Source organism: Scomber scombrus, chromosome 18 (genome assembly GCF_963691925.1).
Source record: "Scomber scombrus chromosome 18, fScoSco1.1, whole genome shotgun sequence".
Taxonomy (NCBI): Eukaryota; Metazoa; Chordata; class Actinopteri; order Scombriformes; family Scombridae; genus Scomber; species Scomber scombrus.
This window is the reverse complement of record NC_084987.1, coordinates 4967680-5039768: the sequence shown is the minus strand read 5'-3', so window position 1 is coordinate 5039768 and position 72089 is coordinate 4967680. Positions and strand designations below refer to the sequence as shown.

At 37.1% G+C, this 72089-nt stretch overlaps 3 protein-coding genes across 3 annotated transcripts; 1 reads left to right on the top strand and 2 right to left on the bottom strand.

Annotated features, from left to right (window-relative positions):
* Positions 1-6220: 6220 nt before the first annotated feature.
* On the top strand, positions 6221-17526 carry LOC133999126 (cytohesin-3-like). Its single transcript, XM_062438293.1, has 13 exons — positions 6221-6294; positions 7401-7483; positions 7737-7801; positions 9882-9948; positions 10945-11063; positions 12707-12787; positions 12944-13056; positions 13346-13494; positions 14614-14725; positions 14842-14918; positions 15069-15140; positions 15372-15520; positions 16741-17526. Exons 1-13 carry the CDS (start codon positions 6255-6257, stop codon positions 16823-16825), a joined length of 1212 nt encoding a protein of 403 aa, XP_062294277.1. The 5' UTR covers positions 6221-6254; the 3' UTR covers positions 16826-17526.
* A 4049-nt stretch (positions 17527-21575) lies between these two features.
* fam83fa (family with sequence similarity 83 member Fa) lies at positions 21576-39635 on the bottom strand. Its single transcript, XM_062439494.1, has 5 exons — positions 39162-39635; positions 30308-30475; positions 27159-27280; positions 22727-23523; positions 21576-21666 (listed from the first exon to the last, which is right to left on the bottom strand). Exons 1-5 carry the CDS (start codon positions 39633-39635, stop codon positions 21617-21619), a joined length of 1611 nt encoding a protein of 536 aa, XP_062295478.1. The 3' UTR covers positions 21576-21616.
* A 2830-nt stretch (positions 39636-42465) lies between these two features.
* Positions 42466-64691, bottom strand: grap2a (GRB2 related adaptor protein 2a). Its single transcript, XM_062438640.1, has 8 exons — positions 64426-64691; positions 55268-55415; positions 55084-55175; positions 53883-54002; positions 49886-50075; positions 46819-46911; positions 45486-45605; positions 42466-43202 (listed from the first exon to the last, which is right to left on the bottom strand). Exons 2-8 carry the CDS (start codon positions 55343-55345, stop codon positions 43023-43025), a joined length of 873 nt encoding a protein of 290 aa, XP_062294624.1. The 5' UTR covers positions 55346-55415; positions 64426-64691; the 3' UTR covers positions 42466-43022.
* Positions 64692-72089: the final 7398 nt, after the last annotated feature.

Sequence of the window (72089 nt, the reverse complement as noted above, 5' to 3'; positions counted from 1 at the left end):
TTGTCTTGTCTACCTGTAGGCTAGTAAGTGTTCCAGCATTATTGTTTTTCTGCCTGTTTTATTGGGTTTTGCGCCTGTGTTACCTCTGCTCCACTGAGTGACTTCCTGTTTTTTTTCTGTACAATCATTTTTTAATTTCTCCTTGTGTCGCTGAGTTGTGCATTTGAGTCCACTGGCTTTCGATTCTGATACTTCTAAACTGACTAAAGGTCAGTCGTTAGGATTTATCATCTGGAAATCAGGAATTTCTGTACAATCCATCTGGTAAATGTTGAGATTTTTCATAAAATCAGTGAAAAAATGTAACCTGCTTGTAGCTCTCAAAAAAAGTCAATCATTAACTCTTACATACTGTTCAGGGTCTAATTTGATCAATTTTTTTTACATTAGAGAGAAGAAAAAAAATATTTAAAACTTTTCTTTTAGCCATTTGACGAGTTATATAATATGGAAATATTTCACAACTTTTCTAAAAATGTTTTAGTGTAGCTGATACACAAGATTACAAACACAATACGTATAGAGACTAATTATGAGGGGATAATGAGAAAAGCCTGAATATGAACAGTATGTAAGGGTTACAATTCCTCCTCTTGGCAACATGGATATCTTTGCCAAGTTTCAAAGTAATTCATCAATGAGTTCAATAGGATCACCAAAGTTGATAGGATTCATCCTCTGGGGATCATGAATGCCTGTCCACAACATTTCACACTAATTTCATGGCGATGTGTCCAATAGTTGGGATAATTGAGTCTGGATGAAGTTGCAGACTGACTGACAGACTTCGTGTTTCTCCTAAATCCACTCTGCAGCGTCTGTGCATCTTCAATGAAAACAAAATTAAATAGAGCAGCACCAGGAGAGTGTGCCATAAAATTTGAAAGTCAACCCGAGGGTCTGTAGATAAGATAATATATGTGAACTGTTTCTTACATGACTAATTGGAGAGTGAATCCTGCAGAGCACAAGCACGACAAAGCACATGTAAACACGAATCCTCTGTCACCTCTGCACACTGCCTACATCCCACCGCTTTAAAATAGATCTGCATTTGTTACCTGAAGGTCCACAATCTGTCAATTTGCATTATGTATATTACGTTACCACGGCAACTGAATAAAACACCAGGACCTTGGATGAGAAGCGAAAAGAGAGAGTAACAAACCTCGAACAAAGATTCATGTGGGGGAGATGTGCGAGGCGTTGGCATGTGGGGGATAGAGAAAGAGAAGGCAGGGTTGCTATTGTCAAAGCCTAATGACAAATCAAAACACTTAGTACACTTATTTGTGCAAGCGGAGAGAGTCTAAATGGCACAAATTGGGATGGATGGCACCCCAATAATTACCAATATCAAGGACAATTCTCCCTCTATTCCGTCTCTCTTCGTGCACCTGTAATTCATGTAGGGGATCCAGAGTGAGTGCGTTTTCCTTGTGACTTGCCGCTGCAGTGTGGGACTTTCAACACAACAGCTGCTGAAGCCCATTTTGGAAGTAATTGCTTTGACGAAGGCTCGTAGAGAGTCGAGCAGCATGCTGATCAATTCAAGTGTCTTACATTTCCTCTTTTCTGATTCTCCACGACTCAAGACTTTAAAAAGTCCTTTTGGGTCTTATCACATGTTTTATCCCACTAAATATGGGATTGTGGGAACAAAGCGCTCCTCATTATGGATAAAAGAATACAATGATAGAGGCGGTTCAAAGCATCGCAGACACACCAGGCTGCGGCTGGTAGATTACCTTGTCTTATAACAAATGCTCCCGGTGATTGACAGCAGGAGAAATGTACTTAATTTGACAAGGGTCAACTCAGAACAATTCAGCTGAGAAATCATTGTCAGACTTGTTTGTTCTGGTTTTATTCCTTTTTATGTCTGCAATGAAGTAGTTTGGCAGTGAGAGAAGAGTCATATTTTTCCATAGTCTGTGCTGCCACAAAACACGAGCATGCAGATTTCTTTCACCACTAACTCGACTTTGTTGTTCTAAAACTATTAAAACTTGTAATTAGGACCTCAAGATAAATATACACACACACACACACACAAAAATAATTGTGTCCCCAACTTTGTGTGGATTTTATTATTATTTCATTATCTGCAGTCTTCTGTGTTTTTAGTTTTTCGCTCTGAGAGAGATGCTTCGGCACAATGAACACAATTATTTTAGACACTTTTACTGCTACAGTCTGTTAAATCTGCATTAAAAATTTCACTTCAGAGTTTTCCCACTACTGTCTAAATAATTTGGTCACATTCTGTGCTGCGGCAACAAAAAAGTGTTTTGGATCCCTTCACAATTATCTCTTGTTCTCAGCTACTAAAACTTAAACTAAGGACCTGAATTATTGTTTATATAATTAAATATCCCCCCAGACATGTTTTAAGATAACTTTTGCAATATTTTAGTTCTGCAGTAAAAATGTCAGAATTGTTTCTTTTACTGAACTAAATGAGCTTAATGCATCTCCCAAATCATGTTTAAAGATGTTCGAAAACATCTAAAAAATACTCTTCTTGGACAAATAATGCACGTTTTATAAGGTCTTCTCATTAAAATACATCAAATTACATCTACTACTCTTCTCTCTTGTTGAAAAATCTGTAACCTATAAATATGCAAATCATTTTTATATCAGAGAGGTTTTGCAGCTCAATACAAAATGTCTCTTCGGACTTCATTGTAAAGTCAGTTCTCAGTGTGTGTGCTCGGAAGGCTTCAAGTTTCCACATCACACTTGCATAACTGGACCATGATTGGCTCCAAACCAGTTTCATGCTCTTAAATGCACATCTTAAATTCATAGATAGATAGATAGATAGATAGATAGATAGATAGATAGATAGATAGATAGATAGATAGATAGATAGATAGATAGATAGATAGATAGATAGATAGATAGATAGATAGATAGATAGATAGCCTTTATTGTCCCATGGGGAAATTTGTTTTCACAATCTGTCAACATCATGCCCAAACACCACCAAACATTGAACAATATACATACACACACACACACACACACACACACACACACACTGCACAAACACCACCAGACATTGAACAACCGACACATATATCACACTCAGGAGGGCTGGGTCCATATGGGGTTATTGGGGGAGATTATTGAATGCCGAGATGGCAGACGGGACCAAGCTCTTGCTGAAGCGTGCCCGTCTCCATCTCAGAGTCCTGTATCTGTGACCAGATGGCAGCAGTGTGAAGTGAGGGTAGAGAGGATGATCCAGGTCGGTAGTTAATGTTTGTGCGAGGCGTGTGACTGCTCTGTAGGTTGAGCTCAGTGAGGTTGGGTGTGGGATGGTTGATGATCTTGGATGCGGTGTATGTTATTTTTGTCAGTTTGTTCCTGTTAGTGGTGGACAGCATGGTGTAGAAACAGGGTGAACAGTACAGGAGGATGGGTTGGATGATGCTGGTGCACAGTAGTGACAGAAGGTGGGGGGCAACAGAGGTGAATGTGAAGACAAACTCTGCACATACATTATTTTGCACAGTGAAGCTCAAACATCCAACTGAACAATTAAGATAGAAAAACACATTTTGTTTAGAGGAGGGGAACTTAAGACAGTGCAATATGTTACACTTTAAATATAGATATTGCACTGCCTGTCTTCCATGGAGAAGATAAATGCTCATTTTTTTCACACATCCAGAAATGCTACTAAAATTATACAATAGCAAGCTGTTAATTATGAATTTTCAGGGTGTGATACATGTGAAGATCTAAACATATTTCATGACACTTTCATAAATGAGGAGTCAGAGCACTCTGAACAGCTTACTTTAAATATCTTTAACAATAATGTTCTCACTGAAAGAACAAGTAGCGCAACTTCGGGTAAGTGACCTTTGTTTCGGAAAGTCAGTCTCAGCATGATATGAAGCCACAATGTGCTTACACTGCATTAAGACCACAGACTCAGCTTGACTCAGGAAGTTTAAAATATATCTGACTTCTTGCACAGAACCCTTTGCACATTTAATCACGTGCATTGTTATAACTTAAGCATTTCAAACTAGGGTACAGTATGCTCTGTATATATTTGGCCAGTCTGATGTTGAGCGTCTGTCTCACGCTGCTTTTGCTGTAGTCGTGAGTTTTGACAGATAGCAGGAAGTAACTTAATTTGTTTAAAGCTATTAAAAGTGTTTGTGCAACCATTTGTGGTCATTATTCTAAAAGTAATCACATCACTTTTTTTTCAGAAGCAGAAGAATGTTATCACTTCACTTTTCACAGACATTTAACTAACTAAGCACATAACACTGATTATAAAATAAACATCTCTTACTCTGAAAGCACTTAATCTTTTATAAGTTACTATCAGGAATCATGAGAAGTTGTAATTAGGAACTTTAATGGTGATATTTTTCTTATCGTCAACAACTCACACACAACCAACAATGAACTATCTACTAACAAGTATTATCTGTTTATTCAAGGCCTTTTTATTCCCTAGCCACAGAAACGTTTGAGAAATCAGAAAGTGCTAAGCAACAGTAAAAAGACTCATTAGCTTTGTTTTTTTTAATGAAATGTGTTGGAACTATGCAGTATGATCAGCATTACTATTTAAAGGGGACATTTTGTGCATATGTTCAGGTCTGTATTTATATTCTGGGGCTCAACTGGAATATCTTTGCATGATTTACAGTTTAAAAAAAGCTTTATAGTGTCTCTTTATGCCGCCCCTCAGTTCAGCCTCTGTCTGAAATAGGCTGTTTTAGCTCCTGTCTCTTTAAGGCCCACCCCTCCTCCTGAAAAGCTCACTCTGTTCTGATTGGTCAGCTCTTGGCCCCTTTGGGCGACATCTCCGTAGGCTACGTCAACAAACTATAGTAATAATATTTCACTACTTTTCCTTATTCTTTACTTTACTTAATGTAACCCTCTCAAATACATCCATCTGATTCAAAATATAAGTGGACAAGGCAAACAATATACAGAAGGGATGGCCATTTATGGGCATGAATGACAAGCTAATATCAGCTCGTTGGTAAGGTAGAAAAATACTTGACAAACTAAGCGCTAAGAGCAGGTTGAAGCCATGACTTTTTGACTTGCAGCGAGCATCACTGCATATGTTAACCTCAAGTCTGGGAGCTTTGACCTGGATTAACACACACACTGACACCTGGCATCATAACAGAATATTAACAACAGAAAATCACACTAAGCTGACTATGTCCCCTTTAACGTAACCATGGCGCCACAGAGAAAGAGCCTTAAAACTTTACAGGGATTGTTCTTCATTCCAACAAGTATGGTAATAATGTAAAAATACATAAATTGTACATTTACAAACTTTCTTTGTTTTTATATAAAAAACATGAAGTCCCACTAGATGGGGGCCTCGTATTTAGAAATGACAGAAGCCCTTCTCTGTTCAACTTCTGTTTCCTTCCTCCTGGAGAAGACATGTTTGACAAATGACATGGTGATGGGATTTCTACACTACCATGATGGACAAATACTGTGTCATAATAATACATTTACTTAAGTTCTGCACCTAAGTCATCACATACGGTATTCTACTTGTGAATTTTGCTATTGTGCTACTTTATATTTCTATTCTATTGCATTTATTTATATTTTAGAGATATTGTACGTTCCACTTCGTCATTTTTTACAGTTACTTTTAGAGACTTTTCAGAAGATACACTCAAAACAAATGATGACTTTATAAAATGATGATGCACTCTATACTTTTATAAATGAAGCTACCCATCAATTTACTGTACATTTTTGAAGTTATATAAAATAAATAATAAATATAGAAGTAAATAAATAAATATAATAAAGATATAATTAATAAGTAGAAGTATAAATATAATATGGCTCCTTTTGGGTTTTTATTTTGCAAATGTATCATATCTTTAACTTTAATCTTAGTACTTTTGGTACTTTGTGGCACTTTGTGACGTCAGTATGATAAAGCAGTACTTGTACTGAGTTAGTGCTTTAGTAAGAGAGATGTGTAATAATAGTACTGTGTCATAGTTGTAGGTACAATGTGAATGACATCTCAATTTCCTAAGGAGGATATCCACATACATTTCAACATTTTGCAGTTCACGTCAACTGAAATGCTGTAAGAGAGACTGTTGGGTGAACTTTGTGACTTTTCGGTGTCACTGCTCTCTCAATGGTAGCGCCGACCCATTTTTCGGTTTGACACAGTCTGTTTCCTGTATAGCCGTCATTCGCTCTGCACCATCAACAACATGGCTATAAGCAGGAAAGACAGCTTCCTCTGGGGGAGAGGTATGTTTTTAAATGCTTTTATTCTTTCATTTTTGTTAATAAGTCTAAATTTTTCAACACAAATGACAAATGCGAAGGTTGATGTCAGATGATTTAGAGTATTTTTTTGTTAAATTATATGAGTTGTATAGTTTATAATACTCAGCTAAGATAACTCTTACATTTTGTGGGTTACAAACTTAACTTAACTTAACCTGTTGTTTTTACTTGTATTTGCTTTTTTACAGAAATGTTGTTGATTTACAAATATTTTAGGGTTCTGTTAATTCACTTCTGTGTCATAGTTTACCCAACACTGACAGACACTCGCTATGCTGTCAAATCTTACAGAAGTGTCCTATTTAAAATCTACAATTATGACTTATTTTATTGACCTTTTATGACTGTTATCAAACGTTTGTGACATTTGCAACGTCTGATTCAATATGGATTGTTTTAACCTTTTACATACTTTTCATAGTCTGACTCTCATAATTAGTCTCTTCAGCACTTCACATTTATAAACTCCTCATCAGTCATTAATAAATGTTTGATTAATCCTTCTGCTTGATTAAAAGACATTCACAATCACTATTTTATGGTCCAGGAGAACATTTTATATAATATGATGTTTTAATGCTGATTTTTTAAAATGTTGTATATATTTGCATATGTAAAAATGTGTCTCAGCTGCATTAAATTTAAAAAAAGATGCATTTTATTTCCATTTGTGGTATACTGTGGGTCACATTAGGAAACATCTGGCTTAAAGAAATGTGTATATGATGTTTTTACAGCTCTCAAATGTAAAAAAAAAAAAGGTCAAATTTGATCCTGAACAGGGGTTTAACCAACACTGTAAGGTAATTGCAATGCTTGTTAGTCTATCTGACTGGAAAGAGGGAGAAAAACAACTATTTTTATCCCTTTTCTTTCTCTCATTCACTGATCACTTCTCTAACCAGCGAAGGGTGTAGTTTATTTTAAAAATACATGCTGGTCTGTGAGAAAGAGCGTAGGTGTGAGTAAGCAAGGTTGTCCACAGAGCTCCATCATGTGGACCTGACTGCTCTTTGCTACTTCTTCAAATATACGCCACCTGCTGATTCTTTCTCTCGCCCCAACAGCACCAATGAAACTCCCCCCGTCAGAGAGGAGGCAGAGTGACAACATTAAGATTCACAAGTTTGAGCCGCCAGATGACATCCAGGTATGTACAGTATCCCTCTCCTAGGTCACACATCAAAATCCCTCATTATTCCTCTGCTTGAACCCAACTCCTGGAGTCTTTCACAAGCGCACACAAAGGCATTTCATCCACACTTTTTAATTGAGATTTGAAGGTTGTTTTAATAACTATGGGGAGGATAAATTGGCCGCTGAGTTGTTCACTATTGAGTGTTTGGTTGCTTGGTTCCATGGCGTCATCATCGTCGCTATCTTTGTCAATGCCCTCCTTGCAGAAGCTGAGGTTACACAACAATCACGTCATGCCAGATATCCACAACCTCGATCTGGAGGAGCAGAAGTGAGTATGAGCACATTTTAAGAACAGCTCTTCTATGAATCAGCAAAGGCTTTTTTTTTTACCTTCTTATTTAAGCAACACTTTCATGTAGATTAAACTCCCACGGCTCCCAAAAATACTCAGTTTGCTGAAGTCATGCAATCAGCTTTGTTGCAATGTTTTGTGTTTTTTGTGTTTTTGCCTGAGTCAGAAATCAAAAAGTTTTCCATTAAATGCTACCTTACTTTTAACAAACTGTCTAAACGATGTATACATTTAAACCTTTTAAGTAACAACTATTCACCCGTTACTGTAAATTAACATTTAACTATTTTCAGTATATTAGTATCAGTTTCTCATAGCAGTAAAAAAAGTAACAGGAAGGAACCAAAACGTCACTGTACAGTTACACACAGTCACGCACTTTCCCAAATTGTCACAAGAGTATTTTCTATTATTCTCACAGTTGGTGCTCAGTATGCTTTCTTATGTCCAGACTGACTATGACACTTTCTCCACATGACCCCCGTTGAATGTCACAACGGAAACGCATTGGTCCAACAATAAAGTCATTTTATATATTATAAGCACTAAGGTTTGCTTGGGTTTACACCTCTCACAATACTTTATTCTTCCATATCTCTGTGAGGAAAAGTTTAACTGATTTCAATTCAAATTACAATGTTAAAAGAATATTAATAGATGATATACATGATTATATATTGGCTGTAACATCTGAACACCACATCTCAAGAGTGCATGAAAACCAGTTAGCAAATGAGCAGAGAAGTTGCAAACATTCACTAAAGTTGATGGACAAAAGCTTGACATAGATATCTTAAAGCAGTGGTCACCAACCTTGCTCCTGGAGACACACCTGATTTGAATATTTAAATCATTATAAAGCAGCTGAAGCTTTGTGTGCAGGTGTTTTAGAGTGGGGAAGATACCTAAAACATGCAGGGCAGTAGCTCTCCAGGAGCAGGGTTGGTGACCACTGCTTTAAGATATCTATTTCAACCATTTTTCCATCAATTTTAGCTAACATTTACAACTTCTCTGCTCGTTTGCTAACTACTTTTCAGGCACTCCTAAGATATAGTGCTCAGATGTTACAGTCAATATTGTACATAATCTATTAATATTGTTTTAAAATTCAAATCGAGCAACACAGGGCTATGAGGAGAAAGTGGGTCATGTACTGCAGCTCTGGACATAAGAGGGCATACTGAGCACCGCCTGTGACATATTTGGACTTCCTGTTACTTTTGTCGCTACTATGAAAAGCTGATACTAATAAACTGTAAGTGTCACCACGCTACATATCATTATAACTGCTTAACTGGCACGAGAGGCACAGTTTCTCGGAAATCATTATGCAGAAGGAACTCTTTCACTTCTGCATATTTAAGTGTTACATGATTAACATGTAAGCAGTATTTTAATGTTGCTGAACTTGCGGAGTAACTAGCTGCAAATTAAACATAATAGAATAAAAAGTCCAATAATTAGCAAGAAATGGGAACATTCAAGTAAAGTACAAGAACCTTTACCCTCCACCAATGGTTTTGAACTGTTAAAGAGGTGAAATGATGGCTCTGAATATGTCACATTGAGCTGATAAATTGATATTTGGGTAGTTAGAAGTGTATTTATGCTTATCTTCTTGTAAATATACACACATTTCCAGAAAAATGATAAACAGAAACTTCAAAAAAATATGTAAATATTGCCAATTTAACATATTTACATCAAAATACACAGTTAGATCAATACAACTTTATTGCTCTTGTAGATTATCAATGTTTTGCTTATGTCTTAAATTGTTTTTAATTGTCTTAAATGTTCTTATGGCTCAGGGGGTGCTATCTAAATGTCATTATATTGTTGTCTGACACTCAATATAATGACAATAAAGCTACTAAACATAAAGGAAATGAGGAACAATAGTCAATGAAACACACAATCCATTAACAATCCTCTGTTTGTTATGGTTTTTTTTTAATTGACTTTATTTTATTTTTTTAAAGAAAAAAGATAATGAATGAATGAAACATTAATTATTTACAGTTGTCTGACTTTTAATTGTCTTTTGTTGCAGTAAAAATGTTGCGAGGAACAGAAGATTTCTAAATGGGAAAAAGAAATTCAACATGGACCCTGAAAAAGTGAGTTTATATGTGTATGTATAAACAGGAAAAGATGTTAATTGATTATATGATTATTGATCCAGAGGGAGTCTTTTTGTGACATTTTAAACTCAACCTCAGCTGGTGAACAATGTGTGTGAGTGCAGTGAATCTGACGAAATATTTAATTAGGTCACATATACCTTCACTCAGATGGAGGCGTTGTTTGTTACGTCCCATCTGATCAATGACTCATATTAAAGGTACCGTAGGTGAGATATCGCTTTCAGTTACTTCAGCTCCTCTGGAACAGAAGGTCAACAAGCAGAAGATAACTCAACATAGGGAACGGATGTGTTTCGGAGCAGTGTGTGTGTGTGTGTGTGTGTGTGTGTGTGCGTGAGAGCGCATGCGTGATGTGCAGACGTGCAAAACTGTGCACAGGCGCAGACGTAGAGGATGAGCAAAAGCGAGAAAACCACATCCTGTTCCCTGAAGTGGGGCAGAAGCGCCACTTCACCACAGCAACCTCCGTCTTTTTCATTCCTTCCTCTAAGTGTCTCGCAAGAGAAGAAGGACCTCGGTTAAAGCTCAGTCGCCCCTCTGCTCTCAGGCCCGAGGAAATGCAAGAGTGGGCGGATGAAAGATCTTCGAGGTTAAGGGTGTCTTTAAGTGGTATTAATTTGAGTAACTACTTTGCAGGTGTAGACACAGTATAAAGTTTTATACTATGGCGCCCTATGTGATTAAAGAGATAACAGCATGCAGTGTTCATTCAACATTTATTATCTGCTGTTCTGCTGATTGGTGATAACAGTGACACAAATGCAGAAGAAGCAAACTTTGTTGAAGTGTGTTATGACTGATAAGAGGACCAACCTTCACATGTAATCTTTTAGAAAAACACACATAAAACAGCCACTCACCTACAATATATAAAATACAAGTTTCAAGTGCGTAAATTCCTGATTTTCATGCTCTTGGTAGTAGTACTGCTCATTCAAATCTAACTTACCGTGCTTTCATTTGCCACAGGGTGTTCGTTACCTGGTTGAAAACGGCCTGCTGGAATGGCAAGCAGAGTCGGTGGCAGAGTTTCTGTACAAAGAGGAGGGGCTGAACAAGACCGCCATAGGAAATTTCCTCGGAGAGAGGTATAGCACACACACAAACAAATGGTTGGTTTCATTTTTAAAGAGAGAGTACATGAAGTGAGAGGAAACTCAAGGCTGAAATATAATGTAAGAACCAAGTCGTGCGCATTACTGTACATAAAACAGCTATTTACATTCTGAAGGTTGCAGTTTGTCACGAGATTCATTAGTACAAAAGAGTACTTAACAGGCTCCAGAAAATATCAATGATGCATGCATACATACACATCTCCTGCTGTGTGTTTAATAGCAGCTGTTTCAAAGGGAATAGTTTTTATATTTTGGGAAATGCGCTTCTTCGCTTTTTCTTCTCTTTAAGCCATCTGTCTCTGAAGGAACAGATTAACTTACATTTTCACTCTCTACTGCTCATTTGTTCTGTGTGCACTGCTGTTGTGTTTTTAGGATTTAATCAATTTTTATTCTATTCTTCGCTTTTATTCATTTTTTTCCCCCTTGATCCTCATGACTATGACTGTGTTTTTATTCAATCTGCAAAGCACATTGTTCAGCTTTTGTTGTTTTTAAATGTGCTTATATGAATAACTTTACTTGTTACACAGGCCACTTATCAGCTCATGTTTTATTCACTGTTTATGAATGCAACTCTGACCCGAAAGTCTATTTTCTTCTATTTGGTGCATGTAACTACAGTGATAGTGTGTGATGCTCTGAATGCGGCCAAAATCTAGGTGACCTACACTCAATATTGTACCTCAATACATCCTGTGTAGACACTGATGGAGAACTAAAGCTGCTGCTGCTCTGCAAACATGATACTTTAACTACTCAGCCTGTGTAGACATTTTTTTTAATCTAAATGAGAATACCAACACCACTTTTGCATCATTAGCTTAGAATAAAGACTGCAAACCAGGGGAAACAGTTAGTCTGACTCTCCAAAATAACAAAATCCACCAACCAGCACCTATTAAACTCAAATTATATCCCAGTTGTCTTATTCAGAACAAAAAGTGTAAACAAGCGGAAGAACAACAGATTCCATTGGGGGAAATTTCTTGACAAGATGCAGTAACTTCCTTGAGTCTTTTGCTGGTTGCCCGGCAACCTCACGGTTACGACTCCAGGAAGTTACATAATGTAGGATAATCTAACTTTCAAGAAAAGGGAATAAGGGTATTTCACCAAATTCTAACCAAACTATTTGTTTCAAAACATGCAGAGAATTTCCCGGCTGTTCTTCAGAACTGCATCCAGATTTTGGTCACATTTCTCTCTTACTGTCTGACTCTATCTTCTCTGCAATTTTTACCCTGAAAGCTCACCACAGGAAAAGATGAAAAGCAATCTAAAACTCTGGCCATTTATTTTAACTGTGCACACCATCAATCAGTGAGGGAGCCCCCTATCCTATTTTTTTGAGAGAGAGAGAGAGAGAGAGAGAGAGAGAGAGAGAGAGAGAGAGAGAGAGAGAGAGAGAGAGAGAGAGAGAGAGAGAGAGAGAGAGAGAGAGAGAGAGAGAGAGAGAGAGAGAGAGAGAGAGAGCGAGAGAGAGAGAGAGAGAGAGAGAGAGAGAGAGAATTAATGTAAGATATATATTGGCTTTCAGTTTTATGATCTACCTAGAATCTACCTTCAATTTGGTGTTCTCATTATTTCCCTTTTTCCTCATTTTTCTGCAGGAAGGAAATGCATCTGGAGGTGCTGAAAGCCTTCGTGGGCCTGCATGAATTCTCAGACCTGAATCTGGTGCAGGCACTCAGGTTTGTGTCAAAAAAGTGTGACAAGTCAGCATGAAATGTTGCAGCCAATTTTACCTTTAGTCTTGTTTTTGTGATGGTGTGGAAATCCTCCTTCTTGACACGTATGTACCTGACATTGTGTGACTGTGTTTTCTTTACACCTCCTCCACCTTGCAGGCAGTTTCTATGGAGCTTTCGTCTCCCGGGAGAAGCTCAGAAGATTGACAGGATGATGGAAGCATTTGCAAGCCGCTATTGTGACTGTAACCCCGGGGTCTTCCAATCCACAGGTATGAGCACACAGAGGCTTTTGTTTCAAGTCTCATCATTACAGTGTCTTTAATCTATAGATTTAAAAGAAAACAACTCAAAGGAAAGTTATGTTAAGAAAAATAAATGTTTTCTTTTACAGAAAATAAGAGCGAAGCTGCAGTAGCACCACCATACTGTTCAGTATTCACAGAAACCTATTACTTTTAATGGGTGCAATTTATACTGGCGAAGCTGCAATAATGATGCACAGCTGAAGAAGACTAACCTGTGGCTTTGTTTGTTTCTTCTGCATTCTGTGTGCCACAGACACATGCTACATCCTGTCTTTTTCCATCATCATGCTCAACACGAGTCTACACAACCCCAACGTGAAAGACAAGCCCAGCCTGCAGCGCTTCGTCGCCATGAACCGGGGGATCAACCACGGGGAAGATCTGCCCACCGAGCTGCTCACGGTCAGCTGCTCACGTCCTACTAATAACATCTTATACATAATGTCCTGTCAGTAAATTAAACTAAATACATTCCCTTAAATACTGCCCTTAACGATGAGGTTCTACTTTTCCCTCTTCCTGTGTTTCAGAGGAGCGTATTGAGCATGTTTAGAAGTACAATAATCTTATCCTGGTTTAGATAATTTAATATGAGAAACCTCATTAAGCAGGTACCTTCAGGTGTTTCTTAATTCCCTTAATATCTTCGGGATTGGAGAATGGGCGCTTCACTTCTATAGAAAACACAGTCTGCCACTATGGGCAAGGAGAGAGTTATTTACCTTTAATTCCATATAAGTGGCGCTGCTCGCTTCTGCAGTCTCCATTTAGGACTTGAATGGAGGACACTACTCACTTAGCCAATGTGACATGATAGCTTCTTAGCTGCTTATGTGAAGTGTGGCAATGTTGAGATAAAGAAAAAGATCAAGGTCATGTCCATGTATTATACAATAAGTCGATATATAGACATGATAATGCTAATAATTACGTTATTGTATGATAAGTCTATAATTATTGTGACAGGCCTATCTATAGCAAAACTGATGCATTAAATGTAACACAAAGTGCATAATATAAAAGATTACATTTACAATAAAACAGTAAGTCAAGGATAAATAGGATAAATAGTGCAGATGTGAATAAACTCTTTACTTTAACTCTCTATACAGATAACTTAAACAACCCCTCTGATTATCATGTTTTAAGCTCGTAAAGTGTTGCTGTTGCCAAGCAAAAATCTTCCAAACCGTCATGAGTGAGAAAATATTTTAGCTTGTAGACGTCATCTAAAGAGAAGATTCGTCCATTGATGTAAAAGCATAAAAATCCCCAATTTGGGGGGAATTTAACTTAACCATTATCTCCAGTTTGGGGGATTTTATTATATCATTATCTCCAATCTTGTGGGTTTTCATTTTTCACTCTGACAGAAACAGTTCAGCACAACCAGTAGACTTGTTTTTGACACTGAGTGCTTCTTCCGCTACTATCCAAATCCATTTTTAAGAATAATTAGACTAATACAAACAAATTTAATCTACCATAAAACTGACATTCTCTTCTGTATTCGTCCTCCAGAGCTTGTACACGAGCATCCGCAGCGAACCGTTCAAAATCCCGGTGGATGACGGGAATGACCTCACGTTGACATTTTTTAATCCAGATAGAGAGGGCTGGCTCCTTAAAATGGGTGAGATGATGAGATATTTGAACCACATGGAAAAGTCAGAGTTGATTGCAAGGCTTTCAGAGGAGATTACAACAGCCGGAGTGCATCGCTCTAAATCTTTCCTTTCTTTGTTGAAGGTGGCCGAGTTAAAACCTGGAAGAGGCGGTGGTTCATTTTGACGGACAGCTGCCTTTATTACTTTGAATACACCACAGTGAGTATATTTCTGTTTTTTAAATGAAATAATACAAAGAACAGCTTTCTAAATATTTCTTATTATCAACTAAATATGCAAATGTCAAACCATCTTTCTGGTGGACCAAAGGTTCAGTCTGTCTTTAACATCCGTCTCCTCCTCCTCCAGGATAAAGACCCAATTGGGATTATTCCTCTGGAGAACCTGTGTGTCAGGGAGGTGCAGTACACAGGCAAACCGGTACAGTATAATATTGCTTTCTTTGGTTAACAGAGGAGCACTGAGCTTCCTCACAAACATTATCTGCTGCTACACAACCTAATGAATCACACAGCAGCTGCTAACTGAATTTTATAGCACAAGTCCTCCAAACATTGAGTCACACGGCTATCCAGAAGACTAATCAAATAAACAGAGAAGCATATGCACACACTGACGGAGCTACATGTGTTTGTATGTGTGTTTGAACAGTATTGTCTGGAGTTATATAACCCCCAAGGACAAAAGATAAAGGCCTGCAAGACAGAAAACAAAGGCAAAGTGGTGCAGGGTAAACACCAGTACTACAGATTCAGCGCAGCCAACGCAGACGAACGGGACGACTGGATGAACGCGATCAGGTGAGATGCTGCATAACTGATGTTACCTTGGAAGACACATGTGAGGCCATGTGCCGCCTGCCAGAGTCGTGTTTGTCAAAGCTGGAACACATGACTGCAAAGAGTTAGTGCAAGCAACTACAGTGATCACGACAGCTACAGACGCTCTCCAAATATTTGTCATCTCAAATCTAAAGCGACAGTTTAATGATTGATCTGTTCATGGTTTGTTCAATTAGTCGTTGCATCAGCAAACAATAAAGATAAACTAAGGATACATGAATTATTATGAATTCATGCATGAAAAAGCATTAATTAACTCAGTGTGTAAAACAATTAATGTAGCAGTATCTCATTTATGCTTTAAAAGACAAGTTTTTCACAACAGTCAAGTGCTCAAAATCAACATTGAAACCTGTATTTCTTGCTGTAATCATTCCTCCTGTTCATACTGACCATTACAGTGTAAGTGATGGGGAACAAAAGCCACAGCCCTCCTTCTCTGCAAAAATGTATTTAAAAGCTAATATGAAGCTTCAGTCATCCAAATGAGTCAAATCAAGTAGATATCTTTGAACTTTACAGTCTTTTTTAGTGCCAAAGTCTCTCTTTTTGTTACTATACTTCCATCACAGCTCAACAGGGAAACACAAAGAGGGAATTTGATGCTAAAATGACTGTAAATGTGGCAGGTAGCCACTTGATATGACTAACTCTGCTGCTGAAGCCTCACATGAGCTTCACATCTACTTTTAAATGACTGTGCGGACACGTTGTGGATTTTATCCTCCATCGCTTCCATTGAAAGCACATTTGAAGGAGATCTTTTAATAGTCAGTATGAACAGGAGGAATGATCACAGAGAGGAAAAACCTCTTTCACTGTTCATATGGACACCTGACTGATGTTAAAAGACACACTTTATATATTGTGAATCTAATCCAATGAATTTCAAACAGCTTGATATCTAAGTAATTAATGACGTTCATTATCATCGGTTAGTAACTTAAGTTATTTATTCTAGGTTTCAGTCTAAATCAAGCAATTTTAAGGTGTTACTTTGGGTTTCTGGACATTTTTGACTATTTTCTGACATTTTATAGACATTTGAAAAAACATCATCAGATGGATGTATAATGAAAACAATAATTAGCTACTGCCCTGTCTTTTAAGGGACATTGGGGGAAACAAACTAGACAAAATACTACTGAATCTAACTGAATCGTCCTCTTCCTCTTCAGGGCAAGCGTCACCAAAGACCCTTTTTATGACTTGGTGGTTCTACGCAAGAGGAAGATCATCAACAACGCATCCTCACAGGCCTGAAACACAAGACACGAGAGGATCCTGGGCGTGTTCATATGATTCCAGAAAATACCATAAGAGCAACACATCACAGTTAAAGTGTACAAATTAGGAAATGGCACTTGTTGTAGTGTAAAAAAAAAAAAAAACGCAAGATTTTTGTGACTTGTGTAAAACTGTTGAATGACCCATCCTAAAAAAATCATCACCAAACTTCAAAACTTCTGCAAAACTGCACGCACTACTGCTCCAACTTCAGGGGCTGATGACTCCTACTGACACACATCTGCAGTTCAGCTAAACACCAAACTTTAAATTTAAAAATGTCTCTGATTGGATCAGTCGGAGAAAAGTAATGTAGCACTTTGTTAAACCAGCTTTTGGGTTTTTAGAGAAAATGTTAATATTTAAAAGGCAGTTAATCATCAAAATCATGTAAAAGACTTATTTGAACTCTTAATGAGTGTCATAGTGGTTTAATACTCAAATGAACTGCAAATAGATTTTAAAAAATCTATAAAAAATCATGAAGTCCTATAATATGTTTATAAATAGGTGGAAATTGTACAGCGTTTTATTTAGTAAGTTGTAAGTATTTTTTTATGTTGTATTTTTTAACATTATGTTAGTGATTTTATGTATAATTTAATGACTTTATGTATAATTTAATGACTGTATACTAATGGGAGAAACAGCAACTTGTTTTATTATATTAAAATGTTTTCCTGCTGAAGGTTTTGTGTGTGTGTTTGTCCAGCAGATGGAGCTAAATTATCACTGCACCTCTTTTTTTCCCCTTTCAATATGTTCAAATATGACTTTAAACATGACATGCTGACTATTTTTTAATCGCATTATCGCAGTAATGAAGTAAGTAAAACGTCATGTTGAATGAATTCTGCGTTATCTTGTTATTCTCAACAGATTAAGTAACGAGGTTATCTGCTGCATGAAGGCTTTTCCTGTGCATTTCGTGTCAAGATGGTTTTGATAGTGAGTTGTGGTTCTGAGGTTGGAGTTTCCTGGGAGCCTTTACCACAGTCGAAAGTAAAAGAAAAGAGAAAAAAACCCATCTTTACTTTATGCAAAATGTATTTACTCACAGTGTTTTCTTCAAATATGGTTGGGTGTGAGTGTATTGACTCACCTGTGGAAAATAAACTTCAGGCGGCTCAATCTTAAAGAACCGGACACTTTGAAGGATAGGTTCACATTTTTGTTCCAAGTCTTAAAACAGCAGTCAGGTGTCCATATGAACAGTGAAACAGGTTTTCCTCGCTGTAATCATTCCTCCTGCTCACACTGACTATTAAAAGATTTCAGTGGAAGTGATCCACAGTGTGCAAAAATGCATTTAAAGGTAGATGTGAAGCTTATATGAGGCTTCAGCAGTCTGAGTTTGTCATATCAAGTAGATATCCGACACATTTACAGTCTTTTTAGCATCAAATTCCCTCTTTGTGTTTCCCTGTTGAGCTGTGGTGGAAGTATAGTAACAAAAAGAGGGACTTTGACTGTAACGTCTACTTGATTTGACTAATTTGGGCGGCTGAAGCTTCATATTAGCTTCACATCAACTTTTAAATACACTTGTTTTGCACAGAAGGAGGACTGTGTCTCCCGTCACTAACGCAGTAATGGTCAGTATGAACAGGAAGAATGATTACAGCAAGAAATACAGGTTTCAATGTTGATTATGAGCACCTGACTGTCGTTTTAAGACACTTGACAGACTGTGAACAGTGTGTTTCATTGAGATTTAAATTACTTCCCACCAAACAACCCCACTGCTTCATGTGTAATAATATAATATAACTACAAAATCAGCTTTTTTCTCTTCTAAATAATGTTTTTTTGGCCTCTTTAAAAGGAACCCTGTGACGGTTTTGACCTTTAGTAGCACTATGGAGAATGTTTTTTTTGGGGTGGGTCCTTGCCTTGTTTGTTGCATGCACACTTATGAAGACTCACACGCACACACGTGAGAACATACCCAGTCCTGCCAATGGTTTCCCTCCATTCTGCTGATCTACACGTGGTTTTAATGCAAAGAAGACCGCAAGCCACTAAACGTTTAAATGATGCAGGCTTTCAAATACAATTTAAAAGCAGGCCGGGCAAATGCTTTAGGTTGGAGTTCAATGATACACACACACACACACACACACACACACACACACACACACACACACACACACACACACACACACACACACACAGAATGAGAAAATGTGTTTTGGAGAGTAAAACTCAACATAAACACAACTTTTGTTTGTTTGCACCAACCAAACCGCACGTGGACCCTTTAAAACCCAAAATGTTTACCAGTATTAAAGTGGTAACCCTTCACTCTGCTGCAAACTGAGCTGCACATTTGATGAAGGGGACTAAATACAGAAATGAGCAAAAAGCATTGGTGTAAAGCGAAATTAGGAAAAATATTTAGTGTTTTATATGTTATATGGGCAAAGCATGAATATAAATATACTGCTTTAAGTCGCCAAAACGTCACTCACAGATAAAGAGGTAGAGGTTTTATGTGCATACTGGGTAAATTCAACAGCAGAGAATAAGACCTCCAGTAACAGGTAAGTAATAAGGTGATAATTTGGGATCTTGGGTGTGAAAAGTATTGTCAACAACAATCACATACAAAGCTTATTTTAACATTTAACCATGGTTTACAGCTGGGGTCTCTGAGACCTCAAATAGCAAGTAAAGCATTATTTTTTTGAACTTATCATCATTTTAAAATCCTGTTTAGAACAAATTATCCACCTGAGCTAAACCTGGCAGTGTATCAGGCTATAAACAACGCTCTAGTTTAAGTTTATCACTTATGACAAAGCAGCTGAACAAATGACAGATAAAATCCTGGAGGATTCATGCCGTCTTCTGAATCATCGCTTCCAGCTCAGAGAGTCATTTATCCCACATGCCAAACATCAGTTAAACCTGTAACTAATGCACATACCAGTATCGTGCTGAATCCCATGTACCAACATTATTTTTTAAGCCATTTATTTCTTGCTTTTTTTATGAAGTAGCATCTAATATAGTGTATTTAAATGTTTTTGAATGACTGTATTTGTGAAGTATGATGTGTATGATGTGATATCTGGTGTTGAATTTCTACTTTTGTGCAGCAAAGATGAACACAGTTATTTTTGGTTTTGATTAGATCAGAGAATATTAAGTGTGTTTTTCAAGCTGCTTTCACTTTAGTGATTGTTGCACTACTTTCTTGTTGTTTATAGTATTTTTTTATGCACTTGTCAACATCCAGTTGTTTCGTACTTCAATTCAAATTTAAAAAACATCTGTCGAGCACCTTTTATTGTTTAACTTACACCTTGTGAGCTACTTGAGAAAAGGACCCTTTCCTCTGATGCTTGATCGTCCCTGCCTTATCGACGCTTCGGCCAGATGACAAAATCTTAATCTGTAAATGTAAAAAGGTCTCAGGGACTCTAAGAGAGAACATCAGTGTCAAATAAACCTTCAGTGAAAACTAAACCCTTTAATCATTAATGTAAAAAGCTTAGTCTACAGCAGGGGTGTCAAACATACGGGCCAGAAAATGTGAAGAAAATGGAAGAAAATGAAGAAAATGAAGAAAAAGTAATTCTGCTGCTTCAGAGGTTTTGACCTGACCATGAATACAGTCCTCTTAAAAATACATTAATATATATAATTCATATACTAAAAAGTACAAAGATGTTGTCAATCATCAGCTTCTGTGCATAATAATCTGTAAAAGACTGACCTAATATTGTTGAAATTGCACTCATTTTCCTTTAGACATCTCAGGCTGTTCATCTGTTTTGTGAATAGATTGTTTATTATAATAAAGTTATATTACATATCATATACATTACATATTATTTATAGGTTATAATGCAGTGGTTTTACTGGTCTGGCCCACTTCAGATAAAACTGGGCTGTATGTAACCCTTGAACTAAAATGAGTTTGACACCCCTGAACTACAGCTTCACTTTAGTTGAAAAAAAGGATCAAATATCTTATTCCACCTTAAATCTTACTATGAACATTTCTGGGCTTTTTAAGGTATAAACTCACTAAACTTGAGTTTTTTGGTCATCTGTTTTCATGTATTTTATTACGTTTCTACTATAAAATTTAGATTATTGCATCTCAAGTGGTTCTAAAAAGATTCACATTTTAATCTCAGCCCAGTTTTTTAAGTGCAAGTCAACAGAAGTGTGGAGGCAGGCGTAAGAAACACGCTCAGCACGTTGTACATTATTCACAGCCTGTACACACACACACACTGACAAACACTTACTCTGTTACTAAGGGTCCTCAGTAAGGTGACACTGAGCACAACTGATCACTTTTCCTGTGTCCATAGCAACAAGAGTAACTCCCAGGTGTGATGTAATCCACCCACGTAACCGGGGGGGGGGGGGGGGGGGGGTCACACCTCGACTACTCTGTGGTGTTCAGGTCCAAGCACACAAAGGAAATAAAACGACTTAAGCTTCACTGGAGAATAATTTAATTAAAAAAACAAAACAAAACAATAAAAACATTAAAAAAAACAAAATAATGGCAATGTTTTCCTTTGCAGATGCACTTTGGCTACATCGGTGAGATCTTTGGGACTTTTTACCTTTTTCGTGTGATTAGTTAAACTATAGCAGGACTTTCACCCAGCTGACATCAGTGTTTACAGGCTGGGTATAATATATATAACGTGACAGTGTGACTGAGCTATTGCAGCATGTTTAACCATCAGGTGCTCCTTTTTCTTTCTTTTCTCCACCAACAGACTGTGCTCTTTGTTGCCCTCACGACTGTATGCAGTTTTTCTTTTGATGCCGCCGGCGGCCTTTGAATCCTGTTAACAATAAAAACAAACACACAAAAAAAAAGACAGATTAATTAAGGTACTAGACACTTTATGAGTTAGACCAAGAAAAGAATGTCATAATATTTGTGAAGCAAAGAAATAGAAATGTTTTTCCAGAGTCTGATACTCATAAAGAAAATTGGTGGCAAGTCACATTATGAAGAATGGAAAGGTTCAGGGTTAGGGTTAGGGTTAGGGTTAGGGTTAGGGTTAGGGTTCATGTCTGAAAGGGATCTTTATAGGAACATTTTTGATATTTCTGCTCATCTGAAATGTAAAATATCCAATAGCCATGTATTAATGCACCTTTTCTCATGTTAAAATAACACATTTTAGAGGATAGTATAGTTTTGGTGGCGTTGCACACTTGCTGAATGCTTCATTGTTTGTACTGTGTGGTATTTTGAGTTCTTGCACATAGCTTTTTGTGTTAAATTGAACATATCATGCACATTTTCAGGTCTGTATTCATATTCTGGGACTCTTCTGTAATATCTTTGCATGATTTACAGTTTTAAAAACTCCTTATTTATCTTTTAGTGGCTCTTTCTGCAGCCACTCAGTTCAGCCTCTGTCTGAAACAGACCGTTTTAGCTCTTTAACCCTAAGTAGCCAGTTTCTCAAACACATCTGTACATGTTTGAGGTGGAATCAGATCCAAAATATGTGAAAACTCTGACGTCATCATGAAGAGGAAATGGAGGTACATTTGCAAACAGAGCGTTCAAAGCAGGCTGAAGCTCTGACTTTTGACTTACAGGAACCTTTTTTACACATGCTCAGCTCAAGGTTTGGAAATTTGACCATGTTTAACATAGACATCAAACATAACAACAGCATATAAATAAGAGAAAATCATTAAAAAGCATCATATTCCCACTTTAAAAATATTTGAAATGTGTATATTTGTGTGTTGTCTTTTGTCTATAGGTAAACAAAATGTGCATCTCTCAAATATTGTACCAGTCCCTGTGCAGAAACTGATCATAATGAAACAAATAGACATATAAAAGACACAGATAATAAAACAGATCATTTGAAAACATACCGTCTTCGTCTGCTGTGTTGAGGGTCTGCATAGACATACTCCTCTGCATGACCTTTGAGGGCTTCTTGATCTTTGGTTTATGCGGACTTGATTTCTCAATGATGTCAAACGAGTCCTCATGCTCATTTTCTGCGACACCATTGGTCTCCGGTGCTTTAATAGAAGGCGGGGGCTTCTGCGGAGTGACAACGTCTTCCTCTATAGTATCCGAGCAGTGATTGGCTCCTCTGCCTTTCAAGAATTTCCTGAAGGAGCTGCGTTTCTTTAAACCCTCCGGCTGATTCTTCTTTAAGCCTCCGATTTCGTCCTCATCCTCGTCCCCTGTAACCGAAGCGGGACTCATTGGTCGGGCTATCTCCATCTTTTCCATGTTGTCCTTGTGAATGAAACTGTTCTGCAGACCGTTCCTCTGACTCAGCCCGCCGACCAGTGAGTCGTCCCTATGACACGTCGACAGGTCTTGTAGGGAGCACGTTAGGTGCTTACTGTTCCCAAAAACTAAAGAGTACTTTGGATTGTGGTACTTATGAGCAGGTACCTTCATGTCGGCCTGTCTGGAGTCCCCTAGATTTACTTGAAAGCGAGACGTGGAGATGGGCAGAGGTTGGATTGGCTCGATCTTTGGCTTTCTGATGGGCGTAGGCATAGGCGGCTTGGTGATGTTCAATTCCGTGTAGAGGTCCACCTGTTCGGACACAGCGTACAGCTCCCTGAAGTCAGTGTCGAAGATGTCCACGGTGTGTCCCGACATCACCGTGATCACGTTCCTGTCCATCCGAGAGGAACTCCAGGTAAAGCTGGAGGAGGAAAAAAAAGAAGAGTGTGAACCAAAACTGTGGTGTTGAAGTAAACCTGTGTGGTGCCACTTTCTAGAAACACGGTGGAGGTTTCTGGTACAACTTCACCTACTTCCAAGGTGCATGGAGAAGGAAAACAAGTCTGAAGAAAGTCAAAACTCCTGCAGCATTTGTAGTTTAGGAGAACTTTATTAACAAACCAACGTGTTTCTGCTTGTGGCCTTCATCAGGGTCAAAAATCATAAAGGTAAAAATATATATACAAAAAATAATGATGTGCATCCATGTGCATGTTAGTACCACTTTCTAATAAGGTGAATTATCATGATCGCCGTTATAAGTCTTTATAGCTGTTTCTAAACCAGACTAAACTAAACTAACTCTTAGTGCTAAAGGAACAGTGGTGTTACTCAATGACGTGTTTTGAATCACTTTTTTCACCTTAATTCATTGTTGGTTTGGCTCCAAAAGCATGAGATTTATTCAAGTGAAATATAAAAATAATTGCCACATACTCTATTAGATTTGGCTCATTTGGATGACTGAAGTTTCATATTAGTTTCAGTTTAATACATTAAACTAAGGACTGTGGATTTAGTCCTCCATCACTTATATTGTAAGTGCATTATGAAGGGATCTTCTAATGGTCAGTGTGAACAGGAGGCAAGAAAAGCCTGTTTCATTGTTCGTTTTTGGCTCCTGGCTGTTGATTTAAGACTGACTCGTCCTTTAACGACCAGAAAGTCACACAAAACAAAAACTAAGTTTCATCATAAAAACTTAAAGCAGTCATAATGAGATACACAGATCACACATGACTCAAAACATGACAGTGCTTATTTCACCTGGCACGTATCATTTATTGCAGCTCTGATGGATTCTGTCACCAACGTGTTCGTAAAACGCTGTCTAAATGTCACCGATGTGGTTTACCAGCAGAGTCAGATGACTGATATAAGTCACTTTCAGGTAAGACCGATGATGTGTGGGAAGTTATGTTGCCTGCAGACATTGTATACAGGAGCTTAACATGCTGCGTGCTGTATGCAAAACATATAAATCTGCTTATCTCTGTCTGGGTCTGACTTTTCTGCTTCCTGGACTCCAAGTAATTTACAAAAATGTAGTTTTCTAAAGCGTTTGCGTGTGATTCTGAGTATACAGTGGATTTATGATCTCTTTAAATTGCTCAACAATCAGCTTAACAATGACGTATAAAGTCCGCATTTGATGTATATCTGATCCTTTTTCTTAATTCAAGTTTGTTGTTTGTTGTCTACATGTTGTTTTGCTGTATATATTTTTTTCTATAGTTATTTATAATTATTAAATTCCCAGTGAAGTTTTCTTTTTCAGTGCACTTTTATCATTTTATACAATAAAGTTATTACATATCTATGTTACAAATGTTTGACAACCACATTTAAGAGATCATTTCAAAAAGTTTATTTTTATGTATATGTTGTTTATATATAAGATTTTTTTTTTTTTACACTCAAATATTGGTATTGGCATCAGCTCCAGTGTCAGCCAAGTCCTATTCTATATAGTCATATAATAAACAGCACATATAATATAAAGGCTGTGTTACTGTTTAAATTATTAACATTTCTTTGACAGTTGGTGGCATAGAAGACGACAGGAAACAGGGAGAGAGAGGGGAATGACCTGCAGCAGAAAATCCGAAATCAAACCAGGGACGCGGCCTTTATGTGGTATGCACCTTAACCACTCAGCTACCAAGCCGCTCCATGATTCACATTTCTAAGTAGACAATCATCCTATCCTAACACTATTCAAACATGAGAGCAGGATATAACATGATAATCATTTAGGGTTTATAATGTTACTGTTTATTCACTGCATTTCAAATGTTGACCCAACACTATTCAAACATAATTCAGCAGTTGGAACTGGAAATTTTCAGGCTTTTGTCCTGAAAACTGACCTTTTTTTGTGTGTTTCTTTCCACAGTGTACAGGATTAGCTGACTCATCGTTCCAGCTCTAATATATAGTCTGTCTTCATGTAGGCTACCTCGTGACTCATCTATACTGAACCTGTAGGCTACTGTCTTTGTAATGTACTGTATGTACTCTATACTTAAAGGTATATTAGACTCTAGGCAGCTTTGAGCAACCTGTTAAACTTCTTATGATCTCTAATGGACTGTGATAAAACCCCAATGAGAGAAATCTTAAAAAACTAATTGGGGCTTTGGGAGGTTAAAACCTCATAAAAACTGTTGTCAACCCTTGTTACAAATAAAGCATATGAAAAATATGTTGTGTATAAACATATTTTACAGCTGAAGATTAGAATAAAGCATTTATAGCATAAAGTCGTGAAGTATCAAAAAACCTTGAAAAAAGGGGTTGAAGTGTCAAACTGTTGTAAATTGACATAATTGTCAGGAAGAAAAACAAGAATGAAATATCTGTATTAACTAAGAAAGACTTCACCTGATCACACCTCAGCTCCAGCTGCAATTAGTTAGTAATTGAGTAATTGTCAGGTGAGCTGAGATGTGCCAAATGCCACGCTCCTGTATTTCACACTTCTCACACATTTTAATTAAAACGGGAAGTTACAAAGCATGAGAACTCCCAATTCTCTGTGCTGCCACTGAACCTGGTTAATCATTTGAAATAAACTCTCAGGTGACTGTTGGCTTCTTCATTATAATCTCTGCAGGCTGTGCATGTTTGGTTCAGTTGGTAAACATAATGAAGTCGATTCAAAACAACAGATTTATGTGCAAGACTTTCTCAAATTAAAACCTCATCTAAATGGTAGATAAGGAGCTTAAAATGTATTCCAGTCACTCGAGTCAAGTTTAATAAGCTCCAGAAGGCCTTTAATGAGTTATTAGTGTGCTGGACGTACTGATTTGTTGTTGTAGCAAGTTGATTTTGGATTAAACCTGAAAGTCTCTTAAGAGTTAGATTTGAGAGAGGGGAACAGGCTGTCGTCACCCGGTTTAGGTTCACAAAAATAATTAAATAAATAGAAAAAAATAAACCTGCAAACTGGAAATAGGCTATTTAAGTTAATAAAGTGGAGTAAGTGGAGTTTATATTGTACTTTTTAAAAAGGTAGCCAAATCTTTTAGCCCATTTTTCAAATTGCTTGTAGACAAAAAAGGTCCAGTACAGCAGTGGTTGCAGCGGTGTTGCTCACTGACGTGTTTTTCATAGATTTTGGTAACAAGATAACAACAGAGGCCTACAGCATAGAGGAATATGATATATCAGGCTTTGGATACACACACAATATAACTTATAAGTAGATCAATTCATTGTTGGGCAAGCTTTGCACGTGAGATTTGTTAACAAAAAGAAAATATAAAAAAGTAATTTCCTTTAAGCTGGCGAATCTTGTAAACCCTTTTTCTAAACACACTATTGATGACTTATTGTATACGAACTCTGTAGGTGTTTTTTTGTTTTGTTTTGTTTTGTTTTAACATCCATGTTGCTTGATTGCATAGGGAAAACAATGTTTTCTTAACTTACTCAACCTCTTCACAAAGCCCTTCAGGCACAATATCTGGATTCACTCAACTGTCTCAACTGTGAATCACTGATTGTGTGTGTTTTATGGCATTTGCTGGTTATTCACTGACACATGCTCACCTGTAAGACCCAAACATGACTTTTTCTCCATCCACCAGCATGTATTTGGAGCACAGGGAGCCTGGCAGCTTGCCAAACGACAAGGCAAGCCCTGCACCTTTCACCGTCCGCACACGGAGATTCTGCAAAGAAAAACACCCATTTAATTACACATTTCAGCTGGCTTAGCATCTCAAACATAAGCCTGAGTAAAGACACTCCATGACAGCTATCAAACATCCCCTGCTGTACGCTTGACTCAATGATGTAATGATACCAAGTCAAACTGCACTGTCACACCTTGTGACATATGAGTCAACTTGATGAGGAAATGACGGAAAAAACAAAAACCTTTAAGCCCCAAGTGTTTACCTTAAGGGAAGAGAAACAGACAGAAAGAAAGGAAGACCTAAATACTCTGTGGAGGTTGGGAGGATCTGCCTTCAGCCTGGCATGGGGTGAAGCATCGAGTTACACTCTGTGGATCTGTTCTCAGGAACTATGAATGTTCATTTGTAAGAAGTCAGAGTAACAGATCCCAGAGCTCTGAAAAGGCCTTTCACGGCTTTATCAACTGACACCACTACTGCCAGGTATTCCCGTGCTCCATATCAACCAGACTGGAGCTACAAAACTCTACATACAGCAGATAAGGTTGGGTATTGTGTCCCTGTGGAGATAAGATGACAGTCTGGTTCTGTGAACCGTTGCTCGCTGTTAATCTAGTTCAGCACTCACTTGCAACACATAGGACGGAAATAAATGTGAATTCATGGAAGAAAGATGATGACATTTCAGAGTTAAATGCAAAGATAAGTCAAAAATGATGATATTGTTGCATATTCCAGGTATTTCCTCAAATACATTATTTTACATTAATTGCTATATGATAACCTCAGAGTCTGAATTCACTAAATTGAGACCTGCTTCTCATTCACCTATATTTGAAAGCCTATCTACAATTATAATCAAATTGTTCTTGTGCAATTCAAAATCAAGTTTCCTCAGCAGCAGTCTTATTTTTCTTGTCACACTCTTGCCTAAAAATTTGAGATCCTTTTTAGCCCAAGTGTTGTTCCCTACGGCTGCCATTTATTATTTACCTCTTGGCCATATTTTCAGGAAATTTGGCAATCAATTTCATTATTATGTGGATGACACCCAGCTCTATTTATCCACTAATCCAGGCATGTCCAAACTATTTCATGAAGGGTGTTTGTGTTTGTGCCTGCTGGTTTTTGTTCCAAGCAATCAAGAGTACACAATTTGATAAATCAACTGAGGTCTGAGGACTGCGATGAGTTGATTAAATGAGTCAACCCTGGTGTGCTCCTGCTTGATTGGAATGAAAACCTGCACCCATATGGCCCTTTATTGAATAGTTTGGACATCTCTGCACGAAGCCTACTTCCACTCTGCCACCCGCTTCGCTTTCTGAATGCTTACTGGAAATTAAATCACGGTTTTAATTCAACTTTGTCAAACTTAACAGCAACAAAACTGAGGTCCTCCTAATTGGGACTAAAAGCAAAACCCAACACTTTCTCTTTGACTATTGACAATTACTGTGGCAGTGCCCTCTTTGGTTTGACGTCAGAAGAATCTCAGGCTCTTCTACCAAACAAAACCTATGTGGTCGTAACTTTAACCACACTCCTTGCAAGATGTTTACTTGTAACCAAACGGAAGCAACGAGCCCCTCCGTCTTTCACTCGGTGGATCAAGGATGTGATGTACTTCTTAAAGCTAGAATACAATTAAATATACACTTAAAGGATCCTTTCAAACATTTGTTAATATATGGAGGCCTTTTCTAGACTTCTATGACTCTCTTCAGGAACCCATGATAAACCCCTCCTCATTTGTTTGTATTTTTGTTTGCCTGTTGTTTTGTTTTGTTTTGTTTTTCCCTATTTAATTAGATTGATTCAATAATTATTGTCTTCTTCATCTATCATCTATATATACATTAACTTGTGACCCTATTGGTGGGTGGGTGGCATTACATAAGTGTTTTTGATGATAATGCACTTTTGTATTTGGGAGATGGTTGAGTGAATTGAAGTCATATATATTTCTTGTACACTTGTCTCACTTTATGTGGAAATACTTTGAAAACCAATAAACATATTTACAAAAAAGAAAGAAAAACAATGACTGTGGGAACCTTCATGCACAGCACATTATCTTTTTAAGCCCACATCAATAATGTTACTCAGTCTGCACGCTTTCACCCACGTACTGTTGTTTACAACTAACTCCACCGCTATTATTATTCATACCCTGAATACATCCTGTATTGACTAGTGTCATTATCTCCTCTATGATCTTCCTCTCAAGTCTCTTCATACCTTCTCTCTTTTGAGGTTCTTAATAATCTTGCACCATCTTATCTTTCCGAAATCGCTTACATCTACACACACCCTCCAGTACTCTCAGATCCTCTTCTGCCGACCAGCTAACAGCACCATCTGCCCACTTAACTATAATGGGGTCTAGAGCCTTCAACCGATCTACTCCCCGCCGCCTTTCTCCCACAAGACATTCGCACTTCTGACTCACTCGCTACCTTCAAATCCCACCTTACAACCCACCTACTGTCATACTCACCCACATCAAGTTTTGCATTGGTGATTTTATTTATTGTACTAACATAATATTCTATTTCTCTGTGTGTCTTGTAAGGTGTCCTCGAGTGCTTTGAAAGGTGTCTACAAATAAAATGCATCATTATGATTATATCATCACAGAAGGAGGAATGTAACCCCAGCCAGGTAGGTTTATTTGTCTAAAAAACATTTCTTGATGAGGTTTGGATTTTGTATGCCCTGTATGCAACATTAATGTCCTTGTGAAATTGTACTTGTACTATAAAACTATCAACCTGCACTGACTGCACTGAAATTATTTTATTGGCCATTTAATTGTCGTGTTTTTAAAGGTTCACAGGTGTTATACCAACAGATCCAACACCTCTTAGGTAATATTGCCTTTTACAAAGAGCTTGGCACATGATACAGAATGTTTTAATCCACTGCCATTGTGGCCTACCGAGGTGCTTAGCTTCAAACTTTCCATCTTAATATTTGCTCTGTGTGTATTGTACTAGCGAGCCTCCTCCTTCAGGTACCGATCTGTAATGCTCTCCACTGTTTGCTGAAGTCACTCACCCGCAGATGCACTGCATTTATCTGCAGTCGACCACACATATCCAGGAAGTGAGGCACTCCCTTGGCCTCCAGCACGGCGTAGACAGCCACCCCTCGTCGTGCCGAGGCGTCCAGCAGGTCCTGGAGGATCTGCAGGTCCGTCAGCAGGTCCATTACTATGGCAACCACCTGATAAACACACAGGAAGAACATTTCAGCAGTGAAGAAGCAACTTTTTACTTTAGTACATGTACCTGACAGCTTCAATCAATTTCCAGATTAACATTTTACACACAAAACACACAAACTGACATGATGAATTAGTTATTCTCTTCTAATCACAACTTCATGATGCATGTGTCTAACTTAGACCGAACTGTGCTACAGAGATATGGGACCTTTAAGAATCTTAAGCCCTTTAAATCTCCATCTAAAAGAAAAGGGGATTGAAAAATATCCTGTCAAAACCAGAACATAAATTCATATTAAAGAAGGGTTTGGCTCTGAATCATGTTACATCTTGTTTTATCTATAAACCACATTTCTTCAGTTGCACAACTGAGAACTGCCTTTCTTCCTGTTGCCATCAAGGTTGTCAGATTTAATAACACTCAAGAAGAAAACAACTTGTGAACTGTAAAGTTGTCAGTTTTTTCAAGAAATGGTTCAACAAAACCCTTAAAGATGTTGATTGTGAAAGTTTATGTTTTCATTCACTCATATGATACGTTTAAAAAAGATGAATTATTATATATTAAACCAGCGGTGCAGTAGCTATTATTAAAGCATTAGCAATAGTCCAATAATAGTAGTATAATAGCATAACTATCACATGTACATTTGGATCTTTACTTACAATAAAGTATGTTTTATTTTGCAGTACTGCCACATTAACTTAAGTAAATGATCTGAATCCTTCCTCTGCCACTGGACAGCAGGACAGTGAAACAGCTTTGTTTGTTTTTTTCTCAATCGTAAAATGAAGCTGTAAGATTAAAGTGCCATAAACGACTTTTATTACTTCTAAACCTGCAGTATCAGTAACATTTTTATACATCACTTCAGAAACTTCTGTTTAAAAAAACAAAAAACAAAATACTGATTAATTAAAAAAACATTTGATTAATGTTAACACAAAGTTGTATTTTGTCAGTTTTACATGTTTTATTTACTTTATTTTATTATATTCTGTATATTTTATAGTTGGATTTTAATATACTGTGGTGCAGGTTTTTACTTATTTTTTACACACATGTTGCTATTCCCAATTTCAACAACCTATGACATAGAAAATAAAATGATACATATACCGTATGGCAACACTTCATTTATATATACACACAGAGTACATACAGCCTACATATATAGCCTACTTTACTGTTAATTTATACTGACAGAAAAAATGAGGTTAGGGTTAGGGTTAGGGTTAGGGTTAGGGTTAGGGTTAGGGTTAGGGTTAGGGTAATTTTTTACCCGTTGAAGCCCTTTTTAAAAATGTTTAAAAAGGTGTAAGAGAAATTGTTCATAAAGTTTATTATTAATATTACAATTAATGAAAGCTGGATGTACTCTTTTTCCTCCCATTCGTTGGGTTTCCCTCCAAAAACACCCCAAATCAGCCGGGTTAGTAGAGATTAGTGCACGTTACTGATGTCCCATCTCTTGATTTCTTGGTCTGTGAGTCTCGCTGACTTTTGGAGCGCCCATTATTAAAGCCCGCCTGATGAAACATAATGACTAATAAACGTTCTTCACCCCTCCCACAGCCCATAAACACAATGACATTACTTGTCGTCGCTGTTATGGCACCTAATTTGGTCTCATCCGTACAAGTTGACACTTCAGTGGAACTTGGTTTTCCAGGCAATAAAAATTGTCAAACAACATTCCAACAACGGCTTCGACTGACTTGAAGTGTTAATTATTTCAAAAGCAGCGCCTGCGTTCAATATCATTAAGTAACAGTACAGGACATGAGACAAGACACAAGATGAACCCTTTGTTTTATTAAACAAACACAGTGACTGTAGCGTTAGAGCATTTTACAACCACACTGGGTTTTTACAACCTTTAGAACAATTTGGAGTTATCATGTGAAGCTTTTTCTATTTCTTTATTGCAGCTCTCTCGTTTACATGTTTGCGCCTGATCCAACAGCCTGTAAAAGTTTTCCTGGCAGACTTCTCCCTACGTGTGAAAGCAGGTTGGAGGATTTTTAAATGACATCGATCATTAAAAGTAAACCTCATCTTAACTGGTAATTACATCATGAGAAAAACATGTCCAGGGAAGGAGACAGTTTCACTCATTTCAGTGCAAATCTGCCTGTTTTCAGGAATTTCAGTATTATTTTTTGCCTTGCTTGCGGCATTGGTATAGGGATGGCACTGTCGGACACTAGGTTGGTCCATCAATTCAATCTAGACTGAAGTATATCAACAACTATAGGATGGAAACAGGAAATCACACTACTGATCCTGTGACTTTTACTTAAATGTTTCAACACATGTTTGATGGATTGCCATGAAATTTTACTTTTTAACTTTTAACATCAAGCTACACCATCAGATCAAAATTTGAATTTGTCCAAAATCATGGATGTGTTATTAGAAATGGATACCAAACTCCAAGATGTCACTCACCTGAGACATAAGCAAAAAAAAGTTTCTAGCTTCTAGGTTTGCTTCCACATTGTGAGCAAGTCTCCGAAACAGTGCTGGACTGTGAAGCCAATTTGACAAAGTGTCCAAACTGTGTAATTACAACTTGTTTGGATTACAGTGTCACATGAAACACACTGACCCAGAAATGTATTGTTCCTGCAAACAATGTTTGGAAAAGGTGCGGCTGTAAAACAGTGAATACATTTTTCTGAGCATCACAATCCTCACGAAATGACTTGTTTTATTCGGTCTAATAACATTTGGAAAATCTAAAAGGGATGCATGATTAAATTATTTTATGCACATTCAAGTGAAGAAGGAGCCAAAATAGCAACTTTCATATGAATCTTTGAACATGTTATCCATTTCTACTTAATACATCCAAAGCTGAGCGGCCCACTGAATATTCATAGTAATACATTCAAGTTGTTTTTGAAATGTTTTATCATTATTCTGATTTCTTTTTTTAATTTTTTTGTTTTTATTGTGTGTGTGAAGCATGAATAAAGTTGAAGTTCCCAAACAAAATGATTGGACAAGGACACAACTCTCACGAAATGACTCGTTTTACGATCAGAATTTGATCCATTTGGTCAAATAACATTAGGAAAGTCTAAAAGAGATGCTTGATTAAATGATCTGAACTCAAGTAAAGGAGGAGCCAAAATCACAGAAGCATGTGGAAACAAACAAACAACTTTTTGTGCCACTGAGCAGGTTTTATAGCAATCTTGAAACACTTTATGCATTGCTACTTAATACGTCCAAAGCTGTGCGATCCATTGGATATTCATAGTAGTGCATGCAAGTTTACTTCAGCCTATGAACTTTACACTCGGATGACATCACAAACTTTACAATGCGAACTTAGAATAGAAAGGGTAAATATTGATCTTTTTTGAAGGTTAAGGTCTCCTTTCAACAGTTAAACAGATGTCTCTTATAATTATAGTCTGTGGAAAATGCTTTATGTGGGCCACTGTAATACCGCGTGTGGCCACTGGGGAAAAACTGGCAGTAAAGAGTGGTGACAGACATCCAGCTCTATTAATGCATCCATGACCAATACTTTTCACCCTCCCATTAGCCTCAGATGTGTAATCTAAAAATAATGAGCAAGTTTTAGCATGCTACACTAAACGACTAAGATGATTAACATGATAAATACGTCAGATTAATAGCTTTTTTTATTGTGATGATGTTAGTATTCCCTCACAGCATGACACTGTTAGTCTGGTTAGGATACTGATGTAGTGCTCTGACTCCTGCTTGAAAACAAGATTATCTCACCTGACTGGTAAAGCTCTGTTTGGATTTAATACAGCATACTAATTTAATGACTTCTTGATAAAGACATGTCTTGTAGTACCAGCCTTATCTTGAGAGTAGTTGAACAGGAAATCATTTCCACCTGTCATGCCTCCAAAACTACTTTTGCTCACAATCTCAGCTCATTTACATAAAGATTACACAGCTAGGCTCTTCATTTCTAGGCATTTTCTGCTTCCAAAATAATCAAGCATATGTATCAAAATATGCCTTTCCATTAGTGCATATACTCAAATGCAGAAGTACTCTCTAAACTATTTGGCAGGCTTTCAGGAATAGATGATTCACTTCACCTGTAGTGGAGCAATCTCAGTGTGTGATCAGTAAATGAGGCGGTCAGGGCTCTGGGTAGGCTACTGTAAACAGATATTAAACAGGATTAACTTCTGTGTTGAGGTATGTTGGGTTATTCTTCTTTAACATCTCTGCAGCTTTCAAAGATATCTGACTAACCGGTCGTTTCTTGCCCTCCACACCTTCAGAAAGAGAAACAGTGTTCGTCATGCCAGTTGAAACAAAACCCCATCTTTTTTTTTTTTACTGTGCAACAGCCTCTGGCGCCCAACCAATCACAGGTGAACATTCTCCGCTTCGGTTTAAGTCTGCATACCTGAGAGGTCAACCAATCAGAGAGGGTGGATCGTGTGGGAGGCTGAACAAGTCTTTATCCCTCCTGTTGCAAGTGCGGTGAAACTGACATTTAAAGCTCCTCTGCCTTCACTGACTGAACCATGAATGATTCAAGCTTGTTAAAACTTGCATGTGACTCTCATTGATGTAGTTTTTCTATTGCTGCTGCTGCTCTTGGGCTTAGTTAACCCTTCACTGTTTAATGTCTTCTTCTTTTTTTTGGACTATTCTTAATATTATTCTGTATTTAGGTTTTATTTTTAATTTCAATTTCAATTTTATGTAATCACTGCAACGTAAACTAGTCGTATGACAATTCTACATACTAATTCATTAATTGGGAGGGAAGCGTGAGAATACCTCGGGGTTTTTTTCTGCTTTCTATTGTGCAAGTCCTAGTAGGCAATTAAAAAGAGGAAATTTGGTTTTGAGCCCAGGTGCAATTATGACGTTTTACATTTAGTTTGTACCATTTTTTTCTTATATCAATCCTCCAGAAGAAACACACAGATTTCATGTGAGGAAAGGTATATTAGGTATGTTTTCAAGATTTATATGTAGTTTTTCTTAAGTGAAATTGGAGGTAAATACCTTTCATGTCAATTTATACCACTGGCATGTAATGAAAATATCAATACATAAGCATGAGCTAAACCCAGTGATTTACCAATCATCGCTTAGCAACAGTAACTATTTTCTCATAAGAACAATACTAAAGATGTTAACAGCTATTTGTAACGTTTAGGACAGTGTGTTAGTCTGTTCTAATATAAACTCCAATAATTGGCATGTGTGGCTAACCAGCTAGCTAGTCCTGGACATGTAGCTTTAGTTTTTTAGCACAGGTTCACAATTTTTCAAGTCTGTGTTAAAACAACAGTCGGGTGCTCAAAATCAACATTGAAACAGGTTTTTCTTGCTGTAATTATTGCTCCTGTTCATACAGTCCATTAGAAGATCCCTTCATAGTTCACTTACAATGTAAGTGACAGGAGACAAAAGCCACAGTCTTCCTTCTGTGCAAAAAGAGTATTTAAAAGTTGATCTGAAGCTAATATGAAGCTTCAGCTGCCCAAATGAGTCAAATCAAGTAGATATCTTTCAGCGTTACAGTGTTTTTAGTGCCAAAGTCCCTCTTTTTGTTACTATACTTCCACCACAGCTCAACAGAGGAAGATTTGAAGGAGATCTTTTAATAGTCAGTATGAACAGGAGGAAGGATTACAGTGAGGGAAAACCTCTTTCACTGTTCATATTGACACCGACTGCTACCTTAAGACAGACTTCAAAAACTGTGAATCAGTCCTTTAAAGATGTGAAGATGTGTGAAGATTATTCATGTAATGTTGCTGAGTTGTTCTTGTTAACTTTTTTTTCAACATAGATATCTTTAGACCCAGCTGGAGACAGATAGACCACTTGTTAAACCTCACGCTAACACTAAATGTATGAGCTCATGATTGACGGTCAATCCTGCAAGATGAAACATGAAGTAGCTCTTAGCGGTGCACGTCAGTGGAAATTTCGGGTCACGAGTCTTAGCTGTCAGTTTTTTATTTATTTTCATTTTTAACATTAGTACAGGTGAGCTAATGTGCACTCGTTGAAACCTGTCTGAGGCTACGGACGCACTGGATTGCTGAGTCTGCTAAAGTCCCTGAAATCAACCTGTCTTCAAAGGCCCTTAAACCCTGCAAGTGGCAGGTTGATATAGTATGGTAACATCAAATGAGAAGATTGATACCACTCTTTTATCAGATTGAACATTACAGCCAGCAGCTTGTTAGCTTAGCTTAGCTTAGCACAAGGGCTTGGAACAGGGGGAACCAGCAAACCTGTCTGGGGGAGCGGAGAGGGGAGCAGCTGTTACCTCTGTTTCCAGTCTTTACGCTGAGATAAGATCACTGCCTGTCGGCTACATTTCAAACAGACAGATATAATCAAGCTTCCTGTACTGATCCACCGGAAAGCGTAGAGTTTAGATGAGATAACGTCAATCTATTTACTTAAACGAAACATCAAACATACTCTTTTCATTTATTTTTAATTACATTATGCCTGTTATTACTGATTTAGATCACAAGATATGATCAAACCCTGAATTTCCTTTTAAATAATAATTGCTTTTATTCAAATCATTTAGATCATTTAGAGCTGCAGCAATAAGTTGAATACTTGATTAGTTTCCAACTGCAAAATTAATCGCCAAATCCAAATTCTCTGATTCCAGCTTCTTAAAAGTGAATATTTTCTGGTTTCTTTAGTCCTTTGTGATGGAAAACTGAATATATTTAGATTGTGAACTGTAGGTCATGTTGGCAAAACATAATATAATTAATCTAGGGATTAATCGATAATGAGAATAATCATTAGTTGCAGCCCTAATATCATTATTTTGGCTATCACTCAATTATAAATGTGAACAACTTAACAATATTACTTTAGTGCAGGCTTTGTTTAGTCATGATGAAATGAATCTAATCCATAGTATCAATGTTAAGGCAACTTTTTTAAATTAAACATATGTCTCCTATGGATAGAAGTTAAAGTCTTCAAGCTGTAACGTTAACTTAAACTGTCATTTCTCACAGGCTTTCTGATGAATTCACAGTGAAAGCAAAGACAGGACACACACACGCACACACACACACACACACACACACACACACACACACACACACACACAGTGATTACGCTCAGCCCGAGGGTCTTTGTCTCCCTCGCTCACTTTGTGGGAGAAGATCACGTGAGCACCTGTGAGCCAGTCATTTTAAAATTTTAGAGCAATTATTCTGATGAGTCAGAGACTTTCACCACGAAGAACAAGAAGCTACTGATTGCTGAAGTTTTATTGCTTACTGCTTATTTTCATATGGCAGTGTAATAAAATGAGTTTTCCTTTTATGTAGGGCAAACTGGAGACGTCAAGTTCAACACTGCAGTCTTTGTAGGAGCAATTACACATGAACTAGTGCTTCATAGAGCAAACTTGCTTTTCAAGTTGACCTGAATTCATAAATATCCGCCTTATATGATTCATTAAGCACATTTTTTCATTACCAATCAATCTGTATTTTCTTGATATGCCTAAAGTCTTAAAAAAGTCATGTTTTGCATAGAAGTAAAGCTGCATTTGGACCCAGAAGAAAGAGTAGACTTTTGGCTTTTAATTGGACTTAAACTAGAAATAAATGATCAAAATGGCTGCAGCTTAACTTCTATCATCTATAGACTAATTTAATCAATTTAGTGTATCAGCTCTGTAGTTTTAGGATTAAGTTGTTGTTCAGGGTGCCAAAAAATGAAGTGACACTATTTTCAGCCATTTTTATTAAGTTGAAAAAATGAATGTATTGTTTTTAACTTGTCAATTGTCCCAAAGTTTTGGTTACCTCGTGCGCACAGCAGAAGTGTATCCACAGAGCAAAGTATGCTGCGTCAACGTTTTCCAGTCACTGTGGCATCTCAGTTGATAAATACAGGTTAGTTTACTAGATGAGGATGTAAGTCGCCGTGTGCTCGCTATTATACATCCTTATTAACAGCTAATCGGGGTCACGTGGTTACATCAAGGTGCATTCTTCAAAAATCACAGGCCTAATTATGCTAGGCGTGTTTTGCGCACCCATACGCCTTTTACGCGCGGATTCAGTGACCAAATGCGCCAACTGTACACTGACAATTATGGACTAAACTATCAAATCAACTTTAACTTAGCATACATTTCTTCACCATAATAAAGACTAAATTGGAAATATGGGTAGGCCATCAACACGCAACTATGGCACGTCTTAATCCAAGTATACCCACCGTGCGTAAAGACGCACACAACTCACTCAACAACACCCTTAGCTATCCCCCAATTAAAAAAATTAAAAAAAGAGCTCTGTGCCAGCTATGTATGGGGCCTAGGGATTTATTAAAACTTGGGGACAAATTGTTTTGTCGTACCCAAAAAATAATCCAAACATGGAGATGAATTGTGTCTAGTGCGCACGAAAGAGCATTTGGAGCGCTAGATGAAGTAAAAAAAAAAAAAAAAAAAAGGCCTTGATGTGATATGTATTTTTATTTCTACTACTCTAATCCAGGCTCCATATAATACAATTTACCTTGTTTTCAAGGAAATTACACTTGAAAAATGTTAATTTGTGGTGGACACAAGTTGAAAACGGTAAATTACTTTGAATTAAGACACAAAACACTTTGGGCACAAATATTTGGATTGGACACTAGAATAAAGATGAAGTTACCTTATATGATTCCTGTATGAGCCTCCTCACCACCTCCTTGATGTGCGGGCCGGGCTCTTTTGGCGGCTGGGTGTACACAGCCACCCGGGTCACCCCCTTGTAGACACCGCTCTTGCCCGGCCAGCCAATATCCAGAGGTGGGGCTTCTGTGTCAGACTTCTGGGGCCAGTAGGTAGAGTGGACCCCGGAGTCCGCGTTGGACGACCCCTTAGACCTCTCATTATTTAGGGTTTCAGTGTCACTGTCCATGTCGTACTCCTGTAATGATTTTCGCATGACTTTAATTTCCCTGGCGCTGAGAAAGTCTTTGGTGTTGTCCTCCTGCAGTCGCATCTTGAAGGCTCCGTCTCCGTTCCTCAGCAGCTGCTCCAGAGCGGCTCGCTGCTCCTCGCTGTAGTAAAACTCCGGTCGGGACTCCGGGATCTTCTCGTTGACGTGCTCATCTTCCAAGCACAGCAGCTGAGACTCCGCCATGGCGGACACAAAAAACCAAGGTTCCTCCCGTCCTGGTCGACTTCACCCGGCTGTTGCTCTCTAAAGCAGCTCTACTGTACCTGTGCGTACAGGTAAACCAGCCAGGTGACGTGGAGTCTCCCAGGTGGAGGCAGGAGGCGGGGCTAACTTCAGTTTGGGACTCATGGGAATCATAACTATCAAGGTAAGCACGTTAACTAAAGAGCTTCCTATTAAATAACCTTCAAAATATTACTTTAATGAAAGATGAAATGGAGAAAATCCTGAGAACTGACAGTAATGATTACTATTAACTGGATGAAGCTTAACCATCCTGCAAAAGCACAATGGATACAAAAGAATCAGACACATCTACCTGTTGACTGAACATGTGACTGCCCAGCTTCAGCTAAAAGTGCCTTTATTTATGAGGAGATGGACACCTGTTAATTTATACCTTGAATAAGATTTCCATCCTCTATATATGGACCTACAGTATGATGTCATTCTGACCCAATGCAGTATTGTTGTGTCTTATTTATATGAACCTTATACAGTATATGTGTGGAGCAAAGCCCAAACTCAGGGTGATTGTGTTTAGTTTTATACAGTTAAAATTGCCTCTTAAAAAAATATTACTTTTAATAATGTGTTGGTGAGTCCAGCTCTTCCAGTAGTTTCTGAGTGCACTCCATAAAAGTTAAATGTATATGTATTCATTTTTACATTATTTTTGTCAATTAATTTGCAACCCTCCTGTGGGTCCTCGAGTCAAGGAAGGAAGGATGGAAGGGAGGAAGAAGGAAGGAAAGGAGGGAGGAAGAAGGAAGGAAAGCAGGGAGGAAGGAAGGGAGGAAGAAGGAAGGAAAGGAGGGAGGAAGAAAGGGAGGAAAGAAAAGAGGAAAGGCAGGAAGGAAAGGAAGGAAGGAAAGACGGAGGAAAGAAGCAAGTAAGGTAAGAGGGAGGGAGGAAAGAAGGAGGGAGGAAGGAAGGAAAAGAGAAAGGGAGGAAGGAAGGAAGGAAGGAAGGAAAGAAGGACAGAGGAAAGAAGGAAGGGAGAAAGGAAAGGAAGGAAGGAAGGAAAGAAGGACAGAGGAAAGAAGGAAGGGAGGAAGAAAAGAAGGAAGGGAGGAAAGAGAGAGGAAGGAAAGAAAGAGAGAAGGAGGAAGGACAGACGGAAGGAAGGAAGGAAGGAAAGAACTAACAGTCAAAACAGACGGGGTCAATTTGACCCGGGAGGACGACACGAAGGTTAAGATAGTAATGATGTAAATTGCCTTTCCCCTCTTTCCCAACCACCTTGTATGGAAGCCCAGGAGTGCCATGTTTGCATTTACCTTTTAATGTCGACATCATGAGTTCATTACTTTGTTGTCTCAAGATAATACAGCTTGTTTTATCGTGATAACGGGTTAATTTATCTCGTTATCTTGAGTAAATAAACCATTTAAGAGCTTCAGCGTCATGTATTTAAAGTATCATAGAAAAGAAAAACATAAGTAGAAGCAGCTTTATGTAGTTAAAATATCAAAGTAAATATACACAGGTATCTTCAGCTTTTTGTTGTCTCAGGATAATGAGATAAATTAACACATTATAATGAAAAAATGTGCTTTGTTATATCAAAATAACAATAATTAACTATAGTGATCTTCAGTATTTCAGTATTTTTTGGGCTTTTGATCCCATTAAATAAAGCAAAATCTACCTGGGACCCTTCCTCACACGTCAAATTGTATTAAAATATGACATATTTTGTTTTATTTTAATCACTTTTAGTGGTTTAAGGGGATAAAATACAGTAATTCACAATAAATAAAGCAAAGATTTGAAGCTTTTTGGTGAAATATTGGCTCATTCGAACATTTATTGAAGTTAAACCATGTCAGAAGTTTGAAATATTAAATGTACTTAGTTATTTCCCAGCGCTGGTTGCTTTTTTTTCCTTAACTCTACATATTTTTCTATTATTACTCATTTATGTTTGACGTATTAACCTACTATATATACCACCTCTTAATGGTAATGTGTAGACTGCGTTAACAGAGGCAGAGTGGGTCATATGTTAATTGTTGCTGGTTTGATCCCCGACTCCTCCTCATCTCCACATGTTGAAGTGGTTTTTAACAAGACAATGAAACCCTGATTGGTCACGACGGACATGGCCGCCGACGGCTTCAATAGAGGCTCCACCACCACTGATGAAAAGCACATTGTGAAGCACTTTGCTATAAAAGCACAAATATAATTGCAATCCATTTACAATCAGTCAGTTAAGTATATCAGCCTGTGTATGTTATTATCACTGGGTTTTACAGATAAGTAGAGGTTATAATTACATTCAGCAGAAGCCCATTTTGCAAGCTGTCTAACATGTGATTAATGAAACACTAGAGCTCGAACTATAAACTCCAATTTACTGCTGTAATTTACACTTTTGAGGGCAACTTATGAATTATGAACATGTAAATGATTTTCCTTTATACGTAGATGAGAAATGCTCCATTGTTTTGGTCACTGTGAAGCATTAATATCTTTTTTGGGATGCATAATCAGGACTATGCTCTAATGCAGTTTTAAATATAAAAGGTCAACTCTACTTGTGTTTTTATTTCTTGCTATTTTTTTGGCTCTGGCTGCCATCATGCAGCTGGACAAGAGCCATCAGGTCACTCACAATAATAACCAATAGTAATTCCTGAATTAATTAATTTAAGGGTTCAATAGAAATATCATAATAAAAACATCTATTATAGCTGATAGGAAACAACAAAGGAGGAGTATAGAACTTCCTGTTGGGCCAGAGGGCCTGTATGATTCAGAGTTGGCATTATTAGAGTTAAACATCAAATCCGTGATAAAAAATAATTTTATTTCCATGTCAGTGAGCTGCGAGGAAGTTACACGTCTATGTTAAGCATGCACACTTGTTGATAAATCTACTAATTTCTTTATACAAAAAAAACTTGTTGTATAAAATGTGATACATGAGCAGAAACAGTTGGATTACAGTCGATTCATCAGCAAACTGGCCAACGAGCAATTTGCAAGTAAATACCTGCTGTCAGATATGTGATAATAAAAAATAATAAGACATTCCTCAGCTCCATCTGCAGCAAGTTAAACATGTACCAACTATTAGGAAATTCTTGAGGGTGTGTCTCTGCTCTTTTGTGAATAATTGAGACAAAAACTGGACAAGAAATGTGCCGAGAGAATATTATCAGACAACGCCACATGACTCATAGTCCTTTGGTGACTTGACGAAGTTCCGATTTGTGGTCGAGAGATTTGATGCGTCACTGGCTGCTCAGTGTTTATATTCAAAAACACATTTTCTGTGCACCTGCAGAGCAAGTCTGTGAATAATTGCGGGCATAATAAGTGCATCTCCTCGGGGGGGTTTTCTCACAGCTGTATTGTGTAGTTGGCAGGAAACAACCCGCTTCTTCCCCGCAGCCTCCCTTTCCACCACGACGGATCCGAGCGATCCATCACGTCGATGATGTCACCGGCGCTGAAACCGAGCTCGTCGTCTTCCTCGGCCACGAAGTCGTACAGCGCCTTCACCTGTAGCATTTGTGCCCTCTGTGAGACGACAGAGAGAGAGAGAGAGAGAGAGAGAGAGAGAGAGAGAGAGAGAGAGAGAGAGAGAGAGAGAGAGAGAGAGAGAGAGAGAGAGAGAGAGAGAGAGAGAGAGACCAAGTGATGATTAGTAACTGAGAGAAAGCTCACTGCACTGCAAATATTCAGTGTTAAACATACATCCAGTGTTTTATTTTAAGTGTTTACCATAATTAATGAATAGAGATGTATGTCAAATTATATATAACTCTCTCAAATCACTGAAATGTGCTAATTTATTTAACCCTTACATACAGTTCAGGGTCAAATTTGACCCATTTTTACATATGAGAGCAGTAAAAACACCCTAAATACTTTTTTTCTTTTAGCCTTAAATATGATAACATCTCCTAATATGATCCAGAATATACGAAAAAAGGAAATATTACAACTTTACAAACATTTGTGTGGTGCTGAAATACATTTGTGTCAATGGTTTGACCCACATTTATTCAAACATGACTGAAATCACTGTTGAATTCTTTACATTTAATGTAATTTATTTGTATGTAACATAGATTTAATTATCCATAAACAATTGTATGTTTTAATGTTTCCATGTTTTTATTATTATTGGGTTTTATTTTTATTTTTCAAATTGCATGTTTTTATGTTTCCAATTCTTACTGTTAAATGTTTGTTTTATGTAAAAGCTCATTGAGTTGCCATTGTGTATGAAATGCGCTATATAAATAAAGCTGCCTTGCCTTAAACCAATATAATACAACAAAAGGCGCTGAAGTTACAAATGTGGAGGGTAGCAACATTACTTCATCAAAGGGATGTCAAAGATAAAACCAAAAGATGAAGTATATATATATGTATGTAATATCTCAATTAAACCATTTAAATGAAACCCAAGCCTTTGATAGACTTATGCTGGTATAGCTGTGATGTGTTATTGAACACTGACTAAGAGAGTTTGGGCTGATGTAATAGAAAACCTTTTGTATGTCTACTATACATGTCAAATAGTGGTTTGCAGTGGTCAAATGTGCATTAATAGAAACATTAATATAACTGTACACTGGATTATCACATTGGCTTGACTCCTGTCTTCCAAGCAGATAAAAGGCCTACTAATTAACAAACAAGGGAAACAAGCTGCAAGACTTTTTGGACTTGTTGAATATGGAGAGGGCTTCACCAGAGCTCCAAGATTTTAATGAATGATTCAATAAACCCTGAATCATCTTCATTGGGGTTCTACTTAAAAATATCGTCAATCACTGTTTTGTTCACTATAAAGTGGATTTTTGATGTGTTCTGCTGAACTAATGAATTCTCCTTTTTATATTCTGATGTTATATGTTGAATGTCTAAAAACCAACTCCAAAAAAATGTAATTATTGCTTAAATTATGAATCAGTTCACTGGTCCAAATACATTTTAAAAATCACTTATATAACTCTTTCGGCATGAAAGGCTACTCAGGTTCAACAGCCGTGCTCGCAGCTCTGTGAAGCTATAAAAAGCTCAGCGTTACTTTGAGCTAAATCCTTCAGTTAGCACGCTCACGTTCACTTTTTGAACTTGAACTGTTGCAAGCGGCTGAGGTCTATAAAAAAACAACCTTACGCCACAAGAGCAGTTTCCTGTCGTCTGCAGCCGGGCTCAACAACAAGACCAGAGAGACTGAGACTCTGTCCCTCCAATTATCATAAAGTCTTATAACTGCACATCTGTGATTTTTTTTATCTAAGGTGACGCTTTACATTAACGCAACTTATATCATTAGTGTTATCAATATTACTATTAATTGCACACTGCATATGTTGTTTACACTACGAATGAATTTGCACTTTCCTGGTCAATACTTTGAACACTTCAATTCATTCTCTGTAATTTAGAATCTACACCTATAACATACTTTTCAATATTATTTAGGATTACTTAATACTGTGCAATATTTTTGAGGTATGCATGTTCAAATCTACTTGTCAATAAACCTGATTCTGGTTCTGGTGTGATGCTCCATGCTAACATGTTAACGTTAAGCAGGTGTAATTTAAATGCAAAGCAGCTGAGACTGATGGGACTCTCGGTAGTTTTGCAAGCGTTAAGTCACTAAAATTTGCCTCATTATTACCAAAGTCATCAGGATTAATCCTCTAGGTACCATGAATCTTTACAACATGTAATTGCAATCGAATAGATGTTGAGAAATAATATCCAATGATGAAAATGATCATTGTTTCAGCCTTTCCTTATTAGATATTATTATAGGAGAAAGGAGAGCGAGCTGACCTGAGGCAGAGGCATGGTGTCAGACACGCGACGCGGAGGATGACCAGAAGTCACAGGGCTGCTTCTTCCTGTGTGTCCGATGGTGTGAGCTCGCTCCTCCATACCAGCAGGTCTCTTACCCTGAAAAAAAGAAGGAAAAACATTCCACTTTACGGCTCCGCTTGAATCAAAACTGATCAAATAATATATGAGTCATGAAAGTGTAGAGCAGTGATTCCCAAGCAGCAGTAGCTCTGCAGTTGCCAGAGGGTAACACATGGGAAGATTGTGCTAATATTAAAACATTTAAATTCAATGTTTGAAGATGTAGATGATATCCATAATGAGTGAGCACATGGTTGAAATTTGGCTAAAAGTATTGAAAAGGCTAAAAGCAATAGGCTACATGGTTAAAAGTTATCTATAAATAATTGATCAATCGACAGTTTTGGGTAAGGCTATTGGTTGGAGTAGTTAGCTAAGATTAGCAGTTTAAATAGTCAACAGTTAACAGTAAAAATGCTAAAAGCTAAAGGCTACATGGTTAAACGTTGGCTAAAAATAGTTGATATATTGATAGTTAAAAGTTTTGGATAAACTATTTAGCTAAAAGTAACATATAAATAGAGGGTTTTGGATTAGATACATGATGGGCTAACATTAGCAGTTAAGATAAGTTGCTAAATGTATCTTTATTTGTATTTGATAAGGAGGATAAATGGTTGAAATAGCTAAAAGTAATGTAAAAAATCATGGTTGAAGTAGATAACTATGTAAAAATTATGGGAATAAATGGTTGACTGCCCAGCCGTTGCCATGGTAACATTATGAATGTAAAGCAACCAAAAAATTGACAGTTAAATTGTATATAAAATATTGTTATATCTACTTTTATATAACTCAAAGTGTTATATTTCATCCAGTTGAAAATCTCAACAGAGCAAATTATGTAAATTACTATAAAGCACCAGCTGATTATAAATAAATAAGTTAATTATTACAAAATACATCAGTTCATCATTATGAAATCTAATCTTATCTTAATCTTCAAACTTCCTTATTTTTACAATAACACACTTTATTGCATAATCGTTTTATTATATATAGGCTATTATTTATTATTTATGATTCTGTTTTTTCCCAGCACAAGCCAGCAAAACTTTATTAAGATTTAAAACATTTACAGACGAGAAAGTAAACTATGTGGATTCCCAACATGTGGTCAGTTTATCAAAATAAAACCTGTTTGCATGAACTATTATGCAATAAATCATGTTATTGTGTAAATAAGGATGATTAAAGATCATCGGGGGGGGGGAGGGGGGGGGGGGGTTAACTGGTATAAAGCGCGTACCAGCTGGTTGTTTGGCGGTTCTGAAGCTCTGCGCGGTGTCACGCCGATGGCTGCAGCTGTGGTTCGCTGTTCAGGCAAACTTCCCCTCTTCACCTGCAAGAACGAAACATGCAGGAAGTAGATAAGAGCACACTGTAAAACCGAGCTGGTGCATCAGGAACTACAGCAGAGCAATAAACGCGACACTGGGTGTAATTTCTATTTATATGTTCGTAAATCAAACGTGTTTTTTTGTTGTTTTTTTCATTTGGGTGTGCACGAAACAAAAGGAGGGGTCGGTGTGAACTCAACCAGAGCAGGTTTTTTATAGCAGAGTAATTTAAAATATATCAAAAAAACAAGTTCAACCATCAAGGAACTCTGCAACATTTTAGGAACTTTACTTATTCACTGTTTTGCATGAGAAGGAGGCCACAATATTCCTCCTTTCACCCCTCATTACACAGCAAACCAAACATGCATGCTCACCAAAATTTGAATATATTCCTTTAAAACCCTCAAAATAAGAAGAAAACATTAAAAAAAACAAATTTGATAAATTAGACAAGAATACAAATTAATTGAATCATTTAAAGAAAAAGAAAGAAGCTTTAAACAGTGATTTATAGAGAAATCTACGTTTTTCATGTAAAAAGTGGAGATAATAAATGTGACAAGGTGTTGAATATTTAGAGAAGTGAGATGTAATTTTTTCATTTCATGTTTTTATTGTGTGGGTGCTAACGGCCCTGTAACCAATATAGAGCTACTGCTAACCTGCAAAATGAGGAAGAACCTATCTATCGAGTAACAGCATTAAACGTTTCCTGAGTTTCAGCTTCTCAAAATGCAACATTTGTGTTTTATTATCTATTTTGTAATGGACAACTTTATGTGTTTTTACAATATTTTCTAATATTTCGGAGAACGACTGATGAGTGAAACCACACTGCAGTTGATTCGGTAAGACAGTTAGATCATAATAATAGTGACAGTCAGATGTAGAACAACTTAAAGATCCAGTAAAAGATGTGAATAAGATGCATTTTGATTACTCTGGTCCTTTAAACTGCTCAGAGATTTTTACAGTTCATCGTCAGCTTGAGCAGAATTGGATCAACTTCAGACCGTGAATCTTTCTGATGCTGGTTTTCTCACAGAAACGCCTCTCCTCTTCCCACATCTCCCCCCCCCCTCAGCTTGCCTTGATTTGCTCTCATTAAAACGTGTCTCGGTCTCTGTCTCCTGTTTCTACGCTCTCTGGTTTTATTTCCTTTTTTCTAGCACGTCTACTTTTACACAGTCATTCAGAGGGGGGCTGTAATCAGTCACTCTGCCTCTGTGATCTCTTGCGCTGCTTCCTCACGTTGCTCTCTTTTGCAAGTCCGTCTCGTTAAAAACATGGCTAAACATCCTTCATGCAAAAAATATAATGACTTTCTCAGATTTGATGGCGTGGTCGGCACCCAGTGATGGATGAAGTTTGTGATCAAACTACACGTGGAGAGATAAAACACCAAGATAGCGTTTCCTATTTCAGTGAAAGGTTCTAACACGTCATGTTTTTCGGGGGCCTTTTACTGTAAATTGAACACTCGAAACTTGGTCGGTTTGATATTGAACGGTATCACAAAAACATTTTCGGCATATTCAAAATCTGTCTGACTAGATTTGATTTGATTCCGCCATAAAACAACATACAAGTACCATGTTTATCCTTTTACAGACAGACAAACCAGACAGAAAGAAAAATACAAGAGTGAAACTATGATGAAATAAAACAAACTGTAAATAGCACAAACAAGGTGTTATGCATAAAATGGAAACATTAGATAGATTATAACCCCAAAATACATTATGTCCTGTTCAGAATCATGAATGAAAACCAAGTGTGTAGCTCTTCTTGGGAGTTAAAACATGCAGATTTGGTTATTAAACTGTCCATAACCCAGATTGTACATATTTAAAAATATTAAATATCACTATATCGCAATCATTTGGGCGATAAAAGGTTAGAACATATGGAAAAATGTCCTTTTTGACTTATTAAAGCCCACAGTGATGACTTCAAATGCTTCGTTTTGTCTAATCAACAGTCCAAATCCAAAAGATATTGAGTTTACTATCATGCATGACACTGAACAGCTACAAATTCTCACACTGGAGAAGCTTCAACCAGTGGATATTTGATATTTTTACTTAAAAAATGACTAAAACACTAATGTTGTTATTGACTAAACATTGCAGCATTGCTCTATTTATATCCAAAAGACTGTTTTCATACATTTTGACTGAATTTCGTGTATGCTGGTCTCCAGGATGCTCCATAGACGGCCATTTAGACATTTCTACACATGCTCTGCTGCTAGACTCAACCGCATTCTCAGAATTTAACCATTTGAATGATTTAAGTTATAAGTCTTATTTTGATATAATGAACAATGTATGCAGATTAGTTGATGCTTACAAAGACTGTGGTTGTAGAAATACCTGCTGTCAATGTGTCATGACACATTTTCTTACAACCAACATTAACAAACTGTTTAATAAAGACAAGAATTAGACTTGTGAGCTCTTTTTTGAAATGCAAAATCAATTTCAAGTAACTATTACATACTATCGACGTCAATGTGTGACCATGTGACCATCATTTTCACATTTTAGAGCGGTAATAACACTATAAACATCTCTTATAGTGACTCTTAATGTACATAAATGGAAATATTTCAACTTTTTTAAGACTTTGGTGCAGCTGATTCATATTGTTGTACATTTTGTAGAAGGTATTCTGGGTTAAAGTTGATGTATTTATTCAAATTTAAATCACTATTCGAAAAAGGCTGTTATAATCCCATGTTTTAGGTAATATAGGATTATAATTTAGTGTGATTGGGACCGTAAAGTAGTGCAAAACCTAAAGAATACACTCGCTATGCTCTCTGAAAGCTTCATTAAGGATTAATTGTGCATTCATTAATCACTGAGAATATATTTATGCAAGTTTAAGTTTAAGTTCTCAATTTGTAAAAAACCTCAAACGATAAAGATGACATCGCCTGTGGTGACGGTAGGCAGGAAAGTGTCTTACCGGCTGGGCCATGGGAGAGTTTCTACTGTCCTGGCTGCCATCGTTGAGGTAGATCTCCCTGGTTTTAGAGATGGAGTTGGCCTTGTAGTAATCCACCAGCTTGTTTAGAGAGGTGAACCTCTCAGACCACAGGTAGTACTGGCCGCTGCTGTCCCTCATCACTTTGAAGTGCTGGACATCACTCTCATGTCTGTGAGGGGAGATAAACCAATTACATGAACACCTCACGACTCCCACAGTTCCCTTCATTCCAGAGATTCAGCGGTTTGCTCAGCTGGATTGTCCTCTGCTGGCCGCTGTGCAAAACTACAACATCACACCTCATTAGAAACCTATGACCTCACCGGTGGTCAAGATACTAAAAGGATCCCACAACACTGGAAGAAATATGTAACATCACCTCAAAACTGTATTTAAATATAGCACTTGTATTATTTCTGTTGCTGGTGTGATTTGCTGCTTTGAGCTTACAGTAGAGCTGCAATAATTACTCAATCGATTGATGAAGAAAGTAAAAGCTGCGGCAACACTGGTGGAAAAGGAGAATATCATTAATAAACCTATGTCATCATAAAACACATTACAAGCAAATATTATGTACATAAGGATCTACTGAATGACTAACGTAAAAAGAGTAGGTGTTATAAGGAAATGCTTCAGCCTACACCTTTTCGGTCACAATCTGCTCTATTTACTGATTTTTTTGTACTTTTATTACTTTTCCGTTTTGGCTTGTCACTATTTCTAATAGAGACGAAGGACAAGGAAGAAGAAAATGTGATTATTTACTGTATTTATACATGTGTAGTTGAGTTTTCTGACTAAACTTAACTATTCAAATAGGGTAGTTAAAATGCAAATCCAAAATGGTAAAAGAATAATGTGTGTGATGTGTTTTACGATGATCCTGCTGAAGGCTGCAAGCCGAAACACGTAGGTGTAGTAATACAGTTGTTCTATAGTACAAGTCCTGCTGGAGCTTTGACTTTTTTAGACTATTTTCCTCTTCTCCATACACCTTGGGAGTAGGTGAAGTTGAGCCAGAAAGCTCAACTTTGCTACCGAAAATCCATCGCCAACTATTTTGATAACTAATTAATGAATCATTTTAAGAAGAAACACACAAATTCTCTGGTTCCAGCTTCTTAACTGTGAATATTGTCTGGTTTCTTTAGTCTTCTATGATAAAACACACCTGGCAGAGATCTGCACTAGTTTTAATGTCAATGTAGTTAATGTTTTTGTTGCATAAACAGCTAGTTTCTGAACTTCCTGGTGCAGCTCGGGTTTGCCACACAAATCATAAACTGTGTCTTTGCTTGAGCAATAACAGTTAAAAAAAAAAAAAAAGAATCAAAGAATAGAGTTAAAGCGAGCGAATAGGCGATTGATCCCTCTGCACAGTGAGCAGTTTGAGCTTTTCACCGGCAGTCTGAATGACAGCAGCTGCGTGCATTGAGGTGAGCTAACGTAACCTCATGTTGGAAAGCTGCCACAACCTCTAAAAATACTGACTTGTTTGTACCAGCACTTGTGCAGCTGTCTCCTGCCTGTAAATATGTGGATTCTTGCAGAGTTTGCAGCGTATTAAAGGAAGCAAAGAGGGCAAGATGAGTCAGAGTTTACTTGTTTTATATAAGTTGAATGCGACAGAAGGGGAAATGTTGGTTTTTCTGTTACTGCCTGACGGTTAAATATAGCTAACGTAACAGATTTCTGCAATACTTTTACCACATTAAATCATGTTTCAGCCACAGTTTTTCATGCTTTAAAAATGACCAAATAAAGAATTACCTACAGTTGAACTCTAATATGAGAGTATGTAATTGCAAATCTCCTCAAATCTTTGTACATCTCATCACTTAATGAAGCTTTTTATATAAACTCACAGTATATACTGTACCGAGGCACATTACAGTCCTGCTGTTAACACACATCTACTGTAATTTGCACAAAGCCATCACGTGACTAACCAGTAGCATTCTAGCTAGTTACACATTAACATTGATTCGACTACAACTCATCCCTCCGGCTGATAAGTAGGTGAAGAGGGGGATGTTTGCTTTGTCACAGAGAGCTACACTTTGAGATGAAGCTAACATACCTGACGCTGAGCATTTAGTCAGATTCTGCAGCTCATAAATTTTGACTAATTCTCCTTCTTGCATGTTGGTGCCGAAACTGCAAGGCCTAAACTATTCTCACTACAACATAAACACTTATTTGTGTGAATTTTTAATGGACAATATGCCTGTTTTAGAGTTTGCATTAGCTTGAATTGTGCAACTGCAGGCATACATGTCGGTATGAACTCACAAAGACGAGACACACCTCTCACATCTCATCATTGACTGTAAGTGTAGTCGTGCATGCATGGCAAACATCCTGTGGAGAAGTTTTTTGTTTTGTCGCATACATTTCAACACAGAACTGCCACAAGTGATCTCCTAGCAGAGAAAAGGAAACCAGCATCTATCTGTTTGTTTACACTGTCACCGGGGTGAAATCTGTTTGATTTCTTCTTTCATTTCCCTTCTGGTTTCTAAATATGGTTTGGCACATTATTGCCCCCATTTGTACAAGTATAAAAGAAACTTACAGTAATAGAAGAAGTATTCACATATGTAAAAGTAGCAATACAGCAATGTAAAATACTCCATTACAAGTACAAGTTCTGCATGAGAAATCCTGCCACAGTAAAAGAACTGCAGTATTATGAGCGATGTAGTATGCAGTATAACAGTAAAAGTACTGCAGTATTATGAGTGATGTAGTATGCAGTATTACAGTAAAAGTACTACAGTATTATGAGTGATGTAGTATGCAGTATAACAGTAAAAGTACTGCAGTATTATGAGTGATGTAGTATGCAGTATTACAGTAAAAGTACTGCAGTATTATGAGTGATGTAGTATGCAGTATTACAGTAAAAGTACTGCAGTATTATGAGTGATGTAGTATGCAGTATTACAGTAAAAGTAGTGGTTTGGTCCCTCTGACTGATATATTATTATTATGACATCATTAGATTATTAATAGTGAAGCATCAGTGTTAGAGCAGCATGTTACTGTTGTAGCTGCTGGAGGTGGAGCTAGTTTACACTACTTTATATACAGTTAGCTAGTTTAGTCCAGTGGTTCCCAACCTAGGGGTGGGGCCCCTCCAAAGGGTCAGCAGATAAATGTGAGGGGTGGTGAGATGATTAATGGGAGAGGAAAGAAGAAAAAACTAAGTTCTGATACACAAATGTGTTTTCAGTTTTTTTGACTTTTTCTGTAATCTTTGATTTTTGCTGAAATATTGGATCATTTGAACATTTATTGAAATGAAACCATGTGAGAAGTGTAGAAGGAAAACTCACTACTTGGTGGAGCTGTTAAGAACTCATAGACATCTGAAATGTGAGCCTGACTACACACTGCTTTTTGTAAAGACGTCAAAAGACAAAAAGGTTGGAAACCACTGATTTCATCTTTAACAATGTGTTGTATTTTAAAAGCTTGTTATATTATCCATTGTGTCAAATCTTCATCTGAAAAGTAACTAAAGCTGTCAAATAAATGTAGTGGAGTAGAAAGAACAATATTTCCCTCTGAAATGTAGCGGAGTGGAAATATAAGCATCAAATGGAAATACTCAAGTAAAATACAATTACCTCAGTATTGTTGAATAAATGAGTATATAGTTTCCACCACTAAAAACCACAAACATCACATAAACATCACCAGTAAATGTTCGCTTTGGTGCAGCGCAGAGAATCATAATTCCAGTTTAAGCCTCGTTAGTTTCTGTTACTGACGATGTCTGCCGAGCTTTCTTCTCATGCATACACAGATTACAGTAAGTGCATTAACAGTCAGTTGGTCGACATACGATTACAAGTTGTTTTATACACGTTTATGACATTTTACAGAACAGATACATCCCTGAAACTTTTATCCATTAATTTATTTGCCTCAATCAGAAACTTCAATGGGTTATTTTCTTGCCACTCACTTTACAGAGATGGAGAAGTCTCCGGGGGAGCTCTGACAGCCTCTGATCACAAAGTCTCCCACACCTTTGAACCTCAGGAGATCCTCTGCAGCGCTGCGACTGGCGTTCTCCTGGAACCACCTGGACACACGGCGGGAAAATGTTCCTGATTATTTGACGTAAACCACATACCTGAAGCCAAAGTCACAAACCTAATGTGATTTCTCTTTCACAAGCACGACTATTTGGTCCACAAGCCCAAAAATGTTGCTCCTGAAGTTGCACTCTTTAGACTTTAGTATCAAAAAGTTTGCAAACATCCAGCCTATTTCTTTCATAGTCGTGTTATTGTTGTATTTGCACAGCTTTAGCAGGTCATGATCACATTTCACCGATCCTAGCTTCCCTTCAATGGCTACCTGTTAGTTTAAAAATAGATTTTTTTTAGATTTTATTGATAACATACAAAGCCCCGAGAGGCCTTTCCTCAACCTATCAGATCTCTTCTTGTGCCTTAAGTTCCTTCCTGCTCCCTGAGATCATCGGATGCGTCACTTCCTGTTGTTTCAAAGTCCAGATTTAAACATAAAGAGGACAGTGTGTTTGCAATTTGGGCTCAAAGACGTTAGAGTTGGCAGCCCTGATCTCCTCAGGCGGGTCGTTCCGTCTCATCTGTTAAATTGCTTTTCGGTGATCTTATTAGATTTTTATGACATTTTAGTTCATTTTACTTTATTTTGTTGTAATGTGCTTAGTTTTTACGGTTTTCAGTTTGTTTTTGCATTTTAAACGTGTTTTGTTTTTGTTGTAAAGCAATGTAACTGTCTTTTGAAAAGTGCTAAAGTTATATATATATATATTTATTGACTGTAGCAAGCTAATTAAGCTAACATTATCTCCATGAGTTGGTTGAAAACAGTATCTCTAGCTGCAGACATGAAATTATTTAGAGCAGATAAACATAGTAAACCACACTTATGCTGAATGAAATTTCATTGCCAGTATTATTTCAATACATTTTGTTTTGTTTTCTACATTTGTGTCAACATTAGAAACTGTTGTCACTGTAATATTTGAATCTTAATGGTTTGCAAAGGTAGAATCATGCAGATGTGTGCTTCCAGCTGTGTGCACCTTGTCAAAGTTTGTAGAGGATTCAACTGCAGACCATCTCAAATTCAACACATTCACATCTCAAGAGGTAAGTGCACCTGTCCCTCACCTTTGTGGCTGCATTTCAATGTAGTTTTGTGGTACGAATCCTTCAGTTCCATTTATCTCCGCCTTGTACCACTCATCCTGTGGGCTTAAAATCTGACCAGAAAAAGAGAGAGAAGACAAATATGTCAAATAAAAGTAATAAAACAACTTTGTGATAAAGATGTATCCACTTGACACACACTGACCTTCAATATATCGCCTTTTCTGAAGCTGAGCTCGTCGCTTGCTGTTGCAGCAAAATCGTACTTTCCTCTCGCTTCCATCGTGACGGGCCGAAGTGTCGGAAAGGTTCACCAAACGCAGGAAAGATCTGAAGGTCCACACCAAGGGTTTCTATGCAGGGAAACAGATATTAAGATATTTTAAATATTAATTCTTCAGCAAAAGAGTGAAAAGTCTGCAGAGTTTGTCCCAGCAAGTTATTTCTGTTCTTCACAAGCAGCGAGTTTCAAAGCGCCTGTTCGACATGATTCTGATCTACAGTATGAGAAGAGAGACACTTTCCTCTTTGAGGTTTGAACATGCTGATCAGATGAAGCTGTTTTTAGAAAATTACAGTAACTATAGGAAGTCACAACATAGAACAAACATACTGTTAAGACAGAAATGACTTTACGTCTATCTTTTTGCTTTTTTTGCAGCTTGTCGTCTCTCAGAATGATAATAATTAATAATAATAATAATAATAATAATAAACAGCCAGTTTAAACATTAAAGGAATAATTCTTAAAAATCTTTTATAAAAATCTTTTATAAAAAGTTAATGCACTTCAAAGTGGTTAACATGTGATCATCAAACTATTAGAGGAATAGTTTGACATTTTAGGAAAGTGGATAATTCTCCTCCTGTCAAAAGTTCAATGAAAAAGTTCAGACTCTTGTATGTTAAATCTGTCCAAAAGTCAAAGTTTAAAAAGGAGCCGTTGTGGTTTAACAGTCGTTTACTGTACTGTATGTGTCTGACTATTTCTTGGCTTCTTGTCTTAAATGGGTTTTTTTTTTTTTTTTTACATCAGCGTTGGTTTCCAGATGTTGGGGAGTACGACTTGCATGTGTGAAAAAAGTTGTTTTGTGTCTCCAGGTGGGAGCCGCTGTGTGAAATGTGATAAACGGACTCAAGTGATTTGAGTCAGTGTCAAATGGGGCTGCAGAGGTTTGAAAAGTAAAAACAGTTGCCGGGTCTGCTTTGGGCTCGTTTTTCACTTAAATATACAAATAAATAAACACATATCAGTTGTTACGGGTTGTGTTTTTCTTTTGGCTTTGGCTTCAATGCTTATTTGGGCTTTCTCACTGTAGGTCTAACATTAAATATAGTTGGAGCTCCATCTAAGTTGTCAGATATCTGCCTGCTGTCAGACGGTTGGTGTGTATCACGTAACGTTAGGCTGAGTCCTTGCTGCAGCCGCCTGGGTTCGATCCCCTCTCTCTCTATATTCCATCCTTCCTGTCTCTCTCCACTATACCCGTCTAATAAAGTGAAAATGTATGTTGTTGTTTTTCAATTAAAAACGCACAGAACTATACATTAATTGGTATCGTCAGCCAGTATGTGTATCTTTTTTTTTTAAATATTTGATTAAAAGGTGACTATATTTTGTTTGAATGGTTTTACAGATGTTTTTCACTGGTGAAAAAAAGCATTGGCATTCACACAGTTAAGTCATAGACTGTAAATGCACTGTGCTAACGAAGATAGCAGCTAGTGCTAGAGTCATTGCCGCCCTTTCGTCCAAATATGATCACTTCTGGCTCCAAAAATCCAAGGTGGCTACGGTCAAAATGCCAAATTCGAGGCTTCAAAACAGGAGACCACAAATCGTCATGGTGGATATGTCCATTATTTTTATGCAGTCTATGTATTTACTGTGCCAAGCATTTACTATCTTCTCATCTAACTCTAACTACAAGAAAGAAAACTGTTTATCTATTCCTTCAGCACTATAAGAGCAATAAACAGCGAAACTGGACCACACAAAAAACAAAACTACAAAGACATGAGATTAAAAAATTAATAAAAAAGTTATATTGAATACATTAAACCAATAAAAAAAAGCACATCTCAACAACGACTGAGTATGTAGATGTGAAAGGTACTTCAGCATATAGAGGATTTTAACACAATAGTCTTTTTATTTTACATTTAAGCAACACAATAGAGAGGAAGAAGATGTTAACAGCACAATTTAGGAATGCATGCAAGCATGGTACACACTACTACACACACACACACACACACACACACACACACACACACACACACACATATACCAGAAGTGTGCGTTAGTTCAATGAACCAATTATGATTCCAGTTCCTGGTATTCATACAGTCTGCAGTCACATGGCATGCAGCTATCGAGTATTATAAGCCTCGACATATATGAAGGACATGGAAACGATATATTCAGAGTAAAGGAAGTGGAAAAACAAATTTGTAATGTATTTATAAATTAGGAAGAGACATGAAAAGCCACTTCTCCATTTGCTACCTACAGATACACAAACAGGACAGGAATGTGGAGGTCAGCACATCATTAAAGAAAATTTAATTCTCCAATTAAAAAGTTTAACTTCTGAAACTCTGGTCCGGATTTAAATCCCATGACAGCAGTTACTGTACCTTGGGTGCAACATTTGGTTATTTTCCCACAGACATGAATAAAACATTCATTCTGTTTGTGGTTACGGAGGATGTGGTGAGATGTATTAAAAAAAAACAAAAAAAAAAACGACTCTACCTTAACTTAATTCGTGCAGCTGCAAGTTTACAACTATCTTCTTGAAACCCAAATGTTTAAGGAGTAAACAGTGCAGGGAAAAAAACAGCTATGATTAGTCAACTTATAGATTTGTTGATTAACAGTTTGACAGTAAAAACACCAAAAAAATGGACAGTTTCAGCTTCGGAAATACGAGAATCTGCTACTTTTTATGTCTTACATTGTAGTCAATTGATTTTATTTGGCTTTTAAACTCTTGGATAGACTAAAAACAAGACATATGATGACTTAACTTTGGGTTCTTTGGGACATTTTTTCACTCATCATGGTGATTTTAGACTCAATGATAATAACCTAGTTGCAGGGGTGTGAATTATGCTGTGGTTTTCAGGGAAACTATATATATATATATTTTTTTTTTTTTAAATCAGGGAGATTTTGGGTAAATGTGTGTCTGTATGATGGGTTACAAAACAGAGAAATGAGTAATGGTGGAGTGCGGCGTAATACACAGACTGAGTGGGAATAAGAGAGTCGGGGTTTTCTTTTCTGATCTTTGAGTTAAAGTAAGTTTAGTTTATGATATTGTGCCGTCACGCTCATCTAGTGATGCATGCTGGTTTCTTAGTTAAAGGGAATTAGAGATGAATCAACCTCATGCATTAATCATACGTCAATAATAGTCTAATTTCTACACATGACCCATAATGATGAAGATACAGGAAAGAAAGAAATGCATGGAAAAATTGGATATTAACAATATTTGTTAAACAAAAATCAGACAAATCCTGTTTTAAGGGGGGCTTGTGTCTTATTAAGAGGAACCAAGCTCCAGGAAGCGCTTCTGTAATGTACATCCTGAAAACAACCCTTAAAAATAGCTTTAATCTCTTCATAATCTACACACTACAACTAATGAAAGATTTCATCATTGACTAATCTATCAATTATTTTCTCAATTCATCAATGGATCGTTTAGTCTATGAAATGTCAAAAAGTAGGAAAAATACATTTAAGTTACCCCCAATCCAAGGTAACAGTCCAAAACCCAAACATATATATTCAATCTTGCATTTGAGAAACTTGAGTCAACACATTTTTGGTATTTTGGCAAAGATAACTGAGGCATTAAATCAATTATTAATTATTCAATCAACAAATCGTTACAGCTTTTATGCACAAACCTGTTCAAATAAACCTAATTTCCTGAATGTAATGCCGTAATCTGACCTTTTCGAGGGTTAAAAACAGAGGATTTACAACATATCGAAAGCTCACGGAGAGATATAAACCTTTAATGTTTGTAAATTAAACCATTTAATCAGACTGAGTTTAATCCGATGAAGCTCTGACGACCGAAAAGTGATTTCTTTAGTTCTCCTCAGCATCAAATTCATGTGTTCATTCTTACTGTCACTGATTTTACACACAGTTCACCTTTAAATCTAAATGCAAAAAGTTTAAAAAAGTACTCTGTAGGGACTCTGCCTGCTTTGTACAGCTGTAGAGAAGCAGCCTCGGCCTCATTCCCGTCTACCATTGCTGACTACGTGCTTGAATGCAGAAATAAATAAAGAGGAAATTAGGTACAGTTTTAGTGCACAAGGCCATTCGTGTGTGAGACTTTAGGGATTTTTTAAATACCTCGTCTTATCTTTAATATCTAACTCAGTAGCAACATGTCCGATCCTCCAGCTTAAGTCAACATTAAACGCTACAAGGTCTCACATCAGTTTCCACATGATAAGAACAACAAGAGGACCGTTCAATCAGGAGTCCACCACATGAATGCTCTTTCATAAGTCTGAATCTGACTGTGTTCTGTTTGCATATTTGCAGTTCTAGTAGCACTTTTTTTTAGCAATTGTAGCAACAGGTAAACCACACAAGAAGAGCGCTGGTCAGCATATTTGGCAGCTTTGACTTGTGTCAAGTGGTTTTCCTGAGCTGCCAGCTGTACTTCTTTACTGCACAGACAAAGAGGCCATGACACATATGTCAGAATACTTCAATAGAGAGAGTAGAGCTGCAAAAAACAACTATTCTCATTATCAATTCATCTGCTGATTATTTTTCTCTATCTATAAAATGTCTGAAAATAGTCTTCAAAATACTTATATTCAGTTACCTTACGCATAAGATAACAAAAATATTCACATTTGACAATTTAAGTGAATAATCTATAATGTAAAAAAAATGTTCATTATTTATGATTTATCTCAATTAAAACGTGCAACCAACTCTCAAAAACCCAAATATATTCAATGTGCTGTCATAGAACATTTACCTTTAAGGAGCTGGAACAAGTGAGTTTGGACATGCGGCTTAAAAAAACTTAAAGATGACTAAACAATTATCCCTTTTTACTGAGTCGAATACTTGTTCCTCGTTTCGGTCTGAACAACTGACTGCAATTAATAGTTTCAGTTGTTAGAAGTGTTGCTTGCAGTGTTGCATTAAGTTTCAGTGTCGGATCTTGTTCTCATTTTGCACCTACATTGTCTATTTGCAGATTCCCACGAAGAGGAAAGAGAAAAAAGAAGACAAGAGAGTTGATATTTTATTCCTTTTTTTTCTGAATCGGACTATAAAGCTTTAACTTATGGCTGGCATGAAACCTACAATGCATCAGTAGCTTACCATCCCATTGAAACATGCTGTTATTAGGAATAGTAAGAGGACCAGTGAGGGAAGAAGTACCCAAATCTTTTGCTTAAAGGGGATTTTCTGTAACATTGATGCTTTTATAATGTCGGATGTCGATGTTTAACATGTCCAAAGGTCAAAAACTTGAGGTGAATGTATGTAAAAATGCTCCCTACAATTCAGAAACCAGAGCTTCAGCCTGCGCTCAATGCTCCGTTTGCAAAGTTATGTCCACTTCCCCATCGAGCTGATGCCAGATTGTTTGCATATGCCAACAGACGTCCGTCCACTCTGTAGTCTTTGTTGCTAGGGTTATTCATATTATAAATGCTGCATTTATAAGGCACATTTATCCAAAGCGCTTTACAATGCTTCTGCTTTTATCTCTGTCACGCTCATACACACAAACTCAAACACACATGGCAGCAAGCTACCTAAGCCGAGCGTTGGCGCAACCATTGGAAGCAATTTAGGGTTCAGTGTCTTTCCAAAGGACATTTAAACAGGTGGACATGAGGAGCCAGGGATCAAGCCACCGACTTTCTCATTAGTGGACAAGCCGCTCTACCTCCTGAGCCACAGTATCAGGGACTGTTAAGGGTTTGACTTTGGTTCAAACATGTAAGAATGTGTTTGAGAGGTTTATCATTTGAGAGAAAAGAAGTGAAATCAGCTAGACAGGAGCTAAAATGGACTGTTTGAGATAGAGGATGATCTAAGGGGCCGATATATGATGAATAAGGAGTTTTTTGAACTATAAATAATATTCCAGTAGAGCCCCAGAATATAAATATACATCTGGTAATACCCATAATATGTCCAGTAATACAAAAGTTGTACTGTCATCACTGAAGTCTCTATTAATAGATTAAATGATTGACAGAAATTCCCAACATCTAATAGTTGCAGCTTTTCAAACATCTGCAGATTAATCATTAATATAAAGAACAACCAGTTAGGAGGTCAAAGCAGCGTTGGATAAAGTACTTGAATATTTTATTTAAAGTCCAGCTGAAGTCCTCATTTAATCATCCGTCTTTGCAGTTAAAAATTAATTATTAATTTTAAATGCATTGTTAATAGTCTTCGTATTATTAGATGAAAGAAATCAGCCATTTTTTTGTCACAGCCAGCTGGCAGTAAACAAACTGCTAGTCACGGACAACATTGCGTTGCTAACAGTGATTTTAAAGAGAGACCAAACCAGCATCTATTGAGTCCCAAGTGACATATGCAGGTATGTTTGCATGGAGTTAATATGCTGCAGCTGAGCAGCTAATACGCTATCTAGCTCGCCAACTGACAATTTTCTCCCATGAATGGCTCATTCAACAAGCTAACTTGCAGGGGAAGACATGTGTTCATGTTTATAAGTTAGATAAGAAGGAGTTTTTAGCAGGAAAGCTAATTTGGATTGTTCATCAGTCGGTGACTTTTGTGCTGAGTAGCAGGATGCTATCAGGCTCAGTGTGACCGCCTGCCTACATAGACTGTTCAAGGCGGGAATGTTACGCTGTTATTCCGCCTCATCGTTAAGTATAAAAGGTACAAATATGGAGTGACGGGGAATTGTTGTTCCGCCATTAAGCAGACAGCAGAGGTGGTCGCATTGCCGGATCAAGATATGAGTAAAAGGGAGAGCTAGTATGACGGGACAGTCAAAACTAGACACTGACGCAGTTGTGTTACACTTTAAGCCTCTAATACTGTATCACCACAATGATCAACAACAATCACACATTATGCCGGCCGGGTATATTTGGTTCAGTGTAAAAAAACATAGCTTGCATAGTGCCCTGTCTAATTTATGGCAATATTGCAAGATCTCTGTATAAAAGGAGCTTATGATAGACCGAGACATTATCACTTATCTCAAGAAGCAAGGAGTCTAGCTACGTAAATGGATGCAGGAATGGTATTTAATTGAAATAATGTAAAACTAAGGAGCACAATCATGATATTTAAGAATTTAAAATACTAATTTCTTCCATTGGTTTGATTTTTTGTGATTTACAGAGCAGATATGTATGCTGTAGACCAAAAAAAAGTATTTTTAAGTACTAAAACAACACTTTAAGTCTAGCATTCAAATCCCAGTAATAGTAAACAGTTATTATCAGCAAAATGCACTTGTAGCTGCTTTACTTGCATCCAGTGATTTCCAACCTGCGGGAGTCGGGCCCATCTAAAAGGGTCATAAGGGTCATAAGGGTAATGATCTGAGGGGCTGCGAGATGATTATTGGGAGCGGGAGTTCTGCTTCACACAATTTCTGTTCATTCATTTCTCTAATCTTCATGCTTCATACAGTTATTCAAATGATTCAAACTGTTATTTAAATGAAACAATTTGAGAAGTTTAGAAGGGGAAATGTCTGTTTTGAGGATAAAACTTGTCGTCAGCATCTGATATGCAAAGGTTCTCAAGTGGACACTGATTTTTGTGAGGTGTCGTGAACCAAAAGGCTTTAATCTTTGAAAATGCATTGTATTTCCAAACCTATTGTTTGTTTATTTTAGAGCTGCAACAATTTGTCAATCTTCTATTGAGATTGGGGCCGTGGGTTGCTGTTGCTGACGAAACAAAACATTTAGAGATGTAACACAGAGCTTCAGGAATTTGTGATTTGGCATTTTTTTCACAGTTTCCTCATGTTTTGTAGACCAAATAATGAATCGATTAATCTAGAAAGTTACTATAGCTGCCAGGTAAATGTAGTGGAGTGAAATGTAAATGCTGCTTTTTCGTACTGTACTTGGGTTAACGTCTTCAGTTACTTTGCACCACTGGATCAGAGTCGGTCTACTTGTGGCCGATGACAATCAACTCATCCGTTACAGATCTTGATCACTAGTTGACACTTCGAGAGGCAAGGCAAGTTCATTTGTGAAGCACATACAAAGTGCTTAAAAAAGGATCAAGACCTCGTGTAAAAGCAACACAAAGCAATATAAAAACACATGTAAATACAGTTTAAAAGAGTTAAACTGGAAATAAAAACAGGATAGAATAGAATAAGACGTAAAACAGGAGAATAAAAGTTACAGTTCAGTGCGATCTATCAATCAAAAAGCCTCAAATTTGATTGAATAAAAGGCAGCGGCAACAAGAAAAGTCTTCAGCCTTGGTTTAAGAGAACTGAGAGTGCCAGCGGACGTGTAGTTTTCTGGGAATTTGTTCCACATATGGCGAATAAAAACTGAACGCTGCTTCTCCATTTCTCGTTCTGACTCTGAAAACAAGAGAGCAGACCTTTCCAATACGACTTGACAGCATTTAGTGGTGCTATAAACCAACAGTAGTGTTGTAAAATCGTGTTATAATCCATCACAGGGGCATGTGACATGTTTTTGAGGAGGAAATCTCGAGTATGTCAATTAAACATATGTGTGTCTGAACTAATGAAATTATGAATGCTTTCTATAAATAATGGCCTACAAATACCCTATCTCTCTCTCTCTCACCCCAACTAAAGCCTGTTAAACCACTTCCCCTAAATGAAGAGCGTTAAAACATCCAAGTGAGGAACTAACAAGCCAAAAAAAACCATTAGGATCCCGTAAACCAACACATGCATGAAATTATACCAGACATTGAGATTTGACCTGGATTCAAGGTATAAATGGCCAGATTTGATTGCGGCTTTTGTAGGTGTCCTTATAACCAGTTATTATCAATTCAATCCATTTTAAATGCATGTATTAATGTTTTAATCAATTGGCTATTATAAATGCATCAGAGATTGCTATAAGGGCTTACTTCAGTTCATAAAAAAATACATGCATTGAAAGAAATTACAGAAACTGCAGTTTTCTTTAAGGTGGAGATGAACTATAGAGAAGTGAGAAAGAGAGAGAAAGAGGAAGAGACTGAGCTCTAACTAAAATCTATAAATTAGTTTTACAAGGAAGGGTGGTGCTTGGTTTATTATTTAATAGATTTATTTTTGCATTAAATGAACATGCAGCTCATCTTACCTCCTCTGCAGAGTCGAGTTAAAGTTGTGTGAAGTTTATTCTAAGGCTGGCCTCTTCTCCTTCCGAAGTGTGAACACAGCAGCATATTTGTGAGCGAGAAGTATTTGCATGAACAAATAAAAAGTCCTGGTTTTGGTTGGAGGATGATTTCCCGGTCTGTTGCCTGGATGAAGTCGAATATATAGACGGAGGATGAGCTGCGTGTGTGTATGTGTGCGCGTGTGTCTCAGCTCTGCGCGGTCGTGTCGTCTGTGATCTGATGCCGCTCCTCGGCTCCAAACTATCAGTCGCTGCTTGTCACTTCCGTCCTCATGTTCAAAATACAACCCCACGTGTTGCAGCAGCGCTTCATGCAAGTCACCAAGTCTGAATAATTAACATCCCTCCCTGCTCCATCCAAATATATGTGTTCTCAATGCTGTTGGATGTTTGTGCAGAGTTTGTTTTCACGTTTCATTCGCCTTAAAGGACGATTTCACATTTTTTAAAACACTAAAACGTGTTTTTCTTGCTGTAATCATTCATCCTGTTGATACTGACTACAGTTACTTACAATGTAAACGATGGAGGACAAAATCCACAGTCCTCCTTCTGTGCAAAAATGTATTTAAAGGTTAATCTGAAGCTTCAGCCGTCCAAATGAGTCAAACCAAGTAGATATCATTCAAGGTTACAGTCTTTTTAGTGCCAAAGTCCCTGTTTTTGTTACTATAGGTCTACTCCTACCACAGCTCAACAGGGAAACACTGTCCGAGGAAACACAAATAGGGAATTTGTTGCTAAAAAGACTGTAAATGTGTCAGATATCCACATGATATGATTAACTCAGCCTGCTGAAGCCTCGTAAAAGCTTCAAATCTACTTTCAAATGCATGTTTTGCACTAAAAGTCCACAGTGTGTAGCTACTCTGCAACTTTGTGCAGATTAGCTGTTTGCAGGGTGTTAAAAAATACTCTAAAATGTTATCTTAGCCATGTGTGGCTGCTTATACAGTAATGAGACTAAGATGAATATTTACTTTCATACCATGTTGGTTTTGCAAGATTCTTTTTTTAGATTTATAATGACATATTTTGAGAGGAACTTAAAAAAAAACAGGAAGCAAGAATCACTCATGAGCTCGCCAAAACAATTAAATAATATATAATAATATAATTTGAAGTGATGCAGTTCGGGGGGTTTTTTTAAGCATGCCGCCATTGGATCGCTGTTGTGTGTGCTTCTCCAAGTCTTAATTGGCCACTTAAGCATATCTCATTTCCTGCAGAGTAAATGCACTAGTTTGCAGCCAGCTTATGCAACTTGTAACCTCGAAGTAGACTTTTCAGTGAAGTAGGAGACATCTTGTGTCCAGTAGTTAAAGGTTCTGTATGTGGAAATCATAAAAGTCCTTCTAAATATTGATACCTGTGGAGCTTGTATGCTTGTGTGCATGCTCGGTGATGTCCCCCTCCCTCCGCTGCTGCATGCTCACATACAAACACACAAACAGATGCTCCTGAGAGAGTGAGTCGGCACCACCCAACTGGCAAACATACGTTACATACCTTAATCAACAGAGACTCACAAAATACCAACTTTTTTCTAACTAACCATGTTTACTAAGCACTAGTAGGCCCAGTGATCTACGGCCAGGAAGCAACACACTGTGTCCAGGGACCAACAGGATGTGTCCAGGAAACAATTGATGCAGCTGGGGAGCAACGTGGTTTAAAGGGGTTGGCTGTGGCTCAGGATGTAGAGCCATCACCACCAATTGAAGGATTGTCGGTTCAACTCCTAGCTCCTCCATTCCACATGTCGATGTGTCCTTAGGGAGGATACTTAACCGCTAATTGCTCCTAATGGTGTGTTAATGTTAGCTCCCTCCTGATGAGCAGGTTGGCACCCTGCATGGTCGCAGCTGTTATCAGTGTATAAATGAGTGTGTCAATGGGTGAATGTGACATGTAGTGTAAAAGTGCTTTGAGTGGTCAAAAAGACTGCTATATAAGTACAGTCCATTTACCATTTTGTTGTGAAATGTTGTGTTTGTTATCATCTATGGACTACTGACAGAAAAAACTAAAGGGCGATGTTATGTTATGTTATGTTATGTTATGTTATGTTATGTTATGTTATGTTATGTCATGATATGTTATGTTATGTTTTCAACTGCTGGAGAGCTAATATCTGAAGGTTTCTAATTGGATAGTAGGCTACTGCTTTTGTTGTGTTGTGTCATTATGCCAGTTGTTAACAGGAGAGTTACATTTTTTTAAAGATATGTTAATACCCATTCACTCATTGGCGGTAAAAAACAATAAATGAATGCAAATAGCTTTGTGATAGTTAGGCTATATATATAACGTTAAACATATAAAAGTTAAACATTTTTACATATTCAGAGATTATTAGTTTAAGGAGTAAGAAGTAGTCAATGTCATTTTTAGAAGTTGATTAGTCGATCATCAGAAAAATTAATCAGCAACTATTTTGATAATCTATTACTGGTTTCAGTCAAATAATAAAAATATATGATGGCTCCAGGTTCTCTTATGTGAAATCTGCTGTTTTTTCGTTTCACACATATATCAACATTTTAGTCTGTGAAAAAAGGATGATGTAATATGTGTGAAATGTCAGTAGTCAGTTTTGCTTTTATTTCATTTTCCTATACAAAATGACCTACATACTGCAAGAGAGAGAGAGATAGAAGAGTTAGAATAAAACATTGAAAGGAAGAAAGAAATGTGAACAACAAGAGCCATACGACTAAGAAGAGGAAATGGACACACTTTTTCAGAGCCATATCCTCTAACTACGTTGACCACAGGATTGAGTGTTTGAGCAATTACTAAATAAATGTATGCTTGAATGTCATTTGGATTAAACTAAAATATATATATTTTTTCAAAATGTAAAGAGTCCCACTTTACCAAAAGAATGTGTTACACTCAATTAGAAAGTTACCTTTTGGCAGAAGAGGGTGACATATAACTTTTTGTAGAGTAAGTCATACAATTTTATTTCATTGAAGGCAAGTTGATGATCTAAAAAAAAAAGTTTAAAAAACAACATCACTTTAGACTGGACAAACAGTTATAGTCCAGAGAGCAATTTGCCAAAAACTCTCCCACTTTACCTGATAGCCCTATTAGACATTATATTAAAGTATTTTTTCACCTTTTTAGATGGCATAGTGTTTTATTAAAGGGCCATTTCATCCAAAAAACCCTCAAACACATATTTTTGTACCTATTTCCAGTGGCATCTATGCGGATAGATCTGAGACACTCTTAGAAGTGGATGTCTGCTACCTACTCAATGCAGTGGACATGTGGTGGTTTTTTTCAATAATTTCTAGTTTAGTTTCTTTTTTTTTGCAGATAAGCAAAAAAAACGAAAGTTATGCAAAAGAGTTTCCTGTATTCTACTGTGTGTCTCTCTCTAGTAGCAGCTTCCTCATCCTTCAACACTATATTTCTTTATCTGTGCGCACATCATCAGCGGAAGCTCTCACTTATGAAATGACAAGTAAGAAAATTAATAATAATAATTATACATTTAATTTGTACCACACTTTTCACTCATAGTGAAACTCAAAATACTTCTCAGCTCTTCTGTAGCAGTGGTTTACTCACATTTACACACAATCATGAAAAACTGAACTTATAAACATATAAATCTAATACACACAAAGTGTCAGTGAAAGATGGTGCTGCTTTTATGTTATTACCACTGATGTACATTATTATTACCGTTCTGCACAAGGTCTGATTAATATGTCAGTGTTTGACCACAGAATAAAATCCTGAGATACTAAAAAAGTCAATTTCATAATGTGAAATGTTCAAAGTTATTGTGAGTTTCAGTACAAAGTATTGGCCTAAAAACTATATGATAGCCATGTTCTAATTTATATGCCTAATAATATCAATTAAAATATAGCCTTGTTGTTTTTTCTTTCAAATGTTTCAACTAATATTTTGTGGTTATTCCCATCAGGGTAAAGTCACTATGACTGTTCAGCTAAATGCAAAAATCTTAAAATCTCTTTTAAAAATGTCTATATATATCCCCAGCTTATTTCACCCAAGAAGTTAAGAGAACAGTTTAAAAGCCTCTTGATTAGCAAATTAGACTACTCAACTATTTATTCCTGTCTTTAAACAACCAGAAAAGTAATTTTTGCATGTTTTACTGCAAAAAATTATCTTCTCTAGCAACAAAATCCATTTTTCAGTACAACCTGAAAATCACCTTGTGGAGATTTGGAACTTTTGAAACTTTCTTAAGGTTTGTAATATATCAAAATGCAGTAAAGAAAACAGAAAAGAACAACTAAAGGGCTCGTCTGTTTATAGCGCTTGTGGAGAGAGTGTCTCATAAACACTGATTCATTATAAGGTGAATGTTGAAAATGGATAATTCTGGTTTATTTCAACCCGATCTATTTCCCGTTAATGTGGTGGCTGTGGCTCTATGGATCATACTAACTTTGCACTCTTGTTATACTGATTGGGGTGGACTGCACACGCCTCCAGCTTTTCCAAACAAACATTGATTTGTACATGAATAATTTAAAATGCTTGTCTCTGAGTCTCAAAGTAAACACAAACTAGCCACCTGTTGCAGGCGTCACGGCTGAACAGGGATCAACATCCATGTTAATATGGAAAGCTGAATGGAAAGTCCTTGTTTCCCTGAATCTCTATAACAGAGATGGTTAAAGTTATACCAATGCAAGTATGATCCTGACTAACACATGGAGAGGATCTGATATGTATTCATGTCATGTTATAATGAGATGTTATAATGAGATGGCAAAGTCACATAAGACAAACAGGATTTTGAAACTTTTTGTTGTTCACCAGCTGGAGATGCAGTTGACTGACCAATTTACATTTTTAAGATATGTATGTAAATGTCTGGGCTAAAAATGGAGCAATGGTTGATAAGATGATTAATGTGTCTCATAGCATATTAAATCTTGGTTCCTGTTTTCAAATCTGGAAACTTGCTCGGAAACACAACAAACCCCTCAAATAATTTGCTAAACAACTTTTTAAAACTGGATTTTTGTTTTGGTCTTTATCTTGTTCTTCAACATTCAGAATATACCCGACATATAAACTTAATATAATTCTACTTTATAAAGTCCTGAGGAAGTCTGTAGAGAAGTGTTTTATCATGACGAAAAGACAAAAGAACAAGAAACATTATATATGTCATTATTTGGCTGGGCTGTGATTTTATGATAATTTCCTGCACTAAAATTATTGATTATTTACTTCTAGACACTGTTTTTCACAACACTACTGCAGTGGTTATAATTCTGCCAGTCCACATTTAATGCATTAGTAGAAAAATAAGCACATTTGAGGTATGAATTATTGGCAGAAGTAGTTAATGAAGCCCTTCCCCTTTGTGTGGCAGAAATACTGAATGAATCTGAGGAATAAAGTGTTGCCATACTCAATCATAACATATTTATGTCCTATTGTCTTCCTATAAAAACACCAACATATCTTTTCATGGTGCATCCATGTGCTTTTGTTCAATTACAGTAACAAGATAATGGTAACAATGACACTGCATTTATTAATGTAAGATGAAAATGTGCAGTCTCATCAAAGCATGAATATAATCATGCGTGCAGGGTATGAAAACAACCCCTCCCTTCCTCTTTTACTATATATTTCTTCATTATTCTTTATCTCAATCATTTGGGTTCATAAGGTCTATAACATTATACGGGGTGGGGGGAGGGGTCAGTTCAGAAATAAGTAACTAGAGTGGATGGATAGTAAGCTGCAGTGGTGTCAGAGCCAGAGAGCATAAACAGGCAGTTTGCAGAAAAGTCTAAAGATGCATGTCTGACCTGAATCGCTTCGTCTCCAAACCGCTCGCTGTGCACAGCAGCTGCAGGTGGAGCTCACTCACATCCGCCTGTTGCTCAATACCACAGCACTACAAACGCTGTGTGAGTGTGTGTGTGTGTGTGTGTGTGTGTGTGTGTGTGTGTGTGTGTGTGTGTGTGTGTGTGTGTGTGTGTGTGTGTGTGTGTGTGTGTGTGTGTGTGAGAGAGAGAGAAAGATAGAACGAGAGAGAGAGAGAGAGTTTGAAGTGCAGGTGTTACTTGTGGTCAACATGAATTAACTTACCATTAATGACATGTAGCTTATTTGAAAGTGCTAGAAGACGCCCTTTCAATGTAGTCTGTAATAATACTTCATTACAAGCTATAGTAAAACTAATGCTGTTATCTCTTTTTTTAAATTTGTGGGACATGAAAGGCATTACACAACAACCAATAACTGCAGCAATCAGATTTAATGTTGTGGCAAAGAGAAAATATGTCAAGTCTTCTGTGCCTCAGTATTTTATGTTACAAAATACATGATGTGTTCACAAGATAAATTCACATAGATACAGTTTACCTGTATGTTGCATATGTACCTTTAACAAACCTCTGACAGTTGATTGTGCAATATGCATTTTACTAATCCAACACCAATGCAATACATGTTTTTAACTTTAAATGTCAGGGGAAGTATTGTATTTCAGAAGATAACATTCACATCTGGTGCTTTCCAGGAGCTAGTGTGCATCATATGTTCTTGTCAATGTGGTGAGATGCGTTGTTGCAGTTCAATTTTTCTACCACTAGATGGGGCACTAGGCAGTCACATGAACAAATGAGCCTCAGCTGGGATGAAGCTTCAGATCCTGTTGTCTATTGCAAAGTTGTACAAAGCTTTTTTTTCATGCAGGAATTTATACATATATCATACACTTTATTTCTGTAGACTTTGTACAGATAATAATGATAACTACAATCAAAATACATTTTCAAATTACTGACAGTCTCTACATCCAAAAAGGCTTGACAGCTCTATGGATCTTTATTTTTTTTAAATAGCGAGAATTTAATTTGCATTAATTTGCATTTTGATTTGTATCAACATTCAACATTATAGAGAAAAATAGGATACATATCTGTTATGCTTATGGCCATAGACCTAGGCACTGATTATACATGTTATTTATTTTTTGGAATTTGACACATGCTTTGCTAAATTTTAAATTTTAAAAAGAACACAAAACACCTTTCCATTAGTTATATTTCTATTAGATTTGGTAGTAGCTAGTTGGAGACAGTTTCAATAGAGATTTTCATTCTCTGCCACAGAAGTAAAGACACACCTTGGCTTCATATTTCTGCTACATGTGATCACCATTTCTAGTACATTCCTCCTTAACTACTGCACCTGTTAACACTGCAGTTGCGTGACTTGTTTTCCTCCATCTTCTCTTACTTTAATGATAGTCTAATCTTTTTTGGCAATGGGGTACAACCAAAAATAACTTAAATCCGCATTAACGTCTTTTACTATTTATACTATAACGTTTCCCTTACAAATCATTTCCTGTTTTGTGTCTGGCTGTGTGCAAACAGTAATCACCAGGATGTATTATTCTTTTTTTTTTGTCAACACTTTCAATATTACTGTCACAGGGGCTGAACTAATCCTCACTTAAGCCTTTTCACTCATCCTCCAGTGTAGGCCAACATGACATTGGCACCATTGATCACTGTTGTATGCAGGCTCAGGTGAGCATTGTATAACTAAACGTTAAAGCCTGAAAGCCTCTAAGCTAAGTCATGATTTATTTATAT

Excerpts from the sequence above, each read along its gene's own strand:
- LOC133999126 (XM_062438293.1), top strand. The coding sequence starts at position 6,255 with ATGGCTATAAGCAGGAAAGACAGCTTCCTCTGGGGGAGAG. Across the intron at positions 9,949-10,944 it reads TCAACATGGACCCTGAAAAA|GGTGTTCGTTACCTGGTTGA; the intron begins GTGAGTTTATAT and ends CATTTGCCACAG. Across the intron at positions 12,788-12,943 it reads AATCTGGTGCAGGCACTCAG|GCAGTTTCTATGGAGCTTTC; the intron begins GTTTGTGTCAAA and ends TCCACCTTGCAG.
- fam83fa (XM_062439494.1), bottom strand. The coding sequence starts at position 39,635 with ATGGCGGAGTCTCAGCTGCTGTGCTTGGAAGATGAGCACGTCAACGAG. Across the intron at positions 30,476-39,161 it reads TCATACAGGAATCATATAAG|GTGGTTGCCATAGTAATGGA; the intron begins GTAACTTCATCT and ends TGTGTTTATCAG. Across the intron at positions 21,667-22,726 it reads CAACACAGCAGACGAAGACG|GATTCAAAGGCCGCCGGCGG; the intron begins GTATGTTTTCAA and ends TATTGTTAACAG.
- grap2a (XM_062438640.1), bottom strand. The coding sequence starts at position 55,345 with ATGGAAGCGAGAGGAAAGTACGATTTTGCTGCAACAGCAAGCGACGAG. Across the intron at positions 55,176-55,267 it reads GAAAAGGCGATATATTGAAG|ATTTTAAGCCCACAGGATGA; the intron begins GTCAGTGTGTGT and ends TTTTCTGGTCAG. Across the intron at positions 50,076-53,882 it reads GACTTCTCCATCTCTGTAAA|ACATGAGAGTGATGTCCAGC; the intron begins GTGAGTGGCAAG and ends CTCCCCTCACAG.